The 68,259-nt window shown below is 30.2% G+C and overlaps 2 protein-coding genes across 2 annotated transcripts; one reads left to right on the top strand and one right to left on the bottom strand.

Annotated features, from left to right (window-relative positions):
• Positions 1-22,470: 22,470 nt before the first annotated feature.
• On the bottom strand, positions 22,471-26,278 carry LOC124847662 (1-deoxy-D-xylulose-5-phosphate synthase 2, chloroplastic). Its single transcript, XM_088104433.1, has 10 exons — positions 26,076-26,278; positions 25,696-25,857; positions 25,394-25,558; positions 25,043-25,193; positions 24,674-24,945; positions 24,291-24,564; positions 23,764-24,071; positions 23,349-23,630; positions 22,976-23,260; positions 22,471-22,869 (listed from the first exon to the last, which is right to left on the bottom strand). The coding sequence occupies exons 1-10, from the start codon at positions 26,274-26,276 to the stop codon at positions 22,723-22,725; spliced, it is 2,247 nt and encodes a 748-aa protein (XP_087960559.1). The 5' UTR covers positions 26,277-26,278; the 3' UTR covers positions 22,471-22,722.
• A 16,239-nt stretch (positions 26,279-42,517) lies between these two features.
• On the top strand, positions 42,518-43,865 carry LOC148206606 (uncharacterized). Its single transcript, XM_088113931.1, has 2 exons — positions 42,518-42,897; positions 43,307-43,865. The coding sequence occupies exons 1-2, from the start codon at positions 42,540-42,542 to the stop codon at positions 43,474-43,476; spliced, it is 528 nt and encodes a 175-aa protein (XP_087970057.1). The 5' UTR covers positions 42,518-42,539; the 3' UTR covers positions 43,477-43,865.
• Positions 43,866-68,259: the final 24,394 nt, after the last annotated feature.

Genomic DNA, 68,259 nt, shown 5'->3' on the forward strand with positions numbered 1-68,259 from the left:
GAGGCTACCTCACATGGTGTATGGTTAAAGAGTTTCATTTCTGAGCTTAGAGTTGTGGACTCTATTTCTAGGCCATTAAAGTTGTACTGTGACAACTCTGCTGTAGTGTTTATGGCTAAGAACAATAAAAGTGGATGTCGAAGTAAGCACATTGACATCAAATACTTAGCCATCAGAGAACGTGTTAAGGAAAAGAAAGTGGTCATTGAACACATAAGCACTGAGTTGATGATTGCTGATCCTTTAACTAAAGGCATGCCACAAAAGAATTTTAAGGATCATGTAGTGCAAATGGGACTTGGTTCCAGGATGTAATTTCATTCTCAGTACATTTATTATTTTCAATGAAACTCTTATTCAGTTTGATGTTTTTCTCATATGTTTTTTTGCACATTTATTTTGAGAAGATATCATTTAGTTTTGATCTAGCATAAACATATGGTTTATGCATTAAGTTGAGAGCTAATGTTGAGAGAAATATATATCGTGGTACATGGAAGATAACACTCACTATCAAAGGACCTATCGCCATGACTCGCATATATTCTGTCACTTGTTGTGGTTAATAATTGGATAAATGGACCAAGTGGGAGAATGTTAGCATTATTTTAAATATAAAATAAATATTATAGCATTTTCAGTTCCTATTTTTAAGAAACATAAAGTGGTCCATTAAGCCATTATTTTTATCCTTTTAACTGCATAGAGGTTATGGAGCAGTTATTAATTTTTAAACGTAAAGTCCATTTATTTTGAAACCTGTGATGGCCAGACTTTATATAAGGGAATGAGTTACTCTCAGTTTTGATCACTAAGACTACTCCTCTATTCAGAAAAACACACCATCAAGTTTGAGTGAGTTAAGGTTTAGAAAACAAAGTTGTTTGTGTTTAGATTTACAAAATTGCAATGGCAGGAGGTACGCACATTATTATTTGATTTTTGCTTCCGCTGTTTTTGATCTGAATGTGTTACTGTGATGTTAATATAACATGTTTAGGTCAATTTCATACTCTGCTATTTTATCATATAATACATTATTATATTTAAATATTAAAAATTTAATCTAAAAATTAAGAGAAACATGATATTGATTAAAAAAGCTCGTAAAAATGTTTCCATTAACAAATATAATGATCAAAAGTACTATAATTTTTAATTTATACTAGCGGAAACAAAAATGTTATTACACCTGTATGCATTTTTTAAGTTTTAAGATAGAGAGGTGAAAAATAACAACAACAAAATGATCTTAATATTAAAGTAAAAACTATGATTAAGGAAAAAAAAAAAGAGAGAAGAAATGTATGGAAGTTTTATTAAAAAAAATTAAAATTGTTATTATTAAAAATAAGATATAGTGTAGAAAATGAAAAATAAAAATATGGTACGATGTGAATACTTTGACAGTATATATAAACGAATTTACACGTTGTTGGTATCTATTATATGAAACTGTAATAAAAACAGAAAGAAACACTATCAACAAAAGAAGTTCCAGGGTGCATAAAAGATGTATTAACTGTAATGGCAAAAGGTTCCACTTTAATTTTGCACAAAAAAAAAGCAAATTATTACACACGTGCCAAAGAGATAAACATGGTTATTAAGGTAAATTAACATTTTCAAAAAACAAAAAAAAAATCAATGTTTTCCACACAGCAAAAGAGGATGAGCAGTTAGGGGTATTAAGGAAAACTAAAATTTGAAAATACCAAAAAACCAAAGTTTTATATTCAGTTGTCAACAAAACAGGAGTGGGTATAAAAGTAATCTCGCTAATATTTTTTTCTTAATTTCTATAATTAAAGTGATGTGAAAATTATTTAAGTGACATGCTTTCATTTTTCAAACATAAGATTTTGATAATTTATTTTAGATTTTTTAACAAAAAATTATTATGATTTTTGTTTTAGGACATTGGTTAAAATTTTACTCATCAAATACGAGGTTGTCGTTTTGTTTTCAGGGAGAGGATCAAAAAACTTCTAACACCTTCGTAATTTTTTGTTCGAAGCCGTCCGAAATCTTATGCTTTTATCTTCATCTTCACAGGTTCGATACGTTAATAAATTAGGTTATCTTTTTCTCTATTTTTAATCTTCATAAATGTTTGGAGTGAATTTTCATCATGTTATTGATTTGACTATTACATGTTCCATGATAAAATATTAATTCTTAACATATTATAATTTATTTTGGAATAAAAGTTTTTTTTTTATTCTGAATAATAACTAAGGTTAAATTAATGTTTAATTTTTTTTATTGGTTTTGCCAATAGAGAAAAATTATGTTCTCAATTAATTTATCTCTTGACAGAAATTTTAGAGTATTTGATAATGTTTTACTAGGTCTTTAGAATTATGTCATTCAATTTTTTTATAGTTATTACTTAATTCGTAAGTAATTATCAGAAGTAAAAGGAGTTAACTCAAACTATAATAGATTTATTTATTTGAGAGTAATAATAATTGTTGTTGAATTTGTTAATGACATGTTTAGATTGAATTTACTGACTGACTGATTTTGGATGAGAGAATGGGTTAGAGGATGCGTTAACCTCTCCAACCTGAACGCCCTCAAACTCTTCTTCTTTGGTGAGTTTCCGGCGACATGTCCTCTTTGGTCTATGTATCATCATCTTCAACTCCTCAGTCAAATCCACCATCTCACTCCCAATCTTAAATCATGCATTCACATTTATTTACACTCACATTTTCATTTCATTTGCATTTTGTAGCGTCTCAGTGTCGTTATTGCTCTTCTTGCGATGGTGAATCTGGGACGGTTGTTTCAGATTTGCACGTGGTCAAGCCAGATCCAAACACTGTGCAATGAAGGTTTCTTCAAATCGAAACCCTAAGAGAGAGTTAGGAAGAGACAAAAAGCGAAGAAGAAAGTAACAGAGGAGTGAAATTGGAGGATTGAGGGATCTGAGAATCTGAGAAAGACAAAGATTAGAGGAATTGTTTAACGTTTTCCATTGCCAACAAAAAGCACTGAGGTTTCAGTTCTCATTATGACAGTTCATTCATCATCCATTTCAGCCTAAACCGCTTTAGATGTGCTCCATTTTAGCGCCCTGAACCATAATCATCCTTCTGCATCGCTCCATCTTTCACCTCGGCAAAACACGAACTTGTCTTTGGTGTCGAAAACTTGTTGAAGAAGGCGTGCAAGACAAGAAGAGGAGTTTGAGGGCGGTAAGGTTGGAAAGGTTCATGTCTGCCCATATCAGCCTGCCATGTCTCCATATCAATCTACTAAATCGTCACCTACGTACTAAACAACGTTAATGTTGATATAATATACAAGGAACTACATTTGCTTCTTTTAACAAATATTGGGAACACATCGAGAAAAAAATATTATGAAAAAACATTAAATAATTTATATAAATATTGAAATTAAAACCGCTATTAAGCGTAAAATGAATTTTCCTTTTAGGTCACCGAAGCCCTCCTAAATTTTAAAATTTAAATCTTAAATTCTAAATTCTAAAATCACTTTTAGTTACATTCATTCTAAAAGTAATGTAATTTGATCCAAAACTAATTCACAACCTACACTAATTAGTGCAATAAAACTGAACCATGATCAAGTTCATCATAACTACTTGGGTCTAAATTACTCAATCATAATAGTATAATCCTAATGACTGGTTTGATTGACTACATATCGGTCAATCACAATTCACATACGAAGAACATTGGTAAAAGTGACTTATTTTAAAACCATAATTAAAATATCCTTTGTTATAAATATAAGAGGACGACATCTAAACAATTATCGACTTGTGAAAGATTAAGGATTGAAGCGTGAAGGGATAACTCACTAGTGTGGAAAAGGTTTTTAACATCACCATTTTGATGTCAGAGTGATATCCAAGGTAAAAAAGTGTGGATATATTTTTGTAAATAATTTGTTAAATTTGACTTTGGCCAACTTAGCTTTAAGTCAAGTTGTTGTTTAACGTCTCTCATATGTTGAGTATCTGTCATGTGTTGAGTCTCTGACATCAAGTTGTTTTAGAAACAAAATCAGAAATAGCACGAGCCTTATTTTCTTTTCATTATTCTCTTCGTGCAAGCTTCCATCAAGGTCAGCCAAGACGAGGAGGTCTAGTGTAGTTTTTGTTTGATTTTCACTCACATTAATGTTATTTTGCTGTCCTATAACCTTTTTCTTGTTCTCACCAATTCATTTTTGTGTAGCATTTCCAAATGCATTCTGAAGTGTGTTCTTAAGGCTTCAAGGTCACCCAACAGTGATGGATTTAAGGTTGACATTTTCTCATTTTCTTTCATGTTTTAGGGTTTTATATAGTGTTCATATATGAGATATTTCTTACATCTTCAAATATTTGGTGGTGGAAATTTCAAAAGGTCATATAACTTTTTGTTATGAACCTCGTATAGAGATGTTCTTAAAATAAAAGTTGTTGGAAATGAGTAACAAAAACTATGACAATTCCCAAAGGGGATTGGGTTTCTTAAATATAAACAAATCATAGTTTAAGGTATGTATTTTCTTTTCACATTATTTTTCACCAAAAAATTTATACTTTTTTGTTTTATTTGAGATATTCATAGTACTTAGAAAATTCTGAAATTTTTATGATTATATCTTGTATTTATATTGATTTTTCATAAATTCAATAAAAATAATATTGATAAAATAAAAAAACAAATAAATTGATGCCTATTGTTCTTACAATATACATCAATTAACGTCTGATTCAAAAACAACGTACATCAATTTAACGTCACCAACTATAATATCAAAGTTTTAGAAGAGGTCAAAATTTTAAAATAATTAGTTAGTTACTACCTATAAAAATATTTGTAGAATATCGTTGGTCCTACAAGTGTAACGTAAGCAAAAGTTGTGGTAGCCACAAGCAAGAGACACGGCATGAGTGGACATTATATATTGCTCATGTGATAGTTTACTTTGTTCAACAATGGTGTTACTGGTTTTTCTCCTGACTAATTTCCACCCATCACATGGCCTACTTGCTGAAACTCTCACCCAGATCTGTCACAAACACAACTAAACGCCATCCATTATTGCACCATCCACTGCACAACAAATCGCACTCTTTGTTCTTTTTCAACCAGAAGTTACAAGATTGTTCCCTTAAGGAATCTAAACAAAGGAACACAAAGAAAACGAGAAACTTGTTAAATGGCAAGATCACAAAGGGCAATCGAAACTATTTAAAATTTGTACTCGCGATTCATTTACCAATCATGGAACGAGCTTTTGGAATGTGGCATTGGAAGAAAGCTATCGGTTTCCAAAATTTTATATCTGAAAGGTTTTTGACAGAGATCACTGAGACTATCTCATATTGTGGGGAATATGAAACGAGTAAATAGAAAATGAAAATTACAGTTATTTAAATTGAGGACAAAAATATAAAATAAAAATAAATAAGTAGATAGATTATAATTGATTTATCTAATTTAATGAAATAAAATTTCTATTAATATTTAAAAAAATAATTTTTATAATACTTTTACATAAATATATTGTAAAAAATATATAAATTAGAGTTAAATAATTTTCAAATTCAAATAAAAATTAGAATAACATTTAATTAATTCTTGTAATTTAATTTTGTGTAGAAAGTTTAAAATCAATATTTTTTTGTATTTATTTTATCTTATTGCGTATCTGTTTTATTAATTGTACTTGCACTTTTCCCAACAAACACAGCATTGTGGATTATGAATAAAATGGGCTTTCATAAAAGTAGTTGTGTTCGTTTAAAATGTGTCTGAAATGTATGAGAGAATCTCTATATTCACTTCTTCAAAAAGATGACAGTAGTGTCAGATCCAAGGAGCCAAGGTATGCAGGCAGAGACCCTTTTCTTCCTCTTTTTACCAAAATCATAAAATTTTAGGTTAAATTTATCATAGTGGATGGATTTTTTTTAAAAAGATATTATTTAGATGCATAAGTCATATTTCAAAACAAGATTTCAAAAAAAAAAGTAGTAACTTAATATTTAAATTTTTATATGTAAATACTGTTGACACGCATAATTTCTCTTTTTTATTATCTGTAAGTTTAATTTATATATGCACGACTCTCTTGTTTTTATCCAAAGAACGAATGATTTGTTTTCTTTTTTAACTTGTTAATACAATATGTAAAAGTTGTATTTTCTGAAACGATTTTCATGTATTTATTTAAAATATAAAGTATAGGTTTTATGATTTTAATGGTTTGTTAGAAAATTTTTACTCAAACTTCTAGCACCTTAGATGTAATTATGTACTTAGCTTATTTGAGATTAGACATGCAAGATAGGAGATAAAAATGTAAGGACGCAGAAAATTTGTGTAAGATAGGGGTGATAAATTGGGTTTAGGGTTTAAACCAACCTAACTTTAGTACACTTGAGGTTAGGATGTGTTTCGTCACAGGGATTGACTTTTACAATATTGTTTGTTGAGTTATAGGATTCGTAGACTAGTATGCTGGTTTTTGTTTTATTTTTTCTATCATCGAAAATGTAATTTCACATGAAAAAGAAACATGTCAAAAACGAATTTATGTCTGTCGAGTAAGTTATTGTTGGATTGTATTTGAATAATTTATCAGTCATTTTAATATATCAAAACATGTTCACACAAACATCCATGTCTGGATTTGAATTTCTCAAAACATCAAGTAAAGTGAAGTGTTACCACGGGTTGTGGGCGCATTTCAATTTTTTAAAAGATGTCGTGAGTCGCGGACGAGATGAGTTCCATTTAGGTTTTTATCAATAAAAAATAAGTTAATTATTCAAATTTCATTCCATAAAAACTATCATCTTTTTATAAAAATATATTCCTTTTAGCTTATTTGATTTCTCTATAAATTTTTGAAGAATTTATTCATCATTTCTTAAACAAAGTTTACCATAGAAATCCTGATGAAGAACAAAACAAATTTTTATGATCATGATTTCTTTTAAAGTGAGTTTCTCTTTAGCTCACTTCTTGGGTTGATTTTGGAAAGTTTTACACACATGAAAGGTAGAATTTATGTGGTCTTTTTAAAAGAAAGATGAATCTTTGTTAGTTTAGATCATAAATATAGGTTCAAATATTTTATTAGAGTCTTTTAGGTATAGCTTTTACTTTTATCATAGTAGAGTTGGGAACTTAAACTTGAGCTTGAGAAAATGAGCTTTAACAAGTATAGGAAGTTAACTAGATAGTACTTTATATTTGATGGTCTAGATGTGAAGGTGACGTAGTTATAATATTTTATTTTATGCAGGAACTGTGTGTTGTTTGAATATATTCAAATTGCTTGAATCTTCATATGAATATTTGGTGATATGTTGTGTATTTTAACATTGAAAAGTTAAAATATTTCAATTGAGTTTAATTGGTTCAAGTTGGAGTTATTTTGGAAAAAAATATATGATGCGCATAATAAATGAAGAAAAATCACAATTTGAACTATTAGACTCATTTCATATCATGTAGGTTTTCTAAATTATGTGGAGTTGCTAGGTGAGAAAAACTCTCACTAGGAGAAAGACTAGAGAGTTTTGGTCACTTGGCGAGCTAACTTTCATTAGAAAAATTCAATTAATTGAAAATCTGAGAGCTTTGGTTACTGAATGAGTCAATTCTTGTTGAAAAAGTTCAGTTAATTGAAAACTTGAGAGCTTTGGTTATTGGTTGAGTAAATCTCATCTAACCAGTTGTTTAAAAAAAATCTCTAAATGGTTTGGTGATTATTTTGATTGTTGGGTGAGCATAACATTTGCTAGACAACTAAAACTCAATAGGCGTGCTAACATCTTTGGTTGGACAAATTGAAACATGTACTTAATTTGCTAGGCAAACAAACTGTTGGCTGAGCGAAAGTGTTTCTTGAACTTTGAAAAGTTAAGCTTTCAAGTCTTTCTAAATGTTATTTTTTTAATTTCCAATGTATTATTAATATATTGTATTTGAATATTATTAGATTGTAATGGATAATTAATTGTAATTTGTTAACATTAAAACTGAGTTGAATGTATATATGAATGAAATATATAATGGTATGATTGAAATATGACATTGGTGTGTGAAGAAAATAATTATTTATAGAGAGAAAATACCATGTTGAGATGTTTAGACTATATATTGAACATGGAATTCTCAAGGAGATGATCTAGACTATTGATATTGGACTCATATAAAGGAAAATATTAGGTGGCAAGTCGAAGGATGTTCCTTTGACCTAGTCTGTGATGTGAAAAGAACTGTGTTTGGTGTCAGCTAGGTCACCAATTTATTATGCTCACATTGACTTAATTATGAAAAAGAAAAAGAGGTATAGGTAGGCAACCAATGCATCCTCTACAAGTTTGTATAAAGAGGTTAACTTTTAGAAAATGTTTTATTTCATATATTGAGGTTCCCTCTATTATTAGTTAAGTACCCATTGAGGTTTCTTATGTTGTTATCTATCTTATTCATGAAGAGAATATTTTTCTGTTGATTTAATGGAAGATCCAAGAGAATTTGTGGTTTACCAACTAATTATAATTATTAGAAGATTTTACTAGACTAGGTCCCTAGTTTTTTCCTCTATATTTAGGTTTTCTTGCATTAAAAAGTTTTAGTGTCATTTGATTCCTCTCTTATCTGTTTTTTACATTTTTTTGTTTTGCATATTATTTCTAAAGGGAAGAATTGGTTTTCTTTTGCTTTTGCTTGTTATTTTATATTTTTATGATCTTTCTAACAACTCATATAAAAACTCTAGTTAGGAGCTTTGATTTATGGTTTGAAGATGGAAGATAATGATAATGTTGGAACCATGATTAAATTGGATTCTACAAATTATTCAATATGAAAATTTTGAATCAAATATTTGTTATTTTGCAAAGAATTTTATGATTCTATTGAGGAACAAGGTGTTAATTAAACTAACATATAATTAGGTAGACTATTGAAGTGATTAGGTGATGGATAAATCAATATGTTTATCATCATGTAGCAAGTGAGACTCTAGCTTACAACTTATGAAAGAGATTAAGCGAGTTGTTTGAGTCTATAAATTCCTTGAACATGACATTTTTGGAAACTAGTAAACTTGAAATACAAAAATGATTCTTCAGTGGTTGTAAACCATAATAGTTTTCAAAATATGGTGAATCAGTTGATCACTTTGGAGATTGTGATTTATTAGCATTGTGTTGATTTTCTCATTACCAAAAAACTAAGAGACATTAGTGGTGTCTCATAGTAACTTTGCTCTTAATGGAAAACTGACTTTTGGCATGGTCAAGTATAGCCTCTTAAGTGAAGAAACTAGGAGGAAGGATTGTTATAAGATTATTTTATTCAAAATGAAACTTTAGCTACGAAGTTAATAAGAAAAAATATGTATGGATTCTCAAAGATTTAATTATCGTAGCAAATTAAGAGAGAAGTCAAGGGTAAAGAAAGACATCACATGTTTTCATTGTAATAAATCAGGACACATGATTGAAGGGTTCAAGATCCTCAAGCGAAAGAGATCAAGGGATAGAGGGAACGATAGTAATAATAACAACAACAACAACAATAAAAAAAAGAGAAGATAAAGATAAATTCATTACTACAATTGTGTTTGATGGTGAAGTTGTCATTGTTTATGAAAATGAATTTGTTAATCTCTCCAGCTAAAAGTATAAATGGGTTATTGACTTTGTTGCCTTATTTCATGTTACACCACATCATGATTATTTCACATATTATATTGTTGTATGTTTTGTACATGTGAAGACGGGAAACCAAGGGACAAGCAAAGGTTTTAGCATTGCAGAAATTTGGTTGGAGACTAATACCAATTGCAAGTTACATTTGAAGAACGTAAGACAGGTCCCTAATATTTGCCTCAGTCTAATCTCTATACACGTACTTGATGAAGATGATTATCATAATTCCTTTGTTGATGGAAAATGAAAGTTCACTAAATAAAAATGGTAGTAACAAAAGGAAAGAAGCAAAATACTATTTATTGGACATCAATAAAGTTGTCTATGCCTCAAGTGAATGCAATTGAGGATTGTTCCATAGAAATGTGGCATAAATGACTTGGTCACTTAAGTGAGAAAGGCCTTGCTATACTTTCAAGATAAGGGTTGTTTTTTGTTAAAGGTACATTTCTTGAAACTTATTATGATTTTCTTGTTGGTAAGCAACATGTAATTTCTTTTCATACTTATCTCCCACGTAGAAGACCACATGTCTTGGATTTAACTCATACTAATGTTTGCACTATGGATGCTAAATTAATTAGTGGTTGTTTATTTTTTCACTTTTATTGATGACCGTTCTATAAATGTTTGAGCTTTTGTTTTGAAATTCAAACACTAGGTACTTGATGTGTTCAAGCATTTACATGAAAGTGTTGAAAGAGGAACAAACAAATCATTAAAATGTGTTAGAGTAGATAATGGTGGTGAATACAAGAATCCTTTTGAGAATTATTGATAAGAGCATGGCATCAAACTTGAGAAGACTATTCCAAAGACACCTTAGGACAATGGGGTTATAGAGAGAATGAACCACATAATTAATGATAGAATTTATATGCACACTCTCTTATGCAAATTTGTGTAAATCTTTTTAGGGTGAGACATAGAGAACTGTAGTGGACCTGATTAACTTTTTTCCTTTTATATGTTGCATGTTAGTCTTCTTTCATTTACATATGTCTTTTTAATCATCTATATGAGTCTTTGTTGATCTGTGATCATAATGGTACGTCTTTATCATTCTTGTAATGTTTCTATGGGTAAATTTTGGAGAAAGCTTCACTGGTTAGGGTATTGTAAGCTCGAAGGAATTTGAGATTCCTTAGAGCAAGTTCATTTGTCTCTCAGCTAAAGGAAACTAATTACACTATTTTTAACTCAAATTTTAAAAATTTTAATTGTATGGTGAATTGACTGAATGATTTATCTGTGTGATGAGTGTGATATGTTGAAATGTGAAAATGTTGTATGATTTATGTTTCAAATGAAATGGTTAAGTTAATAAAGATTGTGTAATATGACCTTCCATGTTTAAAACTATTTTGAACTATGAGAAAGAAGTATCAATTTTATCAATTAAATGGGTATAAGTTCCTTCAAAAGCACAAAACACAAGTGTTGATATGAGTGGCGCCAAGGTGATATTGAGCACTCAATTTTGCGAATGGTTTGACGTTAAATGACGCCAGGGTGTCGCTGTTCTTGTATTGTAAGTCTGGAGCATTTTAACTCTAGGGCGCTGAGCGCGACTTGTTGCGAGAATAATGACTTTGAACGTCACCTTTTGCGGGAAGTCTAACACGGGTGCCACCTCTAAGCTTTAGTTGTGTGTTTGCTATCTTCTTCTTGGGTTTTTTGAAATAAATATGGGATGGAACTAATGTTTGTTTATTGTAATATTTATTAGCATTTATAGCAATGATTATGGTTACGGACAAGTATGATGATGGTGTTGAGAGAATTTCAAGGAAAAATTCTCCATGTTGATGAATTTTTAGTGTATGCATTGACATTAAGGGTTTAATAAGGAGATATCATGATCTTCTACCAACCATTCAATTCATATAGAGAAGAATGGTGGGGGAAGAGAATGATATAGGAGGTCTTAACCACTGGATTATTTTGGTCTTAGGTGCGAAGGAGACTAATCTTGTAAATAGTAGGATGATAACTCTTATGTTTATGACTTTGGAGAGTAATACTACTACACGTACATGTAGAACTTAATGTCAAAGATATGTATTTGATAATTGAGTCTAACATGAGTCTTTACATTGATATAGTTGTTTTTGCAAATGAGTTATGTATGATAATATCATTATGTTTGTTTTATAAAAAAAATATTTCTCACGTTAGATTACCATATTGTTTCTTTTGTTGTTTTATTTGTCTTTTTTTTATGATAATCACTTAGCGAAGGAGAGATAGATGTTGAAACATATACGATGAAGGATGATAATACTCCGGAATATTTTTTCTATTTGTCTAATAGTTTTACTCAATTGATTTAGATATATTTTTAGTGTATATATATAAGTTTTGTTTAACCATTCGCGTCTTGTTTTATCATTCACATCTTGTTTTATCATTTGTAAGCTCATAAAATTGCCATAATATTCTTAGTATGACTTACTTATCTAGATATTCATTTTAAATTTTGATTTATATCAATAAAATTTACGTTAAATAAATCACTGGGGTAAATAAAACGTACCTCATAACTTTTATTTACGGAACGGTTATTTTTTTTCATTTTATTTTGTAGCGCTACCAAAGAGGAAGCAACTTCTGGATGTTTGTGCGATATCATCTGGGCAAACACATCTGATGGATCAAAAATTGTTCTCTTTCTTTATATACCTATAAACATAAATCATTAAAAATTAATAAAGTTTGAAGTAACTTAATTGATCTATATAATAGAGGAAGAGATTTATAAAGTTCACACGTATTTCTTTTATTTTATTTTTTAATGATTAATTATGTGTGACTCCTCTAGTATGAAACAAACACACACACACAAATATATATATATATATATATATATATATATATATATATATATATATATATATATATATATATATATATATTAACATGTAGAAATTTATAAAATGGCACACGTAATTTCTCACAAGTAAAAGCTAGAGTGGAGTATATTAGCATTTAGAAAAAGAGAAATTTTTTCAAACTTCAACTTTTTTTAAAATATGTGAAAAGATGGTATCAACTACTTATGATGAAATTGTATCTTGCTTATTAGTATTACTTTTTGTTATTATTATTATTATTATTATTATCACATCTTGCAATAAATTCAATAAGACGGTTGCAATAACTTTTGTAACATGATTTTATTATTTTATAACAGTTCGTTGTCATCAAAACAATTAATAATGATAGTAGATTATTAAATAATACATACATATCCAAGGGACGCAATACTTTTTAAACACAATATTTATCATTTTCTTTTATTTATTTGTTTTAATATATCATACTAACAACAAGATGATGCTAGCATTTGTTTTCGTAAATCTTTATTACGCTGTCTTATAGTTTTTATAAATAAACATACATTATTATTTTTTATTTTATATTATTTTATTTATTATATGAATAATGTAATCAAACTCTTCATTATAATTGTTTGTTGTATCATAACATTAAAATATTAATAAAATAATTTATATACAAATAAAGATTTTCAATCTATATTAATATATAGATAATATTAGAATTATCGTACTTAGTTTTGTAGAATTTTCTATTATTCCAATGATAAAAATCAATAATAGTATTCGAACGCGTGTGACACGGGGTCTGAAATTTTATTTCAGTGTTCACATATAAACAATTATAAAATTAATAATAATTTCTCGAATTTATAGCAAAACAAGTACAGTTACCAACATGCTCAAAACATGGGTGGCCTTCTCTTCTGACGTAAGCGCACTATCTAACCACGTGTGAGTATATATATATATATATATATATTCTATTTTTCATATTTTATTTAAAAAAAATTACATTCCTCCCTTTTTCTCTAAATAAAATGTAATATGATATTATTTTGGTATATATATACACAATTTTATGATCATTAGTAAATATTTTTTAATTTTGATAATTATCATTATTTTTTACTTTATTAATTTCTATTTTAATTAGCTAAAGAAGAATGTGGAGATGCATACATTCCATTAGTATATGTAAAAATGATACACTTCCAATAATGGATAATAATTTTAATTTAATTATGGCAACTGATTATTTTATTGTTGTATGACAACTGTTTATTTTGTTATTGGGATGGAAATGCATGTGTGTTTCCATTAGCTGTAAATCTAATAATAATAATAATAAATATTTAGGAAAACCATGCCATGTTGTAAAATATTTGGAAGCAAGGATTGAAACTTTGAATTAGTTGTTTAAGAAATACAAGACAATAACATTAGTTTATTTTAGTATCTACCGTAAAGATTAATCTAATTTTCATTTTAGGAAAAGTATTCGATATCATTTATTATTTTTAATAGCATTTCTATTTTTCATTATTTTTATGTTTAAATTTATAAGGTTTCATATGACATGTTAATGGTGTTTTTTTAATCACATAATGTAAATAATATGATTAATAAGTGATTGTGACATGTAAATTCATATTTTTTAATTAAAGAAATTGGAAAAATAATTAAACTCACTCTTTTGTAATTGAGAAAAGAAATTGGAGAAAAGTTAGTGCCTCTTTGAATTAGGATTCCTTAACGAAAAGAAAGTGAATGTTTTTTCGAATTAGGAATGAATCAGAAACAATGGAAATTAAGGTTTACAGCACTTTGAAATTTAGCACGTATCTTTTTATTTCATTTGAATATTATATATAATGAATTCGAATCAAAATGTAATAAATAAAAAAATATATAAGGACAAGGTTGAAATTGCATATAGACATGCAAACAACTTACGTCCAATAGGATTTGAACCTATACCTAAGGTTTAGAAGACCTCTGTCTTATCCATTAGACAATGGACGCCTCAATGTTGAATCTGTAGAAGAATGCATATATTTAATTCATCCTCTAGACATGTCTATTTATTCAACAAATAGAATCTATATTTGTTCAATAAAATTGTTGACATTCAGAGCTTTTTTGAAGCCGTAATTGTCCCTGAACTCTAGAGTCCCAATGTCAATGGATATCCCTAATAAGTGTGAAAAATAGTTGTTTTTATACTTATAAATGAGCTTAATCTTGTAATTATTCATGATGTTCCTCATTGAAAAGTTGTAATAGGTAGTAGATTGTTATGTAAAATATTGTACAGGAAATGGTGTATTATTTAGACTCTGTCAGCCAATTTTCGCAAAGTGAAAGCCAAAATTCGCACTGCCAGAAGAAGGAAATTCGCATAGCACACCAATACCTGTGCGCTAAGCGAATAACATCAGTCAAAGTGCAACAGTTAAGAAAATTCGCATAGCGCACCAGTACATGTGCACTAAACGAATTAATGAAGTTAAGTGGCTTTAAAAGACGTGATAGAAAGACAGATTCTTCTAACAGAAGTTCCGGACAAAAAAAAGAAACGAAAACATCTCAAGAACTTTCGGAGACTACTTCAAGGCATCAAGACACCATTTTTGCAAGGGATTGCTTCAAATGTGTCTTTTAGATGACTAGGAGTAGTTTTTCTTTCGTTGGAATTGGATGTAATGAACTTACTCTGATGTAATTTTCTTGTTCAATATATCGTTGTTCGTTCATATGCTCTTTCTTGAATTTACTATCATTGTATGGAAATATAATGTTATTTGAATGTTTCTGATTACTGGAAAGTAACTTTGAACATAGGCATAGATAGAGCACCTACGTGATTTGGGATCTAGAGATAAACTCAATAACTTGGTTATTCTTAACATCTGACTTAATGCAAATTGTAGGTTAAATTGACTAAGGGATTAGTATTTTGATATATTAATTTAAAACTAGTTGCTAAGGGATTAGGACTAGTATGCCTTGATATGAATGTTTGAATGAAATAATGATATATTGTACAGAGTTTTATCTTCATATGATTCATGAACCCAATTCCAACAAAGTTTCTTTTAAATATAATTCCTTGCACACCAACTGTTTGATAAAAATACCAAAAAGAGTTTCTTGTGTTTTTTGTACACTTTGATGTCTAATTGAGTTATAAAATAAAGAATTGTCATGTGTTGCACAAGTCTCTCGGGAGAACGATACTTTGAACTTACTCTATATTACTTGGAACAATTTGGTATACTTGACAAAAAGTTAACAAGTTTTTTTTCATGCTTATTAAGGCTGGTGCATTAAAGTTTTTTACTATGTTCTATATGAAATATCCAAATCTGTGGCTATGTGGAAATTAGTGTCCCAATTTACATACTTTTTTCTTGATTTGGTGATAATGGAAATTAGTGCTCTAATTTTGCATACTCTTTTCTTTGATTTGGTAATAGTTAGCTTGGTGTTGACGGTTAAATATGCAGAAGAATGCAAATATTTAATTCCCCTATAGACATGTCTATTTTCTCATTGCCTTTGTTGACTTTCTTTCTAAAGCCAAACCACATATCACAAAAATTATTAAAACCCTAAAATCGCTTAATTTGAAATTCGTATAAACCCTAGTTTCCCAAAATGAATCACAACTTCTCTTACTGATTCCCAATTATTTTTGCCAATGAACCCTAATTTGAAGAAAGAAGTATGACTTTCCTTCTTAATTCCCTAATTCGAAGAAAGTCATGAGCTCAATTAACTTTTTCAACATTTTCTTTAATTAAAAATAATAATGTACACGTCAAAATCACCAAAACAAAATAACTTACCCACCTCATTTAAAAGAACATATTCTGTATGTCACGTCGTTTAAAGATGTTTGGCTAAATTTAAAGGTAGGGTTTTAATTCTAACAATTTTGAAAAAATTAAGACCCAATTAAGACGACAAATAAGTAGGAGACTTATTTGAGATTTTAAACCAAAAAAAGACCTAACGAATTATTAAACCAATTTATAAATTACAATATTTATAAATTTGTATCAATCTTTCCAGTTTGATTATAAATTATTTTATAATTAAATATTATATATTAAATTTGTGAAATAAAAACTAAATTAACAATTATATAAGGGACTAAAGGTTTGATCTTTGAGATATATTGAGAATTGTTTTTTTCTTTTTATGTATTTTTTTTGTCTGTTATGGACATATTATTTATGAGTAAAGATAACAAATAAATTTGTTCTCATGTGTATTGTTCAAATATATTCCTAATTTTTATAGAGAATTTTTGTATTGGGTGAGAATGTTAATTAGTAATACATAATGTTTTCAATTGAGTATGAGAAAGAAGATGAGTATCTACTAATATGCTCGATCCCCATTTTATAACCCTCTTAATATTTATCTCTATCCTAATTCCATCTTTATTTAAATTACTAAAATACTCATAATTTATTAGGTAAATATATATATATATATATATATATATATATAATTTTTTGACTTTAGTTTTATTGTTATTTTTTTCTTTTATCATCAAACATTTTTTCTCTTTTTACTAGTTGTTGAACTTACCATGAAATCAATCACATTTTCAATATATTTTCTATTTTGTTATAATATAAGTAAATTAAATATTTTTTATGTCTCTATTGGAATATTTTTACTCCTTTTTAATATATTTATTTATTGTTTATTTTTCTTGCATGAGAATATCTTTCAATTTAAGTGTTCAATAGGATATACAAAAATATTTATCTCTTTTATTCTCTTATTCTTAATTTTTGTTTTATTTGAAGAATTTTTTTGTTTTGACAAATCAATTTTCATTATTTTTGAACAGTGTAACTAATTTGATATGTGAAAAGTTTTCTTATATCTCTAAAGTATATTTTTATCTTATCATATCTTTAATTATATATTTGTTTTCCTTTGTGTGATTTCATTCAATGATGTATCAAATTGTTTTTAACACACACCTAATTATTTTTTACTTATTTTTAATATTTTATTTGTTGCTTACTTTTATCATGTAGAATAATGTTTTTATATTTTTATATGATTATTTTTATTTTCTAAATCATTATCATAAGTGTAATTCTATCACTAGGATTGTATCGCAAAATTCATTTACTATAGAATTATAATTTGAGTATATTTTATGGAATTAACTCACCCTTGTAAGATTACGATTTTTTATTTTATCCATTGTAGCATGTGTGTCGTTCAAGACATAAAGAACATGATGACTTGACATTATCTTCACCTTGTTCTGACTTATCATCGACATTCTGCTTAGGGTTCCAAACTCAATCTTAGCAACTAAACAATATGGTTACGCTCGTTGCGGGACTTAATCCAACACCTTGTGGCACGAGCTAATCACAGTCATGCACCACTTGTGTCATTCCTAAAGGCACCCTCTCTTTCAAGAGGGTTCACAAAATGTTAAGTCCGAAAAAGGTTATTTACTTTGCATCAAATTAAACCACATGCTTCACTGCTTGTGCGACCCCTATCAATTCCTTTGAGTTTCATGATTGCAAACATACTCTTCAAGCAGGATACTACAACATTGTGTGGGGTATGTTATAATCTTTATTAGGGTATATAAAAAAGTATTTCATTAGAATTTAAAAAATGGGAGTAAAGAGACATTTAAAATATTTTAAATTTGAATATATATTTTCTAGTTGTAATCTTTTAAAAACATTTTAAAATTTTATCAATTTTGTTTCATTAATGTTTGTAAATTTAATAAATATTTTTGTTTCATGAAATTTTATTTGGTACTCTAGTTTGAAATGTATACTATTATAATTTATTATTAATTATTTGATATGGAAGAAACAAGAATATCTTCTTTTAATATTGAATATTTGATAATATTATGTTTTATTTGTAATAATATTTTGTAAATTTTATAAAAATTAAGTAATTGATATTAAAATAGGATGAAAACATGTCTTGATACGGGCACGGTATATGGGTATACCAATTGCCCGTTACCTAGTAAACATGAGAATAAGATAAAAATTTTATACCTGTTAAATTTAGATCTGTGTTTGTGTATGGGTATGAGATAATAACATTAGAATATTTTAGTATCTAATGTAAAGATAATTCTAATTTTCTTTCTCTTAGACAAAATATTTGAGATCATTTATTATTTTTAATAGTGTTTATATTTTCCATAATTTTTAAGTTTAAATTTATAAATAACAATATTTATAAAATTTTATTAATTTTCCTTTAACGAAGATGTTTGATTATAAATTATTTTATAATTAAATATTATATATTAAATTTATGAAATACAAACTAAATTATAAGAATTGTATAAGGGGCTAAAGGTTTAATCTTTGAAATATATTTGAGAATTATTATTTTTTGTTATTCTTTTATGTAATTTTTTTGTCCTTATGGACAAAATTGTAAGTAGGAATGACGCATAAACTCGTCCTGGTAGATATTGTTTGTTTTGATAGAATCTCTTTGTCTAAATAATACCGATGTTTTTAATTAGATATAAGAATGAGGATGAATATATATATATATATATATATATATATATATATATATATATATATATATATATATATAAAATCCTTGGCCTTTAGTTTTATAACTTTTTTTCTTTTGTTAACAAACTTTTTGGTTGGTTTTACCATGAAGTCAATCACATTTTTTTAATAAGATATTTTTTATCTTATTAGAAATTTTATGTCGTTATATTAAAATGTTTTTCGTAAATTAAATATTTGTTATGTTTCATATTTAAATATTTTTATTATTTTTATTTATTGTTTATTTTTTTACATGAGAATTTTAGTTTTAAATAGTATAAACCCGCAATTTATTAGGTACTATAAAAAAATTTAACTCATTTATTCTCTTATTCTTTATTTTTGTTTTATTTGAAAATTTTCTTTTGTTTTATTAAAACCATTTTCATTATCTTTGAAGAATTTGACTAGTTTCATCCAATGATGTATCAAATTGTTTCTAATATACATTTAATTATTTTTTTTTTAATATTTTTACTTGTTGCTTATTTGTATAATGTAGAATATTGTTTTGATATTTTTTATATAATTATTTTTATTTTTTAACTTATTATCATAAGTGTAATTCTATCACTAAAATTGTATAACAAAATTTTGTTTATTATAGTATATAATTTAATGTCATTACCATAAATCTTCTTTATCACCATCCAACATATCTTTGACATATATTGAAGTTTAAAAGTGAAATATTTATGTTAAATTCCAATTATTATTAGTTTAACTTTTGTTTTTTTTATGTATTATAACTTTTATTAGCGCGTAAAAGAAAACTTTTATTAGAATTTAAAGAATGAGAATAAAAAAACATTTAAAATATTTTAAATTTCAATATATGTTTTCTTATTGTAATCTTTTAAAAATATTTTTAAATTTGATCAAATTTGTATTATTAATGTTTTTAAATTGAATAAATGTTTTGGTTCTCATAAACTTTTATTTGGTATTCTAATTTGAAATGTATATAATTATAATTTCTTATGATATGGAGAAATGAGAATACGTCTTTTGAAATTATAATATTGTTTTTTTTTGTAATAATTTTTTATAATTTTATAAATATTGATTAATTGATATTAAAAGAGTAAGAAAACAAACATGGATATATATGGTATACCCGTTACCTGATATGAATGAGAATGTAATAAAAAATTTATACTTGTTAGATTGATATGAATGAGAAAAAAATTTATACTTGTTAGATTAGGATGAAAGTGAATTTTTTCTTTCAAGTATGGGATAGCGAAATTTGTCCCCATTGTACTCCCATTGTCATCTCTATTTGTAAGGCCTTGATATATTAAGTGTATAAATTCTAATATTTTGTAATAGAAATATTAGAAAAATAAAATTAAATGTCGAGCACATTAAAAACTTAGTGCAATTTATCGTCTCCACATGACAATTGTAAGGCACAACTTGAAAGCACATGATTTTGGCCTCTAATAATTTTTTGTACTTTGTACAACATTATTAATAAATCTTCTTTTATTTTTCAAAAATTACTACTATAGCACGCTTAAGGACACCAATGTTTGTTATAAATTAATATAAATTTGATGACATGCGACATTAAGGATGAAATTTGGAATATTTAAATATTTAAAAAAATATAAGTTTAAGTATTATAAAAAGCGAATATTATAATAGTTTGATTGTGGGTTAAGTGATAAACTAATTTATATATTAGAATAACTCTCACGAGGAGGGCATGTAAACTCGCAAAAGAGAAATAGAAAGTTTGATAACAAGTGTTTCAAGCTTAAATATCCATTTCAGATAAGCAAGAATAGAAGGTATAATCAAATTTTCTATATGTCTAAGATTTAATTTAATGAAGCATATATTTAATATATGTGTACGACGTACGATAGTTGGTTTTAAAATTAAATAGAGTATGATACTTTGTATCGTAATCTGGATGCGATAATAGTGTTTTAAGTAAGTACTGTGTTTGAAAAGAGGAGATTAGACTTACTATAAAAAAAATAATGAAAATGACAAGAGAGGGTGGGAGCTAATAAGTAGAAGATGCCAATAGTAACCACTCCCTTCTCTCACATTTTCTTCATTAGATAATTGATAAAATTACATCTCATTTTTCCATTTTGTTAAAGGGTTAATATTCTCTTTTAATTATCCATTTATTGGCTAGTACTTTTGCATAAGGCACAAAAGTCTTAATGTATCTTTGATTCAACCAATTAACATATAAATAATTTGTTTATTCTTCATGTTATACTTTTTTTTGGTGATTCTTAACCTTTTCTAAGTTAAGGGTTTTGTAGCTGCTCCATCAAATATGATGTAGGCATAGTGAGACATGAAAATAAAAGACAACCATAATCATAACAAAATTATATAGAAAATAACTAAAAATAAAAGAGAGATATTTAAGATTAGTGACACTATTAATATACTAATATTTGTTTACTAATTTGATTTTACTCTATTCATATTGAAATTTAGTGATCATATTAGATTATTTGAACAATCATATTTCACACGTGGAACATAAAAAATTCTTGTATATACTTAACTAAGATAAATATATTCAAAATAAAGTTAAAAAAAGAGTAAGAAAAAAAATCACACATAATGATGATGAATATTTTAAAAACGGTTAAAAGTAAGAAATTATGCAAACTTAATCTAATACATGAATCATATACATTCATACATGAAAACAAAGAACACATAAATTACAAAAATCTATCACCAGAATCAAATTTTGGATCTGCAAAATCCTATAAGATCTATTGGATTTTCAGTACTGTTTTGTATTTCTGTTGGTTGTTAGTTGCACTTATTTTCTTACAAGACTACTTTCTAACCAAATAATTGTGACCTTTGCCAAGAAGTCGATCCACCTCTGTTTTTATTGAATAAGATTTCGTATCTAATCTATTACAGATAATATATATATTTTAGTATTATGGACTTGACTACGCCTTATTATTATATTTGATGTCATTGATGACTGAATTATTTGTCGACATTATAGTTACCTTCTGCCTCGTTACTTGCACATACTGATTTACATGAAAATTGTGTGTATTTTTTCTAATCATGTGTAAGTCAGAGCTCGAAAAAATATTTTAACTTCATGGTTTTGACAAATCCTATTTTGGGTGATGTTATTGACGGTAACATTATTTAGTAAATATCTTGCGTGAATTGATTTCATAATGATAAGAAAGACTAGAAGGTGGCGTTCATCTGGGGTATGACCTCACCCTTCATTATCAGAAATATTGACCGCCAAATCCATTTAATTCATCACTAACGTAATAAAAATACTGTTTAGCCAAGGCAAAGTGGAGTACTAAAATTATGCTTATAGGAAAATCATGATCTTTATGACTTAAGTGGGGTGTTAATTACATACAACTAATTAATATAGATACATTACAATGCCTTGCAAGAATAAATTAATCTCGTTATTCATTCATGATTCTTCGGCCTGACCTGAGAATCCAAAACAACAGTTCTAGTGTAGTTATTTACAGCTTCCTATAAACCGCAATGCCAACAGAACTGAATGTATCTTTCAGGTCCCAGGTCAAGATCCTCATTCCATTTCGCGTTTCTATTTAAACAGAAGAGCTTCTTTTGGCCTTTCAAGAAGTGACATCACTGTGGCCGCAATGTGCTTTGATGAAAGCCCTGCTTCTTCAACCTGATCCTGGGGTGACCCATGATCAATGTATCTGTCAGGAAGCATCATTGCTCTCCACTGCAGGTAAAACCAAATTGGTTTATTGTTAGAAATGCACAAAATAGGGACGTATCTGAAAATGAAAATCATATAGAGAGCGACTTCTCCATTGAGGAAGGTTTACCTTTAGAGGTCCATCTAGAATACCAGATAAGCTCAAGAATTGAGAAACATGTGATCCAAAACCACCGATAGAACCCTCTTCCACCGTGATCAGTATTTCATGCTCTTTAGCCAGTAGCCTGATGAGATCAATATCCAAAGGTTTGCAAAACCTAGCATCAGCAACTGTCACACTAACGCCTACTTCTTTAAGCAATTCCGAGGCATGTCTGCATTGTTGAACCACAGAACCATATCCCAAGATAGCAACTCTGCTGCCTTCCATCAGAATTCTGCCTTTTCCGATCTACACGACCAAAAAATTTTCAATTCGGTGGCTTAACTATTGAGATAAGATTCAGTTTAGGAAATACATGTTAGTATCTGATTCTCACCTCAAGTGGGGTTCCTTTGTTGTTGAGTGGCAAAGTGGCTCCAATTCCATTTCCCCTTGGAAATCTGAAACAGCTTGGTCTGTCATCTATAGTTGCTGCTGTTGCAACCATGTGCATCAGTTCAGCTTCATCAGAAGGAGCCATGACCACCATGTTGGGCAGGCAAGCCATGTAAGTGATATCAAATGCTCCACAATGGGTTGGTCCATCTGCTCCAACCAAACCAGCTCTATCCATGGCAAATCGTACAGGTAGCTTTTGAAGATCAACGTCATGGACTACCTGGATACACAAAATAAATCACAGTGATAAGAATTTTTTTATCGAAGTTATTAACTTAAAAATAAACTTGGATCAAGAAGAAATCAATAATAAGATAGTTTGGACTATTTCTCATTGAACCATATTGGCTCACCTGATCATATCCTCGTTGTAGGAATGATGAGTAAATGGCACAAAAGGGCTTGAGGCCTTCAGCAGCTAACCCAGCAGCAAATGTAACAGCATGCTGCTCAGCTATCCCCACATCGAAACAGCGATCGGGAAATCTTTTGTGGAAATAATTTAGGCCTGTACCACCACCCATTGCTGCGTGAATGGCCACTATCTTGTTGTCTATTTCAGCCTCCTTTATCAAAGACTCAGCAAAGTACTGTGTGTATGAAAGCGTTGAGGATTTTGCCTTAAACTGCTTCCCTGTTTTTGGATCAAACTTCACAACCCCTGAAAATATGAGAATGTATAAGTGTCTGTTTGGATTCAAATAAGTTTTAAATAGCGCAAAATATTAACTACCTATTTAATCAGGTTGAGAAATTAATTGTGAGTACACAATTGATTGAGTTATATTAACAGTGGGTAACTTTTTGCAATATATCTAAGAATTGATTTTACTATTTCGTGTTTCTCATAATGATTTATGAAGAAATATCCCTTTCTCACCGTGCATTTTATCAGCTGCTTTTTCTGCTGGGGGGTATCCCTTCCCTTTCTCTGTGACAATATGAATCAAAACTGGACCTGGAGCAGGTATTGATTTGACTTTTTCAAAGATGGTGACCAGATCTTCAATGTTATGACCATCCACAGGACCTATGTAGTATAAGCCTAGTTCTTCAAATAATGTAGATCCAGAACCGCTGATCATGCCTCTTGCATACTCATCCACTTTGGCTGCAACCTGGTGTGTTTGTCCTCCAATTTGTTTCGTGATACTCTTCAGGAATAAAATTGGAGTCAAATAAAGGCCACAGCTTATTTAAAGTTTGACATGATCACTGAGATCATGACGCTCACTACGAATATGACAAGTTTAAGAGGCTTACTTTTGCAGCTTCTCTGAGTTTACGGAATTCTGTACTCGCTTGAATTTTGCTCAAAGCACTGCTGAGTGCTCCGACAGGACTTGCAGGTCCATCAAGTGTGGCAGTTGGTAAAGAGACTTGCTTGTTGTCATTAAGTATTACTATCATGTTAGAATCAAGGAACCCTGCATTGTTCATGGCCTCGTAAGCTTGGCCTGCTGTCAATGCCCCGTCTCCTATCACTGATATGATGCTGTTCTTCTTCCCCAGCAGATCACGTGCAACAGCCATGCCTAATAAATATTCAGAATTGTTGCTCAAATGTGAGATAAATGTTTCTGCACATATATTTGACGAAAATACATTCATCTTAAAATATAAGAATCTTACCAAGACCAGCAGATATGCTTGTAGAACTGTGTCCTACCCCAAAAGCATCATGAACGCTCTCATCCCTTTTAGGAAAACCTGCCAGCCCCGAAGTCTTCCTAATGGTGTGCATTCTGGACCTTCTACCCGTAAGAATCTTGTGTGGGTATGCCTGCAATTCGGTTACATTTTAGACTCTCTTACACGCATCACACATGATAAAATGATGAAAATTGTACAGAAGAGAAAAAAAATACAGAATTCTAGTTTTGTCACGAGCAATGAATTTTCTCTAAAAGAAGATTATATTTCTTTTGTTGTTATTTAACTTGTATTAGAAAAGAAGAAGAAATAAACAAGACGAAAGATTACCTGATGACCAACATCCCATATAATTTTGTCTTCAGGGGTGTCGAAAACATGATGCAAAGCCACTGCTAACTCCACCACTCCCAAGCTTGAACTAAGATGCCCACCAGTGTTTGACACACTGTGTACAATATCTGCCCTCAGCTCTGCTGCAAGTTGCTCTAGATCCTGACAAATACATTCAATACTTTTAACAAACAAACTAACAAAACTCACAGAAAACAAAAACTGTTGTGTCAGCCACGGACAAGAAATATGCTGTGGCATGACCTTTAGGCCTTAACAAATGATTCCAAATTTTAAACCTGAGTGGACAGATTCTTCATGTGAATTGGGTGGTTGATTGTGTCCAACAGTGGTGTTTGAGGTTTCTCTCCTGAGTAATTGATCTTCCATCCGTCTTTCTCTTTCCTGATAATAGTCTTCTCGACGTCACCCGAGTCATTTGCCGAAACTCTAACGCAGAACTGACAAACACAATAACACATGAGCCATCTTTGCAGCATCAGTGGAAAAATAATGGTGAATTTGCTGTTAACAAAAGGAACACGAGAAAAAGGAAAAGAAAAGCACAGTATGATGTTGAGAGAGATGTGTTTAGTGTGGTTAGATTGTTAGATCAGAAAGGACAATGGAAAGTGTTGTTAGAGAGATGTAGAATTGTACGTATTATTGATTCACCAACCTTTTTTCTGGTATCATAGTATGGAGTTGGAGCTTTGGGTTTGTGGGTTGGGGAGAAGCAATAGTTTGGCTTAAGCAAGGTACCACTACAAAAGGCCATGGCTATTGAGAACAGTGAGAGAGAAAGAGAGAAAGAGATGGAAGTAGGAAGAAAATTGAGAGCAGATTCTGAAGCAAAGCTTTCTTCGCGGTGGTGTTGCATTAAACAGAATTGTTGAAGTAGCCTTTATAGGGACAAAAATGCAGAAGCAAACAAAACCGAGCCTCGTCAATTCATTTCATTTTATTGTTTATTGGGTCTACTTATTCACCATTTACACATTTCTTTATTTTTGCTTTGCTGTTTCTTTTTATTTTATTATAATTCATCGTAAACAATACGGGAGAAATATAAATGTGTCATAAATTTAGAAAGAATTACGTATTCAATTTTCATTCATATCATTTCTTAAAACATAAATTAATCGACTGAAATATTTTAACAAAACCCTTTTAGAAAATTAATAATCGATTGTTTATCAATTTATTATTTATTTATTATTATATTAACGTATTTTAAATTTTAAAAAATAATAAATATATTGTATTAAAATATTATTAAAAAATTTATATTAATGGATCATTGTCTCTTTTAATAAAAGAGACAAAATAGATATAGAAAAAGATACGGTAGAATATATTTGAAAGGAAAGTATTAAATTAAAAAATAAATATATTTATGGTCTTTGAATATACAAAAGTGATTAAAAATCTTTGAATTATAAAATTATTTTTATTTCAATAAATATTTTTACCCAGTAATTTCTTGAAAATAAATTTTAAATTATAATTAAATAAAATAAAATACTATTAAATGTAAACATCATTATTTAATAAAAAATAAAAAATACATTAAATATACACCAAAACAAGATGCCAAATTTAATTAATGTACTACTAAAAAACTTTGTACTAAAAATAAAAAAGGTATAAACTTATAACATGAAAAGAAAGCAAAAACATATCAAACATCACATAATTTTTATTCTCTTTTTTTTGTCAAATAATTTGTATAAATTCCAATACAAATAAAGAACAAAATAAATATCTTGTTATTACACTATATATTATACGTGGCATATCTATAAAGTGGTTCTTTATTTGTACCTGTTACCTAATCTTTTATTAGGATTTAAATCGAGCCTCCATGTAACAATGAAAATGTTTACCTCGAAAAAATGGAATCAACCAAAACATCCTACTACTAAAATTATTATAATTTAATTAGGGATTTTGGGATCAAATTTTAGGTATATAACTTCAGTTAAATATTTAGAAAAATAATATAATTGATTATAAAAAGGTGATATCTAACACAACTGATTATAAATTAAAGTTAAGTAAGAGTTATTAAAATTTATGAAAAATAAATTATATGGCATTATTGGTACAAGTAATATTATTTTTAAAATAATTCTAAATGAGATAAATTATTATAGAAAATAATTGATAGAGTCAATTGTTATAACAAGTATGACATTATATTAGTTTATATGTGATATTGTAATATCCACGAAATTATGATAAATAACTCATTTCAATAATCATATATGTTTGCTTATTAGAAATAACAAAACAAAATAAAATAAAATTGTATTTTCAAAATTAATTTGAGCCAGTGGAGAGGACTAAAAGACCAATAAATTGATTAAATAACCTAGTTGAAATAAACTGGAAAATTGGTTTAAAAGAATTGGTCAAAGAGTTGAAAAATATTAGCTGTTAAAAAGAGTCAAAATCTAACAAAAATGATTTATAATAGATGAACAAAAATTTTAATATAAGATGGCGATAATGTTATTAAATTTAAAACCTAGAATTATTTATTGATTTTAGCTCTTATTAATATAAAGTTATAATACTGTTTTTTTATTTAAATACTGTGACAACATTATTAAAATGAGTTAATCCTAGATTGAACGAGAATTAAATGATTAAGTGTTGGATGAGATAAAGAAGAAGAAATTGAAAAGAGAGAGCATGATAAGAATTTTCCATTTGTAAGGCATAGCGAAATTTAAGGGGAGGTTCCGTCCAAATTAGACCGGAAGAAGGAGGAGCGTCTGAAGTCAATAACTCGCAAATGCAACGATTCCGGCGTGGCAACAAATCGTTTGCAGATTTGACTGTGACGTTGCGTTGCATTGCAGCACATCATTATAGTAATTAGGAGCACCCAGTCTTTATTATTTTTATTTCATAAAAAAGCAAAATTAAGTCTTCTTTGGCACATCATATTCAATTCATTGACCATTCCCACCCATTTTTAATGCTTCAACCTATATTCCATGACGGCTTGTTTTTGTCTTCATTCATTGGACCGGAACACGGACCGGTTTATTGATTAAACCGATCCATTTGTTTAAAATTATAGTCTTTTAATCATGGTCATATATATCATGTTTTTATTTCCACGATGAACGATTCAAAATTTAAACTTATAACTTTTTTTGATATATAAAGACATTAAGACCTAACTTATTTATACGTGAGAAACCAAAAGAAAAGATTTATTTTCAGAGATAAAAAATTTACTTTGTTAAGAGATTAAAATATATTTAACTATATTATAAGTTAGTATATAATAAATTTTTTTTCTTGTAAAATTTAAAGTTTTGTTAGAAGTATAAATATTATTGTAATAACCTTGATCAACGTTATAATACTATTAATCTTTCATTACATTCATATCAAACACACAGATGCATATTAATATGAGCTCAAAATATACTTTTGGTAAAACACATATTCACAATAGATTTTGGTAACGCTGATACTTTACTCAATCACACATAAACTTATTTTATTTTGAAATTCGTAAAACATTTATTTTTCAATTGTAAGACCTTCTGTGATTCAGTAAAAATAATCTCTTGTCTCATAGAAGTGTGCTCGCCTAGTGGAGGAATGGTTGACTTAGTGAGCACCCTCTTTGGATTTTAACAAAATAAATTTTGCTTAGTAAAGGGAATGATCTCCCAATGAATAAAATATATAAAATTCACTTAAAGAGAACTGAGTTTGTCCATTGACCCAACCAACATAAACTCACTTGATTTCCACAAAACTATTTTCATCCGGTATATACTTATCCTGCAAGCAAAACCTCTACGAGATTTTCTCAAAAAACTCACCCAAATAGTCTTAGCTCACCTAGATATATCATATCATCAATTGGTCTATCTAGATAATTTTATTCCTTTCCCATTTTAAAATACTGCAATTAAGTTCAAAGATGCCCCCAAATAAAATCAATTGACCAAAATGATATCTCAAGGTAAAATCAACAACCTTACAAACATATCTATATCATATTTCTCAACCAAATTTTCAATATCAATTTAGTCATACCAATCAAATCAATAGATAACATTTCTTACAACAAGCACTGATCACAAAATTCCTACCGTCAAATTATTCAATCACAACATTACTAGAGAAGTAACTAGTTTTCCTTATCTCAATAAAAATCCTAACTCAAGTTTTTTGTTCCAAATGTTATGTAAAAGGCTCTATGTACACACAAATTAAACTCATGGATTATCTGAACATACCTTAATAATTACATAAACAAATATATTTATTTTGAGTTATCTTAAGTCATATGCAACCACACAAATATCACAAAGAAAAAGATAAACTTACTTTTATTAGAAATATGATCAAGTAGATTTTGTATGCTCTAAGCAATTATTTCTATGGTAGCCTTTGATCTTCAAAGAAATGAAAGATTGAGATAAAGAATAAAATTAAAGAGAGTAACTTTTATAAAATAAAACTCGCTAAACTAATTTTTCTATTTATAGTTCAACCTTTTAATAATAAAATAATCGAATGTCATTTGTAAAAATTATTCTGCTCTTTAACTATTCTTTTAGGTCTTTGCAATTAAAATTATAAGGAATGAAAAAATTATAAATAACTTTTATACTTCTATCTTTATTTATTTATAAATTTTATCTTTCTAAAATTTTATTATTTTTTTAATTTTGAAATTTAACATTATTTTTTTTATGAATATATTATATCGTGATGAAGGTGATAAATAATGGATCATGATAAATCAACCACAATATTCATCTAAATAAATTTTATTGTCATACCATTGGTTTAGTCTATACTTTTCTTTTCTTAGAGTTCAATGTAAGACCCATGAAAATATTTACCTTAATAGTAATAATTTTATTACTAGTAGTAATAAGTTTCTTTGTGAATGAAAAATAAAATGTGGAAAACTAAATAAGAAATTTTGGTAGCTAAATTGGTAGAAAATTGTGGTGATTTCAAGAACATGGGTTCAAATTCTTTTCTACCTTGTTGTTTTAAAAAAAATTTAAAATATTGATAGTAGATAAAGCACTTTAGGTTTTAAGACATTATTGAGAGATCCAATATGTCAAGTGGTGATTAAAATATTAATATAAAAAAATAATATTAAAATAATAAATAATATTAAAAAATTGTTAAATAGTAAAATTTTTGGACTATAAATAGTCATGAGAGGGGAGAATATTTTGCACAAAGAGAGGAAGAATCAAGTGAGAAATCTTGAGAAATAGAGAAGAAAGAGTTAGGAAGAATTTTTTAGTTGCAAGAAGAGTAGAGGTTCTGGAGGGTTTTCGGGAAAATGAATTATGAGCACGAAATTAAGTCTGGAATAGAGGTGGGGAAGCTAACCTTTCTAAGCTTTTATATTATGATTTAGTATTGTTTTATTACTATTCATGTCTTGAAATTATGTGTGAATATTGTTAATGAAAAACATATGTGCTTACTGTATATCTATCTATATTGTATTTTTGTGTTAATATTATATGTTGTTGTTTTGAATCTGTAAATAAGAAATTTGTTAAAACTAGTTGAGGAACACTTTGGCTAAGGAAAGACTTGGTACTTAAGTTGTCCATTGTGACGCACCCCTCTTTCCTGGAAGTCTACTCGACAAGTTTTTAACTTAAATCTTGTTGAACAGATTATGTACTGTTAAATTATTATGCAATATATCTTGTTGGAATGAAAATTTCTGATGAATTCATGTTATTGTTGTAGATATGGAATTATGAATTATAATTGTGATGGTAGGATAGAGGAATCTTAAAAACCGGAGTTGGTACATCCCTGATTATAGAGCAGCCTTGGTCAAATCCAGTAAGTTGTGACTAGTCATATGTACTGGCGTTTATGGTGAGTTTGATTCGTCAAACATTTGATTCTTCTCCGGTGACCATTTATGGTGATATTTTAGTATTGTTAATTTATTTTGTGATATACTCATTTTGTATGATTTTTGTGATGATTGTAATTTATTATATTTGATTTGAATTTATGCATCTGAACATGATATGAGTATTATGGAGTGATTTCGTAATGGTATAATATGAGTTGAAGAATGTGAGCATGGTATGAGTCTCGTGGAGGGATTCTGTAATGATATGGTATTTGTGTATATGTTGATGTTGAAGGTCCTGATGTTGGAGGTTATCCTGATACTCTAATAATCATCCAGTCTCAAGTAGAGAAGGATGAATTATGTGGTGAGAGGGGCAGGAGGTCCTGGTCTATGTGCCGGTTTTGGACATAGTGTTAAGGACTAACCTTGTGGATGGTATGAAGTATTTTGGAAGTGTATTTGTAAGAAGAAGTAGAAGTCATCACAAGTGCATAACCTCCCGTGACCGCTCATCAACGTATCATCCGGATGAGTGTCTATTGGGTATTGTGGGATAAGTGTCTATTGGGTATTGTGGGATGAGTGTCTATTGGGTATTGTGGAATGCGTGTCTATTGAGTATTGTGGGACGAGTGTCTATTAGGAATTGTGGTATGATGGAATGAGTATCTATGGTGCGATTGTTGTATGATGGTATGAGGGTGTCTAACATAATTATTATATGATGTTTGTTGAGTGTATCAAAGTAATTATGCATGTTTTATAAATGATTTGTTGCATGTTAGCTCACCCTACTTGTTTGTGTTTATGTATGTGCGATGATCGTATAATTCGTTATACGGGAGCAGATGAAGGAATGTCGTCTGATTCAGTGCCAATGAAGAAAGAAGAAGAAGAATAAATTAGAAAAATTCGAGTTATATATTTGAGTTTGTAGTTGAAATATGAGTTTAAACATATATATATATATATATATATATATATATATATATATATATATATATATATATATATATATATATATATATATATATCAACTATGAACTATCAAGTGTGAGATTATGGGATGTTACCTTAAATGTAATGCTACAATATATCAATTATGAATTATCAAGTGTGAGATTTGGGATGTTACATTCAATGAAGAGATATAAGTTTTTTTATATCAGGTATAAATATAAAAGTATGAATATAATTATTTGAAATTCAAAATATGGTTATAGAAGTAAGAAGATCATATGATATTAGGTGGTGAGTTCGTAATTTGAAGTAAGAATAAATGTAATATACTATAAAAAATTGATTTCTTATTGTAAAAATTTGTATGTAATACCAAAAATTCGTATATAATAGATCCATATATAATAGATCCGTATATAACATACGTATTACCTACGGATCAAGATTTGTATGTAATAATTCGTATGTAAAAGACAATTTTCTTGTAGTGATATATTTGTAAAAATGAAGTGATGTACTTTTCATTTGTGAAATTCACATTTTTTAAATTGATATCATTTAAATGATGGACTACCGCTCACGTGATTAGAGGTTTTAAATTGACCTATGTCTTATGAGTCAATTCTAACCCATCCTTAAAAAAGTCTTCTTTTAGGATATTTTCTTAAGTAGAGGCCAAAAAAAAGTCTTAACTCTTTCAGGTGGATTATAGTCACTATTAAGATAAGTTTGATCCTACTGAAAGACTTTAACTAGCTTTTAAAAACAATATCATTTATATACACATATAAAATTATATATTTTATTAGATAGTTTAATATATTATAATTTTTAATATTTTTATGTCATATTGTAACATCCCAAAAATACAGTTTAAAACTATATAATAGAATAATCACATTAAATAATAATCTAGATCAGTCTTACACTAAAGTAGAGCGTACGCTTATGGTCGAATGACCTTACAAAGCAGTACAAGAAAAATTCAACTATACAAGGGTACACTTCTGACCGACGGTTTACAAAAGTCAAATACCGGACGGTCATACAAATCAAAAGGGGAAGGTGATCGAACGACCACCTCACTATAAAACTAAACTACTGATCGAACGTCCAACAACTAGGTTTTCTTCCTCAACTAGGTTTTCTTCCTCAACTAGGTTTTCAACCTCAACTAGGTTTTCAACCTCAACTAGGTTTTCAACCTCAACTAGGTTTTCTTCCTCCAGCGCCTCTTCCAGCAACTCGTCTCCTTCTGGTCACATCCACACGGATGATCATTGCAATGACAAAGACGAACGTACAAAACAAGACAAGACAGGAAACACAGGGTAAGCTTATGTAATTTAATTCATGTATAAACATATATTTCACACAATCAATCAAACAAGATAATTCATCATTCGTTCATGCAAAGCCTAATACTAGACTGACTGTCCGGACTGTATGAAATCTGTGTAGCTACGACGTTCGTGCACCCGGGTGATGTAGTAACTGGGATACCCACAACAGCTGCCACCCGAGGTTAGTCCTATTTGTCCAAATTAACCATAAGGACTAGGACTCTTGTCGTTCCCATACATGACCTACCTTCCTCTACGTGAAGACGAGTACTCACGGAACATCAGGATGAACCACCAGCTTAGCATGCCTACATTCATACTTTACCAATTTCAATATTCATTCATGAGTCATTCCTCCCCGAAACGCTCGTCCATAATCCAAAACATTTCATCCATATCATATTCTCTTCATCTTTCATTAATAATCATCTTACTTAAACATTTCGCACAAAGATCCGTAAGGATACCAATTACCGAACATTCAACTTTCACCTTTAAATAGACCGCACACTTGGAGTGTGACCGAGAGGTCTCCCATTCCAGAACAGAATTAAGACCAAGAGGGTTACTATCGAGTTAAGAAAGAAACCGAGTACAATAATATATAACAGGTTCGACTAGAACGAGCGTTACTTACAAAATGAGCCAATTAGATGAATTGACTCTTGAGAGCTTCCAACCGAACACCGAAAAGATCATGCCCAGTACTAAGACTCTAGGCCGGAACCAATTTAGACATACACTTAGGAACATCAGATAATGGTACTTAACTGGATCCGGTGAATAAACCGAACGTCAATGAATATACTTAGCCTTTGAAGAAGCTAAACACCAATAACCATCAGAATGTTAGTCAAAGACTGAATACTATAGTAAGCGAACCCTATCGGGCTTGAACGAACGCTCTTATTATGAAGTTTAGCTTAAGGAGCTAGAACGAGTGTCTGGTGTAAGACCAAACACTTGCTCATTACGAACACTTGGTATAAGATCAAGTGCTACTAAACTTAAAGAGAAGATGCCTGATAAATATACTAAGATACTATTGGAGTAGTGTTTAAGAATAACTAAAATATACAATTACATATATATATATATATATATATATATATATATATATATATATATATATATACTTAAGTTTATAACAGAATACCAAGACACAACTATGCTTGGCCGAACGCTCAAGCATGGTATTTCGAAATGCAGACGCTCGTCCCCAACTAGGATTCTTCCCAATTGAAAGAATCCAATTCTAACCAAGTTCACTAGAAAACCAAACGGTCAAAGACTGTTCAGTAACGAACGTACACTTTCATAGGTGAATTTCATACTTAGAAATCATTTATCTCAATTCAATTTCTCAACATTTAACTACACAAGTTCATACATCCATATCATATACATTTCATATATTTCATATATTTCATATATTTCATTCATCAGAACATAGCACAATCATATTTCATTTCCAATCATCAAATCAACAAACGTTCATACAGCACAGTAAACATACAAATTAAATTAAATAAGCTTCCCTTACCTCTAAGCGTGAAAGAACGTTCCTAGAGGCAGAATTAAGGCTTGTCTGACTAAAATTCCATCTACCCTCAACGCTCAACAGTTCTTCAAAAACTAACCAAAAAGAAAACCAACAATGGCTCAGACGAGATGAAATCATGCAACCAGAATTTGGTTTGCATGTACCCGATAACGAACGGCTAAGGACAAGAAGAAGTTACCAGTTCAGAACTCGAAACCTATCAGTTCAAACTTAAGCCCTTGACGCCGGAAGTGCTTCTATAGTGCCTGAATGATGATCGGAGAAGAGAAAGGGTGAGATTTGGTAGAGAGAAGGGAGAGTTTTTTAGAGAAAAGAAGGAGAAAATGAAATTTTGGAAATCAGAGAGGAAGATGGTTGCATGGAGGGGAATTGCATAAACTTTTGAAATTAAGATTTTGCTTCTACTAACCAAAACCGAACATCCAATTCCTTGCAACCACCTGTTTTCCATTTTCAGAAATTCTAACTCTCTTCTCGACACTTGGCTTCCACTAAAATAAATGGGTTTTTGATGCGTTTTAATGAGATCTGACACATATTTAATATTATATTATTAAATAAAATACATAATATATAATTTATGACTAACTATACTTTATTTATTAATTTACAATAACGTAATCTGTGTTATAAACTATATATACATCAGAGTTAATAAACCGCAATAGAAGGAGATCTCATGTTTTAGTTTTGAAACTACTTTTTGTCTTTCAAAATACATGTACATAGGTGTGTGTTGATATTGTTTTATTTTGTGTATAAGAGTTTTTTTATTAGAATGCAATTTCTTTCATGGTGTAGTTTTATTTTAGTGTGATAACGATGTGACATTACATTTTACAAAACCAAATCCATAAAAAATCATCCCACTTTTTCGTACGAGATAATCGTAATTTTATATTATAAAAGTATATCATAAAAGAATCATATAAAGAGCTGCCAGGACTCAACTTGGTTTTTGGATATATTATTTGTAGGAAGGTTCTGGTAAGATGGTAAAATATTGTTTACAAATTTCATTTATTTATTTTTCGTACCATTTAAAAAGTATTTTATGTATATATAAAAGTCGTGTTTATTTCTTATTTTATTCAATATCAGATTTTGTTTGTATCAAACTCATTTACACGTCTTTATTTAATTTTTGTCCTGCACAGAAGGAATTAATTCTTCCAATACTCCGAACTTTGTTAGCGCGCACTTAAATTCTAGTGGAAGATTATTTTTATTAGCCCTCTCTGAAAGTTGAAAATTCACCCCCAAGAAAATTATATTTTATTTATATAAGCAATCATAATCATAGGAAAAGTAATAACTAGTGACGGGTAAACTTTAGTTTGTATTTGGGCATGAAATTTCATAATTTTTATGTCATGTGGAATTTGAATTAATTTTATTTTAAACTATTTAATTTTCAAATGTTTTTTGAGTAAGGAAATTCAAACTTTATGAATTTTAAATTTTTATTTAAATAAATATTTTAATTTGACCAAATTCATAAAACTATTTAAATATAAAATAATTGCTAAAACTTAAAAATATCAATATTAATAATTTTTAAAATTTTAAACGATTTTGATTAATGTATCCCCGTACAAGTAATTTATTCTTTGTTAGTAGTTTATCCAAAAGTACCTTCTAGCCTAATATATGTTCCTTCATAATAGCCTTAGTTCTTCATAACATTTTAAATGCACTACACCTCCAAATCTAGGATTCCCTGTAGAATGTTATATGCTGACTTTATAGTGAAGACACCATTATCATCATCTTTCCAAACCCAGGTATCTAAGCTTCCTATATCTTCAACCTTTGGCCATTTATAGATTGAAGAAGCTGTAACTTCTTATATGTTTCCCAATCCCACCTGGTTCTCCTCTATGTTAGATTCAATATTCATGTATTTTTCCTCCAAACCCCAACCTCCCATAGAGTTCTATCTTTGTAGTTGGAGATCACATAAAGCCTACAAAACCGACAATGTAGGACAATATCATTGTCTATTATAATTATGTGGTACATGCTTAGGATAATATTGTGATATTGTGATTATAATATTAGGTACAAAATTCAATAAGGGATACATAAAAATACCATATTATCGAAGTAAAGTAGGATTTATTGATAGAAAAAAAGTCAATAAAATAGAATTTATGAACAAATGCCGACGAATTTTAGGATTTTTATTATTAACAAATATTTTTGTTGGTAATAAACTTGTCAAATGAGCGTCAAAATTTTCACTTTAATTTTAATTTTGCCGCTAAATTTGTTTGGTAATGTTTTTTTTTTAAATTCATTCATAAATGCATTGATAACTAAATTTTTTGAAATTTCATTGGTAAGTTCGTAAATAATTAAATCTTTGAAACATTTGTATGTAAATTTGTTGGTAATTAAATTTTATAAAATTCATTAGTAAAATTAACATTGATCTTTTCATCAAATTTGATGAGGAGTGTGTTATAAATTAAATGAAGGTGGATAAGAAGAAGATTTAACGAAGAAGAAGAGGAGAAATAGGAAGAGAAGGGGGAAGATGAAAAGGAGGAGAAGGATGATGAGAAGGAGGAGGAATCAAAGGTGGTGGATGCATGCAGCAATTACAATGACAATGATGGACCATGGTACCTATAGACAACAATAAAGGTGGAAGAAGAAGAAGAATAAAAAGAGAAAAAAAAATGAAAAAGAAGAAAAAAGGATGAGAGGAGGAAGAATACCATGTCGTGATATTTATTGACGAAATTTCTTTTCAAATAATTACCAACAAATAATTACCGGTGAATTTAGGTCATTAATAATTATTGACAAATTTTTTTATCATTGATAATTACTAACAAATTTCTTAATCTATTAGTAAAATTTATTGACAAACATTTTATTAATGATTTTCGATCGTCAATAAATTATTTATAATTTCTTTTATTAATGAATTTTTGGTATTTACAGACAAATTTTGTCTTTTAATAAATCTTATTTTCTGTGTAGTCTTATTTCTTGTGTAGTGAAATTTATTAGTTTCACTGATAATTTAAATCTATGAATGTTTTTTTAAGCGGTGAGAAGGATATTCGTGCATTAATTACACTTTTATATATTAGAATCCATGAACTACTTTGAGATACCAAAATTAAGTGGATTCTAATACTATTTAGGTTTAATAATTTCGGAGGTCCCTATTTGTGCATAATTGTCTCAAATAGGTCATCGTATTTTATTTGATCTCAATTAGGTCCATTTTTTTTGAAAATTTGACTCAATTTGAACCTTGTCGTTAATTGGACTGAACGACGTTAAAATTTTTGTGTCTTGGCTTGCTGACTGCGCAATTATTAATGACGTGGCATAATGTGGTCGTCTTAGGTGGATAATTAAAGTAGATATGAAAAAAATGGGAAATCCCTAAATTAGAACATCAAAGGCTTCCTTAGTTTGTTCAAGAGAAAAATTCTGAAGAGGAACATCATGCTCAAACTGCCCAGGAACATCATGCTCAAACTGTTGTTGAAGACTGAAATCAATCTTTAGAGCAGAAACTGAACGAGGCAGAGTGAATATAGGAGCCAAGCTTTCATTGTCACGACCAAGAAACCTTATACACCTCGATTTTAGACTTTAAAAACAACAAAGCAAAACTCCTAAATATAACCAAAAAGTTCTCACCAGTTAATTAATTCACAAGCTCTAGTCTTAAACTGCTTGAATTCAACTAAAAGTGAAGACAAAAACAAAGAGAGAACCTTCGATCATCATCAAGGCTCTGTTCCGCAATGCGATTAAGGGAAAGGAACGAAACATCGGACCATGTTGCAGCTCGGATTCTGCCATATAGGATTCCAATTGGGTTAGAATTATGTTTTCGCGACTTTGGGAATTAGGGTTTTTTTTTTTGGAAATTTTGGGGGTTTTGGAATATGTTCATGCAATTTTGGGTTTTTTGAGTTTTTTTTTTGCGATCAGGGTTGGTTCTTGTTTCTCATGGTGCGATTTGGGGTTTAGGGATTTGAATGATGTTTCTCTTTTGAACTGTTCTTGTTTAGGGTAACACTCACAGTATCCACAATCGTCTCACTCGTTACGATGATATTCAATCTCTCTCAGTCTCCTACCCCACCCTCAATTTCAACACCATTGCCGATTGCTACAGCCATGACAACGACACTGGATTCAGAGACACTACTACTAGGGACATAATACTTTCCACAACTCTTCACGCTAAGCCCTGAAATTCCCAAAGTTACCTACATTATTCGAAATGGGGTTTAGGGATTTGGTTCTTGTTTCGAGTCGAGTTCTAGCAATGTTGGGATGTGAACGGTATCATAGTGGTTGCGATGGCAAAAGTAACCTGTTTCACGTGGTGGTTGGCAGTAGAGTGGAAGAATGACGCCATCTCCAGGAAATGAATTTAACTTATTTAAATATTAAAATAAATAAATTTCACCTAATGCAAACTCAGTGTGCCACATGACAAATAATCGCACAGTCAGCACCACGACATAGTAAATTTAACGCTGTCCACTGAAATTGACGACAAGATTCTAATTGACTCAATTTTACAGGAATAAAAATCTAATTGAGATTAAATCAAATACGAGAACCTATTTAAGACGATTTTGCACAAATAGGAACCTCCACAATAATTAAACTTATAAAATAAAAAATTCTTAAAATGAACCAGACATAACTTGTTGTAATTATTTGGATTGACAACGATGTCAATGATTTTTTCATATATGAAATTATATATCACTATAGTATGATTGTTGAAATTAGTTAATTCTGTTATATGTTAGAAAACTATGCAATTATATTTAATACAAAAATACACAAAGTGACACAAATACTAAACCACATTAGAAATAATGATTATTTATTTCTAATTTTATTGAATGTTTATATGTATACATATTTTATGGTTGATATTTTTATATTAATGCACTATGATAATTATGATGGAGACTTTTTCTATTTTATCTTAGTTATCTTAATATAATATTTGCGCTGGTTGAATTTAGATGGTTCTTCATCCATTTTCTTTGTTTCTTTTTCTAACAATCCTTGTCTCTCTAAATTTTTCAATCTTCAAAAAGGAAAATGTTAGATTAACACCCAAATCCTCCGCCCACCCATTTTTCAGTCAGTTTTTCTCTGCTCGTGTTTTCATCTCTCAAAATTTTAAAAGTACTTTTCATATCATTTCCATCTCAAAAAGTCCCATTCTTTGTCGTCGATATTCCCGCTTTAATTAAAATATATCTAATGTGAAGATACATATATAAAAATTCAATAGGCTATCTTATCTCTTACTTTAACAACAGTAACTTCAACAGTGCATATCCAATACATTTAAAAAAAAGTAATTTTGTTAGTCAAGCGACAAAGTTTCATATTGAAGATTCATACCTAGAAAATTGAAAAGATGTTTTTGATGATGAAGAAATTAAATTTATAGTGCTATAATGTTCTTTTTAAAGTGTGATATGCTTGGGGAGAAAGATTTCAACTAAGATTAAAAAATATGAACTATATATATTTGTTTCAACAAAACATTTAAATGCTTTTAGAAATGTTTTTAAAAAACCTTTACATTCATTTTAATTTATTACCACGTGTGATGACCAATTATTTTAAATAAAATAATTAATTATTATTAGTTATAAAAGATTAAGGTTGGATCAGTACAAAAAAAATTAAAAAATTGCTTTTATTGATAATTGATTCAGCATGATGATAATTGATTCTAAACCCGTATTTCTTGCTAAAAACTCAAGATCAAGGCTTATATTGGTGTAATTGCTTGCCTTCTCTTTGATTCAAAGTCTCTTAGAAATTCTAACTGTATTATGTTTTCTCTTTAAATTCTCTTTAGGTATGCTTAAAAAATTTTAGGTGTGGTCACATATTTCACACGTGTTTTGTAGTTGTTTCAACGTGGAAATAATCATTCTAAAAGATTATTGATATTAAATGTAGAATCAATTTGATTTGAATGAGTTCAAATTTATATTATATAATTTTCCCATCTTCTTAGTTTATCTTTAAATATTTTTTATCATTATCTTGTTTCCAAATTCAATTGTTTAAAGATTTTTTTTTCAAAATAGTTCATAACCCGTTTTTCTTAAAAATATAACAAGTTTTATTTCTAATATTTCTCTCTAGTTTTTTATGCTAAATAATAGTATCGGTTATCACACAAATTTACGACTAATTCGTGGGCGTTCTAAGCCTTTCTAGGTGTGTGTTCACTCTTAAAGAAAACAATTCCATTTGAAAAATATGATAATGATCCTCAATAATTATCACTCTTATCTTTTGTCAGTCCACGTGAATTCCAACTCATGAGCAACGATTATTAAATCTTTTTAAATTAACTTGAATTAAAAAAAAACATACACACACATATATATAATGAAATAATAGATGAAAGAGAAATATTTGATAAAAGAAATGAAAATACAGCATGATGTTTGTCTCCTACAAGGAGCATCAACAAATCGGCACTTACGTTCAGATTCCTTATGAACTTTAGAAACGCTTTTTCTTTTGTCTTTTACTTTTTAAGAATTGATAATTAAATTGTTGGAGCAACTTTTCTCTTAATAATGGATTTTATATTCGAAACATCCATGGATGGCCCTTCTTGGCGCTTTATGATGCAGTCACTACAATGAGTATTCTTGTTCAATTATACTAACATCTTTTTTTCATTTTTTTTTTCAATTTACTATTTTTTATCGGTATTACTGTCGTTATGTATAGAACCATAAGATGATGTGTGAGGTGTTCGTTAAGAAAACTACTGTAGTAGGTTTTGAATAGCTGAAAACATAGATTGAAAACATAGATTTAGTCATCAGCCAAACTGAAAAATCCATGTCCTAAAGAAATTTACCATAAGTTACAAGTTTACAATTAGATTTCTTTACTCTGATTTAGAGTAAAGAGGATGTTATGTATGCATTTAAATATGTTATGATGTGTGATTAAATATAATTTTACTAACATTTAGATGGATAATATGATATATGATGATAAAATATATGATATGATACTGCAATGATTATACTTTATACGAGGATGGATTCTATTACAAGTGACATATGAAACGAACGAACTTTTCAATAATAGTAATAGTTTTATTGTTGGAAGTCCCACATCGACTAGAGATAAGGCCAATTTATAATATATAAGTGAGGTGCAAACCTCACCTTACAAGCCGGTTTTGTGGGGTTGAGTTAGGCTTAAAAACCTACTTTCTAATATGGTATCAGAAGAAAATTAATTTTTTTATCACGTTCTTCCGCAACCAATTCTTTTCCTGTCCAGATCTTCATTTTCTACCTTTCGTTCTTGGCTTTTCTGCCTTTTTCTTCTCCTTTTATGGCTACTCCCTCTGTTACTCTCGCATCGTTGCAAGATACAACACATGACTATTACATTCATCCTAATGAGAATCCTTCATTGGTGCTTGTTTCCCCGATTCTTGAAGGTCACAATTATCATGGATGGGCTCGCTCGATGTCTATGGCACTACAAATGAAGAATAAATTTGGCTTTGTTGATGGTTCCATTCCTTGTCCAGCTGGTACAGATCCAATGGTTCAAGCATGGAAGCGTTGCAATAATCTAGTTTTATCTTGGATCAATCATTCTGTTTCTCATGAGATTGCTACAAGTATTATTTGGATTGACTCTGCTGCTACGGCATGGAAGGATCTCAAAGATCGTTTCTCCCAAGGTGATTCTGTTCGAATTTCACAATTGCATCAAGATCTTTATTCAATGCATCAGTCTGATCTAAGTGTTACTGCATATTACACTAAAATGAAGATTCTCTGGGATGAACTTTGCAATTTTCGCCCTATTCCTGAATGCCAATCTTCTGCTTCTTGTTGTGTTGTTTCTAAGACAATGAAGGAATATCGTGAAAATGATTGTGTTCTTTGTTTTCTTAGAGGCTTGAATGATAATTACTCTGTTGTTCGCTCTCAGATCCTTCTCATGGATCCCTTGCCTTCTTTACCCAAAATTTTTTCGATGATAATTCAACATGAGCGACAATTACAATCAGGAATTCTTTCTCAACCTCCAGTCATGGCGTCACAAGTTTCTCAATCTAAACCTTCTTTTTCTACCTTCAATGGCAGAGGTAAACCCTCTCCTGCCAATGATTATGGCCGGGGAAGATCTTCATATCAAGGTTCTCAGGCTCGTTATCAAGGTTCTCAGGCTCGTTCCTCAGGGGGAAGGTTTGGTGCACCTCGACAATGCACTCACTGTGGCAGGACAAACCACACCATTGATACTTGCTTTCTAATACATGGATTACCACCTGATCTCAAATCCAAAAGAGTCCACAATGTTACAACAGATTCTTCTACAGTAGTTCCTTCTTATAATAATTCTCCGGCACAGTCACATTCCGCAATTTTGGGACTTTCTCAAGAGCAAATTCATGGTTTATTGGCACTTCTTCCTCAATCTAATCCCACAATCCCACATTCTACTAATCTAGTGAGCTCTCATAATGCTTCCACTTCTTCCCAGGCTCAAGGTAATATCTATTCCAAATGGATTCTAGACACAGGTGCTACTGATCATATATCTAATTCTTTGTCTCATTTTATTTCTTATCATAGAATCTCACCAATTACAGTATCACTACCCAACAAGAACTCTTCATTTGCTCATTTTTCTGGCACTGTTTCACTTAGCCCACGCCTTACTTTACATAATGTCTTGTTTATTCCTAATTTTTCTGTCAATCTTATTTCGGTCACAAAGTTAACTAAATCTCTATCTTGTAAACTTAACATTTCTGAATTTTCCTGTGAAATACAGGACAAGTCAACCCTGCAGATGATTGGCAAAGCTGAAGAAAGAGATGGCTTGTATGTCATGATAGTTCCTGCACCCACACCCCTTGGTTCACCAGCTGCTATTACTTCTGAGAATTCTATTGCTTGTTCTAGAATAAGACATAACTCTATAGATATTTGGCACTATAGACTAGGGCATCCTTCTTTTTCTTGTTATACCAAATTACGCAACATGTATGCCACTTTACCCAATACAAAATACACGCATTGTGATGCTTGTCATTATTCTAAGCAAAGAAAATTACCTTTTCAATTAAGTACTACTGTTTCAAAAGCTCCTTTTGATTTAATTCATGTTGATATTTGGGGGCCCTATAGTACTTCTTCTGTTGATGGTTTCAAATATTTCTTAACTATAGTGGATGATATGTCTAGATACACATGGATTAAATTAATGACAAGTAAATCAGATACAAGATCACAACTTATTGGCTTTGTTTCTTATATAAAAACACAATTTGGCATTGATGTAAAAGCTGTTAGATCAGATAATGGTAATGAGTTTGCAATGACAGATTTTTATAGACAAAAAGGGATACAACATCAATTATCATGTGTTGAAACACCTCAACAAAATGGAGTCGTTGAGAGAAAACATCAACACATTCTCAATGTTGCTAGATCTTTAATGTTTCAATCCCATTTGCCCATAATTTTCTGGTCTTTTGCTGTTCGTTATGCTGTGTGTAAGATCCTTGAAAATATTTGTAAGTTAAAATGTAAGATCCATAAAAAAAAAATATTTATAATAGTAAATTTTAACATTTTATTATGTAATAATAATTTTAATGGATAGAAAAATGGAAATTTTTGGATATAAAGTTATAGTAATTTTAGAGGGAGAGCTTCAAATTTTTGATAACTTATTTAGGATTTTTTTTTAGAAATGTGAATAGTAAATAGTAAATAGTAAATAGTGAATAGTGAATAGTGAATAGTTAAAAAAAAATATTAAAATAAATTATGGAAGAGAACACTCCACGTAGAATTAATCATTCAGAGATAAGAATGGTGAATAAAAAATAATTTTTGAATAGTAAAAATGAATAGTAAAAGTGAATAGTAAAAATGAATAGTAAAAATGAATAGTAAAAATGAATAGTAAAATTTTTGGCTATAAATAGCCAAGGGGGGGAGGCTGAAGATTTACACCAAAATTCTAGAGAAATTGTGAGAGAAGAGAGTTAGAGGAAATTCTAGTTAAAGAGAGGAAATTCTGGAAGTTTCCGGAGAATGGTTTGAGAAGAGGAAACTAAGTCTGGAATAGAGGTAAGGGAAGCTAACTTTGAGTATTTCTTTTTGTATTATCTTGAGTCTTGAATATGCTATATTTTTCTTTTGTCTGATTTTAAATCTTAAATATGGAGTATTTTGTTTCTGTATGATTTTGAATTTTAAATGAGAATATGTTTTTTTTTGTGTGTTAATATCCAAGTGTGATAGTTGTAAAATGTGATATTGATTATGTTATGTCAATTGTATGTTATTAGTGGTTTATTTTTGTATTTTGGAAGGATTAGAAATTGTCTAACCGGCTCTGCCAGATTCAATTTCTTGTTTCCCCAAACATTTTATTGTTTTCCTTATTTTTTTATTGTATTTTGGAAGGATTAGAAATTGTCTAACCGGCTCTGCCAGATTCAATTTCTTGTTTCCCCAAACATTTTATTGTTTTCCTTATTTTTTTTATTGTATTTTGGAAGGATTAGAAATTGTCTAACCGGCTCTGCCAGATTCAATTTCTTGATTCCCCAAACTTTTTATTTCCTTCCGTATTTATTTTATTACATTTTTGGAAGGATTAGAAGTTGTCTAACCGGCTCTGCCAGATTCAACTTCTTGTTTCCCCAAACTATTTATTTCTTTACTTATTTATTTTATTGCATTTTTGGAAGGATTAGAAGTTGTCTAACCGGCTTTGCCAGATTCAACTTCTTATTTCCCCAGACATGTATTGTTCTTGTTATTTAATTATAATGTATTGGTGGATGGATTAGAAGTTGTCTAACCGGCTCTGCCAGATTCAACTTCTTGTTTCCCCATGAATTTTTATATTAAGATTATTTTTATGATTGTCAAATATTGTATTCTTCTATGACCATTTATAGTAATGTTTTATTATTGTTAATTGTTTATAATTATCTTGTATGAATTCTATTATGGATGTTTATTGTGATGATTTTATTGAATGAGTTTGTTGGCTGAAATTAATCTTGTTGGAAGGTTTGGAATAAGGGTTCTGTAATAGCTTGTATATGGGTATTAAATATATATACAGTGTTTGAGGTTGTTGTGAGAGGAAGTAAAATTAGGCATTTTAAGATTTAGAGCATAAGAAAACAAGGTAGATAAATTAAATAAACAAATTGTTAATTATTGAAGGCCTCCCTTTGTTGGTAGGATAGAGGAACCTTAAAAACCTGAGTTGGCACATCCCTGATCATAGAGCAGCCCTGGCCTGGTCCAGTCAGTTGTGACTAGTCATATGTGCTAGCGTCGAAGGTGAGTTTGATGCGTTCAGACATCTGGGTCCTCTCCGGTGACCAATTGGGGTAAAGAAAAATCTCTATTAGGATGAAAATAAAATAAAACAAGTTGATTGTAGATGCATAATATTATCATGGTAAAAATTTCATATATATTTTATTTATCATTACATTGAGCCCAGACTTTAATATGTAGTTCCTAAGATATGTTGATGTATTTTGGTTGATCCATGATCTTTGTTTGGTGAAAATATGTTGAGTTATACTCGTTATGGGCAAAATGAGTTTATAATATGAAGCATGATATCTGGCAATATGTTTAATTTATCGATACCAAAACGGGTTATTATGAATTCATGATTAAAGAATGAACATGATTGAGTTAGGTGGATAAGAGGGTATGAATTGTTGGTTTTTATGAAATGTTGGAGTGGATATGAGAAATCATTACTTATGAAATGATGTTTACTACCGGGAGTAGTATGTTCGAGTTATACCATGAGAGTTTGGTATGAGCAAAGTAACACCTGAGGTTTATGGAAGCAGGCAGAGAGGGGTCTGACCATAAGGCTTCACAAAGTAAGACATAGTATGTAAGTGAGGCTTAAGGAAGCAGGCAGAGAGCGGTCTGATCATAAGGCTTCATGAGTAAGCATGGTACACTTGTAAGATTTATGGAAATGAGAAAGATGATTTTGATAATGATGAATTAATGACATCGGAATAATGATATTTTATCAATTGCAGAAATACATGATTTTAATATTTTTGTTACAAGTTTAATGATTTTATGATATGGTTGGCTTACCCTTATTTGTTTGTACTATGATCATATAACTCATGTTATATGTGATTAGATAATGTTGCAGAGGCGGTTGAAAAAGCTTAGAGATGAGAGAGATGCGGGGAAAAACTTTCAGGGATTTTTGTAAAAAGAATAAATTTGTATTGGGAAGATTATGTTGTGTAAAATTTATAAGTTGAAATTTCAATGGTGAAGACTATATTGTTTAAAGTTTGTAAGTTTGGTATTGTACTTTGGAGTAATTGAAATAAAGTTTGATTGTTTATATGAGATATCAAATTAATTTAGTCTCTACTATCAGTAATACCCTTTAAAATATTCGGGTGTTACACTGTGCAACTCATTAATATTTTACCTTCCAAAGTTTTGACATATTTTTCTCCATCTCAACTGTTACACAATGTTAAACCTGACATTACTTACTTACGAGTTTTTGGCTCACTTTGCTATGCTTCAACTCTTCAAACTCATAGAACAAAATTTCAACCTCGTGCAAGAAAATGTGTTTTACTGGGTTTTAAAACAGGAGTGAAAGGCTACCTTTTGTTAGATTTCAATTCTAGGGAAATTTTTCTATCAAGGAATGTAGTATTTTATGAAAATATATTTCCTTTTCTTACTAGTGACAAGCACTCACCTATTAATACACAAAATTCCTTGAATTTTGTCACCAAAATTATTTCACCTCCATCACCTCTTTTCTCAGAAGTTACTGATCAACCCTCTTTACCACTTACATCTCCTCCTTCTATTGTTTCCGACCCTGTTATTTTCTCTTCTCAGCCTGTTTCTGTTGAACCTGTTACTGCTACTCCACAAAGGAAATCAATTAGGCCAAAACATACACCATCTTATCTGCAGGACTATCATTGCAACATGTCATCTACTTCTTCCGCCACTCAGTCATCCACAGGTACCTTATATCCTATCTCTTCATATCTATCATATGATGCATTATCATCTCTTCATAAATCATATGTCCTTAATCTTTCCCAAGTTAGTGAACCTAAAACCTATAACCAAGCCATCAAACATGATTGTTGGAGAAATGCCATGGATCAAGAAATTGCAGCTTTAGAAAATACCAAAACTTGGGTTTTGACTGATCTACCTAATGGAAAGCAACCTATCGGATGTAAATGGGTATACAAAATAAAGAGCATGCTGATGGGAGTATTGAACGATACAAGGCAAGGCTTGTAGCCAAAGGCTACACACAACAACAAGGTTTAGATTACTTTGAGACTTTTTCACCTGTTGTCAAACTCACAACAGTAAGATTGGTTCTAGCTTTAGCAGCTTCCAAACATTGGTATTTACATCAACTAGATGTAACTAATGCCTTTTTACATGGGGATCTAGATGAAGAAGTATACATGTCTCTTCCTCTTGGTTATAAATCTGAAAAACCAGGACAAGTTTGCAAGTTGTTGAAGTCTTTATATGGACTCAAACAAGCCTCTAGACAATGGAATTACAAGTTGACAACTACTTTACTTTCTTTGGGCTACACACAATCAAAATCAGATTATTCACTTTTTGTCAAAAGTGATTCTGCTCATATTACCATCTTACTTGTTTATGTAGATGATATAGTTTTGGCAGGTGATGACATCCAGGAAATCCAAACTGTGAAGGCTCTATTGAATGCAAAGTTCAAGATTAAAGACTTAGGCCAACTCAAGTATTTTCTGGGCTTAGAAATTGCAAGATCTCAACAGGGCATTAATTTGTCACAAAGGAAGTATGCTCTAGAGTTACTAGAAGATGTAGGATTGTTGGGGTGTCAACCTGTTTCTACTCCTATACAGCCAGGCACAAAATTTTCCAAGACAGAAGGGAAACCCTATTCAGATGTGCAGGCCTATAGAAGACTTCTTGGCAGGTTACTATATCTAACCAACACAAGACCAGATTTATGTTTCGCTGTTAGTACTCTCAGTCAATTTCTTTCCAATCCTTTGGAAGATCACTATGCAGCAGCAATAAGAATCCTGAGATATATCAAGAACAATCCAGGACAAGGATTATTCTTTCCCTCCAACACAGAACATGCTCTCAAGGCTTTTAGTGATTCTGATTGGGCTGCTTGCCCTGACACTAGAAGGTCTGTGACTGGTTTTAATGTGTTCTATGGTGCATCATTAATTAGCTGGAAATCCAAGAAGCAAGGTACTATATCTAGATCATCAACCGAAGCAGAATATAGAGCTTTAGCTTCCACAACATGTGAAATTCAATGGCTTCTGTATTTGCTCCATGATTTGAAACAACCTCTACCACAACCAGTTTCTCTGTTTTGTGACAATCAATCTGCTATACAAATTGCACAAAATCCAGCCATGCATGAAAGAACAAAGCATATTGAAATTGATTGTCATCTCATAAGAGATAAAATTCAAGCTGGTGTAATTAAGCTCCTGTCCATTCCTACTTCAGCATAACTTGCAGACATTCATACTAAAGCTTTGCATCCAGCACAATTTCAATCTTTGTTGTCCAAGCTGAGCATTAAGGATATATATGCTGCAGCTTGAGGGGGGATATTGGATTTAATTTATTTTCCATTCATATCTGTGCATTTATCTTCATATATTTATATTCTATTTTTATATTTATATTCCGTTTATATATTGTTTCAAACAATTATATATATGTAAAATTGTACTCTCTTCTTATGGAATAAGAAATACAATTCCTATCCTTTCTTTTCTCATAACATGGTATCAGAGCCATGGTTAGTGCCTATCCTAGCGAGTTCTAAGTGGGCATTCTATTCTTCTATTCCACCCGCAATCGGGCCGCTATTGGACCACCCAATTTCTACTATCACGCACGAGATGTCTATACCTCGGCGTGAAGGGGGTGTGTTGGAAGTCCCACATCGACTAGAGATAAGGCCAATTTATAATATATAAGTGAGGTGCAAACCTCACCTTACAAGCCGGTTTTGTGGGGTTGAGTTAGGCTTAAAAACCCACTTTTTAATATTTATTTCTATAGAAGTTTAATGATATATTATGTATGTAAACTAAAAAAGATACATACCCAAGGTGTATGTAAACTCTATTTATAGGGATGTAAATGGAACTTGGAGTGGAGGGACTGATTTGAGTGAAAAATAATTCCGATATTTGGTGCAAGAGGATAATTTGTTTCAAAGGGGATAATCCATAGTATGTGCCTTTTGTGGAGAAATTGATGAAACAATAAGTTATCTCTTTTTTAAGTGTAGGTAACTAAGTGTGTGTGAAAATTTTATGATAATGTATAACACATATGGATTTACACAACCACCAATCAGTTCAAATTGTTAATGCTAAATACTGGAGAAAACAAATTATGATATTGTACAAAGTGTTACATAATCTTTAAGAATGAAAGGCCATATCTTGAGGAGATTTTTGTGAAAGCCAAACTAAAGACATGGGCATGGATTATAGAAAAAATAGTTAAAAGTAAACTTTTTATATTTCAGATGATGTATTGATAAAGTGGAAAGCTTAAAATTCATCACGCTCATATAGTTAAAAGTAAAGTTAATGGAAAATATGTATAATAATTGGGAATACATACTTTTTAGCTACAGGCGTCCTTGCACCCGAGTGATGTAGTAACTGGGATACACTCAACAGTTGTCACTCGAGGTTAGCTCTATCCAAAGTACCCCTAAGGAATAGAACCTCCTGCCATTCCCACACATGACTACTCCCTTCTACGTGAAGATGAGTATCACGGAATATCAGGATGGACCAAGCCAGCATTAGCTATCCACCGTTATACTTTACCAATTCAATATTCAACATATATGAGACGTTCCTCCTTGGAACGCTCGTCCAAAATCCATAATCATAGATTCACTCAATATAGTGTTCGCACTGTAATTTGTTATAATTTATCATCATTCTCATCTTTAACTTTAAGAGCACAAGAGGACAAACGTTCAGTCCTTTGAAGAACTAGGACGAACGTTCAAATAAGGTACTAGATGGACGAACGTGACTATCAAATGGGTCAGTTAAATAAACAAACTCAATGGAAGGTATACTGATACTTAGAAAGATTTCAAAATAAAGATCTTGGATCAGACTTAATATAAGAAGGATGATCAATAATATTTAGAAGTTTTCTTTGAAGAAGTTTGCATATGGAATACTGATACTATTATTTAAACGAACGTAAGGGAATGAATATTTTAATACTTGAACGAACGCTATTTTATCCAAGTGGGTATTCAATATTACGAGCGCTTGGTAAGTGACCGCGCACCAATTCTTGATGAACGCTAGGTAGATGACCGAGTATCAATTATGACGAACGCTTGGTAGAAGCCGAGCGCTACTCAAGACGAACGTTCGGTATACGACCGAACGCTACTCAGGACGAACGTTCGGTATAAGACCGAACGTTACTTAATTCAGTATTATTTAATTTTAAAACGTACGACAACTCTATGCTGAGCCGAACGCTCAGACATAGTAGTTCAATGAGGACGCTCGTTCTCAAACCGAATTCCTCCCAAATGAAAGAATTCTACTCTAAGTCTTTTTTCATGGAAACCGAACGGTATAAGACCGTTCGATAACGATCGTAATTTATCATAGGGAATTCATCAAATCAGATTTTCAACTATCTTAACTTTAACATCATTCATACGATTCAAACTCCATAAATTCATATCCACATTCATTTTCATACTTTATAACATTAATTCACATCATCAAATCCAACTATATTCTAATCATTCATCCTTCATACACATCAAAATCACAAGCAGTACACCCAAATCAAAAATCATATTCATCCAGTGCAACAGGGTTCGTTTATAACAGCTCAACATCATACTTTTCATACATGCAAATCAGATCATACAACATGCAAGTATAAATTAAACATATAAGCTTCCCTTACCTGGACAGCAGTGTACGTTTAACAGTATAACTTGAATCTGCCCAACTATGACTTTCTACCCTCCAAATCTCTTTCTTACGCTCCTTAACTAAGTCCAACCAAAGAAAACTCAGAAAACTCAGTTTATATCCTTGCATGCAAATGAAACAGGGTTCGTAGTAACTCCAGAACTAGGGTATGGTTTGGAAACTTACCGGTTACAGAATCAAAATGGATTCGGATCAAAATGAAGCTCACTGGTCCGTGAACGTTCCTACGGTCTCTGAAAATTGATCGGAGTTGAAAGGAATGAGTAATAGTAGAGAGAAGATGAAAGTTCTTTTGGAGAAGATGAAGGGTTTGGGTGCTGAGGAAGAAGATGAGTGGTGCAGGTGAGAGAGAGAGTTTTCAAAAATTCTGGTTTTGTTATACTCACGTTCGTTCGAACGAACGTCTCCCAAGCTGACACCTGCACACCAAACTCTGAATTGGAAACTTCTCCCGCGACAGGTAGCATGTGCATGCAGTGTTTAGTGCGTTTTTAATGTTTCAGAGAAATGATGGGCGCGGCTTTCCGTGTATGTCAGAGAGGGATGGGATCAGATTAGGGAGTGGGTTTTAATGGCTGAGAAATGATGTGGCGTGCATAAGTGGTGAGGTGTCAGAATTATCTTTGCTAATTATCCAGGGTCTCACATTCTCCCTAACTACAAAAATTTTCGTCCTCGAAAATTAAAAACTTACCCATAAACAAGTGTGGATACAAGTCCCTCATTGCACTCTCCACCTCCCACGTTGAATCTCCAGTTTTAGCGTCCCACACTACCTTCACTAGACGAACGTCCTTCCCTTTGTGTAGCTTTGTGCGAACGTCTTCAATACTGACTGGCTATAACTCCAGCGTTCGGTCTGGGCGTAACTGGATGTCCTCCAACTCCAACACATGAGAAGGATTAGCTATGTACTTCCGGAGTTGGGAAACGTGGAAGACTGGATGAAGATTTGACAATTGAGGAGGCAAGGCAAGTTCGTAGGCTACTGGTCCAATCTTCTTCAAAATCTGATACGGTCCTATGAACTTTGGAGACAGCTTCTTTGGACGAACGACTCTCCCCACTCCAGTGATTGGATTCAGTCTCAAGAAAACATGGTCACCTATAGCGAACTCCAAAGGTCTTCTCCTTCTATCTGCATAAGATTTCTGCCTGCTCAAGGACGTCTTCAATCTCTCCTGGATCAATTTCACTTTGTCAGTCGTTTGCTGGATGAGCTCAGGTCCAGTTAGCACGTTCTCTCCCTCCTGGAACCAACAAAGTGGCGTTCGGCACTTCCTTCCATAAAGAGCTTCAAACGGCGCCATCTCAATGCTAGCTTGAAAGCTGTTGTTGTAAGTGAATTCTACCAGTGGCAAGACTTCATCCCAGGCGCCTAAGTGATCTAGGACGCACGTCCTCAGTAAATCTTCCAGCGTCTGGATGGTACGTTCGGACTGACCGTCCGTTTGAGGATGATACGCTGAACTCATCTGCAGTTTGCTTCCCAACTCGCCTTGTAACGATTGCCAAAACCGAGATGTGAATCTCGTGTCTCGATCAGAAATTATGCTTGAAGGCACTCCATGAAGACGAACGATCTCCTTGATATATAACTTAGCCAAATTCGTCATTGACATCTTCAAGTTAACGGGCAGGAAGTGGGCGCTCTTCGTTAATCTGTCCACGATCACCCAGATTGAATCATGATTCCTGACCGTGCGTGGTAGATGAGTCACAAAGTCCATGGAGATGCTGTCCCACTTCCATTCAGGAATCTCCAATTGTTGAAGTAAGCCGCCTGGTCGTTGGTGTTCGGCCTTCGCACGCTGACAAGTTAAGCAAGATGCCACAAAGCGAGCGACATCACTCTTCATTCCAGGCCACCAGAACGAGCGTCTAAGATCTTGGTACATCTTAGTCATACCGGGGTGTATGCTAAGACGACTGTGATGTGCTTCCTCCAGTATGATCCGCTTCAGCTCGCCATCATTGGGAACGCACGTCCTACCCATGTAACGCAGTAGGCCGTCCGTCCCAGCATTGAACTTTTTGGCTTGTTCTGAACCGAGCGCGCTAAAGATCTTCACCAGCTCTTCATCCTCTCGTTGCTTCATTCTAATCCGATCAAAGATATTGCTAGATATTCTAAGGTTACAACACTTGATACTACTCGGCTCCAACTCAAACTGCAACCTCAGATCTCTGAAACTCTCTACTAAACGCAACTCTTTCACCATCATTAACGAGACATGTACTGCCTTCCTGCTTAGAGCGTCCGCCACCACATTAGCTTTCCCAGGATGATAGAGCAACTCAAATTCATAGTCCTTCAAAAATTCTAACCAACGCCTCTGCCTCATGTTCAGCTCTTTTTGATCAAATAGATATTTGAGGCTCTTGTGATCACTGAAGACTTGGAATGTAGATCCGTACAAGTAGTGCCTCCAAATCTTCAGTGCAAAAACGACCGCTGCCAATTCCAGGTCGTGCGTTGGATAATTTCTCTCGTGAATCTTCAGTTGGCGAGACGCGTACGCTACCGCTCGTCTCTCTTGCATAAGCACACAGCCCAGCCCTTGATGGGACGCGTCACAGTATACTTCGAAGGGCTTGGACGTGTCCGGAATGATCAATACTGGAGCGCTCGTTAATTTCACTTTCAGCTCCTGAAAACGCTCCTCACACAGATCAGTCCAGGCGAACGGTTGATCCTTCCTAGTCAACTGAGTTAGCGGGGCTACTATCTTAGCAAATCCTTCAATAAAACGCCTATAGTAGCCCGCGAGTCCCACAAAGCTACGAACCTCAGTGACCGAACGTGGACTCTTCCAATCCAACACCGCTCGCACTTTAGCTGGATCTACCGAGATGCTTTATTGATATTATCGACAACTAAAATTTATTGATAATATTTAAAAGTCGTTGATAATTCAAAATTATCAATGGTATATGACTATAAAAAATTTGTCGATAAAATTTTTATCAATAAATTTTATTAACAAAACAAGAATTTTGTTTATAATTAGTAACGAAAAAATTCATCGATAAAACTTGTTGGTAAATTGACAAAAGATTTTGTCGATAAATATTGCAATCTGGTAAATCTTTTTCCTCCTCTCTCTTTTTTCTTCCTTTTATCTTTCCATTTTTTCTTCTTCCAATACCTCATCCACTCCTCCTCTTGCTTTGTCGTCACCACTTCCATCACCCTTCATCATCGTCCCATTGTTGGCTCCTCATTCTCCTCCTCTTCCTTCTCCTTCTCTCACTTTTCCTTCTCTTCACCTCATTCTCTCACTTTTCCTCTAAGTCTTGTGAGCCATGAGGATTATGGTTATCTTTGTGTTGATATGGGCATGTTTTTTTCGACATTTGATTATTGTTGAGAGTATGCAAAGGTTGCATGGGATTAAAATTCATCATAATATTATATATTATAAATGATAGGTTTGGTTATACTTACACTAACTTATCATTTTGTTTGTGGTTGTGGCTACGATGATCTATGTTATACACGAGCAAAGTATGATGCAATTGGTGGAGGAAATAGAAATGAGGTCACAAAGCTCTTAGAATGTTAAAGTAGAATATTTATATATGTATATATTATTATATTTGATAGTACTTCCTATGGATATAATAATTATTTTCTTTTGAAAATTATTTGAATCAAACTCTTGGAGGACTATAAATATATTAAGTATATGCATAATTTCATGGTATTACATGTTATTAATCATGTGATAAAAAAATTGATAGTGTGATATTTTCTAATTTGGTTCGTTACAATTTTTGTATCAGCGAAGTTATTTCTTAGGATAATCTGGGGCTTATGGGTTTGTCGTGCTTCTGTAGCGTGTAAATAAATGTTTGAGTCTAGTTATACTAATTTGGTTAGTGAAAAAAATTGTATTAAGAGAGAAATAATCTTGATGGAGTGATGAGGGTGCATACTCATGACTAAATATAAGATTATTTGCTTTCTAAAGTTTTGATCGTTTTTACATGAGTGGTTTGATGATAATCTCATTATTTATAATATGTGACATGTTTTCGATGGTTGTTTCCATATTGTACTTAATTTGATTGTGAACATATGTTTGATTTGATTGTAAGAGGTTTCTTTGCCCTAAATGTTTTAGTTTTAGATTTTGGAGTTGACTTTAGGGTTGATGGTTTTACATCAACAATTGTTTCGATGTAACATTATATATACTTATTTTTTTATTGTTGTTGAAGGTCACACATTTCAAATGGAATTGAGAGGTTGATCCTTGGAGGATATATCATTTTTGCATTGTATTGACATTTTGTTAATTGTTGTATTTTTAACTAGTGAGGAAAGATTAGTATGCTTAAACTAAAAATAATTGAAGGGAATAGATAACATAATAAAAGTAGAGGTAAGTAATCTCAAATAGAGGTTTATTGTAAGGGTTAAATAAGTAGTATGTTAGCAATGTAGAAATTATACTAGTGTCTCAATAGAAAATGTCAAGATTGCATTCTGAGAAAGAAGTGAAGTTTTCTTTAGATTCGGTATTTGGAACAAGGCTAGAATTAGTGACACTTTAGGGGGTAAATTCATATGAGAAATGTTAATTAGTTGGTGACACTAGTATAGAGAATGGATATGGCAGTGGTTGTTTTCAATAATCGATAACAGTTCTACGAGTGATGCATATTAAGACGAGGTAAAAAATGGAAGATTTTTTGTCTCGGTTATGAACCAAAGAAAAAAGGTCCACATTTTGCTTTGATTATAAAAACATAAAGCACTAAACCAATAAAAAAAAATTGGGTCTATGGCAACGATTATGAGAAGAACAATTGTCATAAACCCTTTTTCTGCTTCGGTTCACAAACAACCAAGGCAATAGACTATATATGATTTAATATAATTATTTAATTTTAAGGGTCTATGGCAACAATTATGAGAAGAACTGTTGTCATAGACCATTTTCTGTTTCGGTTATAGAAATAACCAAAGCCAAAAGATTTTTTGAAAAAAATATTTTTATATTGAACCTCAAACTAAAAAATATTTTTATATTGAACCAAGTTTGCCTTTTCCAGTGGTCAATAGTAGCACAGTCCAAAAATGAAGAAGTACATGGGGAGTACATTTTGTTCATCTCCTGCTTGCATGTTATTACCCAACACCAGATTGCTCCCAAAACCTACACTGACCATAACATTTCAAAATATAAAAGAAATCATTAAGCTTTAGCTTCATTGTAGAGGAAAAATCTCAAACAACATAGGAATGATCTAAAAATGACCATAATCAAAGATAGGGTGTAGTTTAGATGAGCCACCGTAGAATTTTTTACTGTCGAAATCACGAACCGGACCACTATTTTGCAATTGCGTACATTAATCGAAGCATATTATGCGAGTTAATATGTCAAATCTGTAATATTGTGCAAACACAAAAAAAAAACAATGACAATTGTGCTCACCACAATGATATAGATAAACGAAGTAGCGACAGTAATGAGCAACGAACGCAGCACGACAGCGACAATGATGTGCGATGTAGTGATGGTAGTCGAGCAGTGAGGATGACCTTTGAGTTTAGAGACGAAGTGAGTCGAGTAATAGACGACGACACTCGTTCGCAGAGAAAGGAAGAAGAGAAGTGTGAAATGGTAACCTGAGTTTCTTTTGCAAATATAAACCTGTACGAGATGTATGACAGTAATTATTCATAAAAGTGTTGTAGAAAGTAGATACAAACGATTGTTCAAATAATCGAGACCATATGTCCTTCCTAGAAAAAAAACAAGTAGCAATTTTGAAATTTTGATTATTGTAAGACCCTTGATAATAGTTACATTTAAGTTGATAAATACTTTTTTAGAGTATTGTAAAATACGTATAATGCTACAATAAAATAGTATAATGTTATAGTAAAACACGTATGATGTTATAGTAATACGTATGAGGCTACAGTAACCTACCCTCATGAAAAGTGTGTTGCTATAGTAAAATGTAGTACAACTACAATATTGCAAATGTTGTTGACGCTATGTGATTGACGTGAGATATGTGATATGTAAAGGGGATATACAATTAACCTTTTGGCCTCATTATTTAGGAAGCCGCTGCAGAAAGTAGATACAATAACAGTTGTTCAAATAACCAAGCTTTCTAAAAAAATGGACAATTTTGAAATTTTGATCAACCTTTTGGCCTCAATTAGTTAGGGAACTGCTGCAAAAAGTAGATACGAAATAGTTGTTCAAATAACCTATGCCATATGTCCTATTCAAAAGAAAAAAATAACGAGATTTTTGAAAATTTTTGAAAATTTTGGCACACCTTTCAGGTTATGTTCTTCATTAACAAATGTCAAAAGTGGTATATGCTTCAGTTATTTTATAATCAAGACCAATAAGGTTGCAAAATTTTCAAAAATGTAACCAATAAGTTCGCAAAATTTTCAAAAATATCATCGCGTTGTTATATGCTTTGGTTTCTTCAAAGCCGACGCATATTACACGAGTTAATACACCAAATATACACTAGTGTAAAGAAGAAAGATAGGGAATCTAGATGATGTGTAAATTGCTAGCAGATAAATGAGATTGTTTAGAAATGATAGTTGGTTACCAAGTTGCATGGAGAATTAATGTTTTTTGAAAATATATATAAGGTTTGGGCATCCACAATTTAAGTGAATAATGTAGAGGAGTAGAAGGTAACCTATAGATAAATATAATTATAATGAGTATCCATATATTTTCAGTAATGATGAGCGCTTTAGACATATTCATGGATGGGAATAAGGTCCTTTGTATCTTGTTAAAAAAGTTTATCATAGTTTATAAAAGGGACATGCTTATGTAAATGGTAGAAATCTTGACGGAAAAATAATATAAGTAGGAGATTTGGCTAGTGAGAATGTAAATCTTGGAGCATATCATATAAACATAAGAAATCTAGTGAATTTAGTCATATAAAAGTAATGCTTCAATGGAATGTCCCAACACTAATTAGGAGAATAATGCTTGTTGAATTTAGATGGCTATTATAAAAAGTGGAATTTCCCAATATAGTAGTGACGTTAATATGACTAAATTGCAATGCATGAACATTTTACTGGATGAATGGAATTTTATAGAGTTGAAGTAGAGAATGACTCGTTCATCGATATTGGATGTTTTTGGCCAACAACAGCATTTTAAGTATAATATATTACATCATAGGTTGAGACAAGTGTAAATAAAAAATTAAAATTCAATAGATTATGTATGATAAAAATTGTTGGTTCATGGGAAAGATTGCTCTACTAGCGGTATAGAAATGGTGGTAACAGTATTGTTTGGAAGATTTGAAAGCATTGTCTTGGTGGTAGTCAATTTCACATGTTTAGTGGTCTTAAAAATCTCTTACAATTGTTTAATTATAAATTAGAATTCAAAGAGAAAGGTTACCTTACTGATTGTTGGAAGTCCCACATCGACTAGAGATAAGATCAATTCATACTTTATAAGTGGGTGCAAACCTACAAGCCGGTTATGTGGGGTTGAGTTAGGCTTAAAGTCCATTTCTAACATGGTATCAGAGTCATGGTTAGAGCTTATCCTAGCGATGTGTTGTTTTAAAGACCCAAAGGCCTTATATTAATGGTGCTATTTGCACAAGTTTAATGTTGCGAAAGTAAAGGACTGAGACATAAGATATTTATGAAGTTTTAAAGGATTGTGAATTTCAAGTATTCATAACATTTAGAAAAGGTGAATGTTGTTAATGATGTGAGAATGGAACTCAAGTGTTAAAAGGAACAATCAAGAACTTAAGTTATTAAGTTAATAGAGTGTCAAATACTTAATCGACTGAGAATTTCTTGATGAGAAAGCAAATAGAACTCTGGGTTCAAGGGTGATTAACTATCAAAAAGTAAAAAGATAGAAAAAATGGTTTGGTATAGAATTTATAAAGACGACTTTTTATTTATTTATCAAACATGATTAAGTATATATTATTACCTAAAGAGATTCTTTGGATAATTCAAGAGGATGTTTAGTGTGTATTTGTCTATCTAACTTGATATAAGGGTTTTGCTTATTTATAAAGTGTAAGTTGATCTTCTCTTTAATTAATATTCACTTTTCTCATTCTAAAGCACGTACAGGGCAGCAGGTTGTACGATATATTTAATAAACTTAACAAACTTTATTATGAAACTTTATTATCCATAAATCTAATTTATCTTCCTAAAATTAATTGACTTGTAAAGTGAGCTTTACTCATCTATAAATTATAATTTGATTTTTAAATAAGGATAAAAGCACATACTATAGGAAAACAAATTATTTCAATAAAAAAATTAATCTCAGAGAACAAAAATGCAAATGTGATTATATAAAAAAAAATTATTTTGTAAAAATAAAAAAATAATATACATACGAATGAATTACAGAACAAAAATCTGAATCAAGTCCAACAAAGTTATAGTTACTGAAAATTTTATTTCTAAATTAGTTAGTATTCTCGAAGTTTGAATTATTATTACATAATATTAACCTGTAACTTTTTAAAATAAATTATTGGAAAGGCAGGGGTATGTGCTTCTATACATCCACTTTTCTTTATGATAATATATATATATATATATATATATATATATATATATATATATATATATATATATATATATATATATATATATATATATATATATATTACAGTAATTATTATAAAATAATTATAAGATATGTTTTTATTAATTTTTATAATATATTATAATAATAAAGTATATATAATAACTATTATTTTGTAGGTAGCTTTTCTATATATAATAAAATTAATTATATTTACTAGAAAAAAACAATAACAAAATAAATCCACTAAAATGTTATAAATATTATAAAAATCATTTTTATTAATTATATATATCAAAAATTTTATATAGGTATAATCATTTGTATCGATATTGTCTAACTTTACAAATGGAAAACGACTAAATGACACAACATGGACCATATGGACAAGTCCATGATTTATTGGATAAAAAATGCTAAAAGGAAACAAGTATTAAGCTTGTACTCTAATTTGTCTTCTAAGTTAAACTATATTACTCTTTTAAAAAAGGTTACCTATAAATTACTAACTTATGTCAATCATACAAAGTTAATTATTTATAAACCCTTGTCTCTTCTGATTGAAAAAACGAACATACTTATTATATATTAATATACTTTGTAGATAACAATAGTATTTTCTCAATTAGGTTACGTGTAGATACACTTTCAACACTAAAAGAATAAAATAGAATTAAAATGAGATAATCTTATTTTTGTAAATTAAAGTTAACTTATGCACTTTAACTTTTATTCAACATTACTCTAACCTAATTTTTTAAAAGTTAACTTGTTTGAATTAACTTTTAACTATTAAAAAAAGAGTATTTATTTGACTTTTTCCTTTTTCATAAATACTTAAGATGTTTCTCCAAATAAAATCTTAATGAAATTTGAAACATATAGTTACTTAACAAGTACAGTTTGACAATTTGGTTTCATAATAGTACCTATGAAAAATAATGCAAGGAATATGGTGGAGTTGAATGCTCCTTCAGAACGTAAAGACAACACCTGTCGCTATCATTTTGGAAGTTTAGCATATATGAAGAATGCAAAGTTTATATGATTAAGATTTTTTACTAAGATATTTCCAACTTTCTGCATCGGTTGATAAAAGAAATAAATATATATAAATTTAAGTGCTCCTAACATCAAATTAATAACTTACATACACAAAAATTCATCCTTAATTATAAGACACCATCCATATGAATGTCACATTATTTATATTCCTTGTAACTTACAATCAATTTAGATATGATGTTGTTGTCAGAGCAGCTGTAGCGGAATGGTTAGCGTGGAATAACAAACTAAGAGGGTTTTTAATACGAACGTGTGTCTTTTAATTTCTATTCAATTAAACTTACAAAGCAAATAATAAAGACAAATAAAGAAAGTAAAGTTGAGAGAAATTTGCACAGATGATTTTATCCTAGTTCGGATCTTACCAATCCTACGTCTAGTCGCTTATCTCAATACAAGATAAACAGTTCACTACTCACAAAACAATTACAAATTACAATCACAAATAAATAATTTGTGAAAGTTTAGAAACCACTTCTCTTGATACCACAAGAAATGAACCTGCACCTCCTTTGAGTCTTCACAAAGGATGAAACATTTCCTCCGAATACTTCACGAAGGATGAACTTCCTCTTCCGAACACCTCTTCAAACACACCAAGGATGAACCGACTATTTTCTCTGTCACCACCCACAGCAGCACTTCACCAGCTCCACATACATGAGTTTCACAAGCCGAACAAGAACACACAAATCTCAATTATTTCTGAGTACTAAAGCACAAGGGAAGAGTTGATGTTGAAGGAAAATGAAAGCCTATTTATAGACTCAAGCAAATACTCTTCCGTTCTTCGTTTCCAGCCATTTAACGCTTTTAATTGATTAATATTAGTGTTAATCGATTAAAATGAGTACAACGACTAGTTTTAACAACTAGAAAACTCCAACGGTCACTTTTAATCGATTAAAATGTATTTTAATCGATTAGCTAATAGATTAAAATTTATTTTAATCTATTAAATCGAAAAAAATTGAGTTTTCAGCTTTTACTTATTTTAATCGATTAACACTATGTTTAATCGATTAAAATAGTGCGATTTTGACTCTAGATATCAATTATATAATATGAAAGTACATGGAATCAAAACCACTGAAAATCTAAGTCCTAGACACTGAATTACAATTATTACAGAAGCTTTCCATTGCAATACAAGTCTTCATACCATCTTCTTCTTGAATCTTGATTTCTCTTGACTTGATTTGGACATCATAAAAACTTCATCTTCATCGTTTTGTTAACAGTTGTTTTTAAAATATAATGTCTTTTACATTTCTCACCATTAAATGGAGAGTTACTTTAAATTTAATATCCAAAACTACAAAAATGATTATAACAATTAAACTTACTAAATATGATAGAAATTAAAATAGATTATTAGAGATGATAAAAAAACTTATATATATATATATATATATATATATATATATTAATTAATTATTGTTGGATTCAACACTTATAAGGTTAAACACATTAACTAATATGGTATTTAAGAACGTATTTGTGATATATTTGTGGAGGTATAAAGTTAGTTGAACGGGTCTTTTAGAGAGGAATAATATGAATATAGACATATGATGAGATCAAAACTATAAATATAACTTCTTAACTAATAAATATAAAATACTTTTGATATTGTGAATAATGTTGCAAAAACTTCTTATAATATTTATTTATTGATTTGAATAAAATGTATATCTTGTTTTGTTAAGTATCTTACTTTATAAATTTGTTTATTAAATTAGGCTACGATGTTTAATAAATCAACATCAACCATAAAAACATTTTTATTTATTAGTATTGTATATAACCGTAATTAATTTATTTTTTCTATTTGCTAGCTTCTATTCCTCCGTCTAGAAAATAGAAGACATCATTTATAACTAAATGAAAGGACTACTAATGATTTTCTTTTCTGTCTTTATATATCTAGTAACATTTTTCACCAATCATGTATTGCGTTGTATCACTTTTAGTAAGAAAAATTAAGCACGTGGTTAATTTCATAAACTTGCTGTAGCTTTTTTTTATAGGCTTGGGAATATACTAAAAAACTGAACTGAAATTATTTATTGAATTTTAAATATTTTAATCTTTACATGTTATTTTAAATTATTTTAGTTTTTTTCTCAAAGAAATGAAAGGAATAAGTAAATCATAAAATAGATGTTGATGTAACATATAGTAGTAACTAGGAAGAGACAAGAGTTGGGATGCTGTTTTGCGCGGTTCTGAAAAGTAGAATCTGAAGATGAAAACTAAAGAAGAGAACAGAAAGTTCCCAGACCCTATACTTCGTACAATATATTAAATAGGTATAATTTTGGCCTTATTGTTTGAGTATTCTGCATGAAGATTAAACCCAATTCTAACGTTAGATTTTTGTACAAATTGTTTCAGATTGATAGGTTTTGGCTTTATTTTAATTGTAAAGAATAGATAGCAATTATAACACGTCAAGCATGATGTCACATTACTATTATTATTACTTGTTTAGTTATCAGTCTATTAAGTGTTATATCATTCATCTAACGTTAATCGTTTAACTAGTCGTCTAATATTGTATTGTTTAACAGCTCATCTACCATCGTCTCACATTTGTAGAAAACTTCTATATATGTATTAATATATTTATATTTTTCATGAGTTAATTGTTTTTAAAATCGATTTACAAAAATTATGTATGTAGGAGTATAAACAAAGTTCATATAAGAATCTTCTACTGGTGACAGCATTAGATTCTCCTACCTGTAGTGTACTTCTCTTACACTATTGTCTGATTCTATGTATCATGTTTCTAACAGAAACAAACTACAAACACAAAATGCAAGATAACTATATATATATATATAATAGGAGAATAAACTTAAACGACATTTTTCATACCACACTTCAACTATGTACAAATTTATTTATCATTATACATTTTTCTATGATAACATGATCTACTTCCTAAATATTTATATGTTGAATTAAATTTTAGAGATTATGCATTTGTCTTATATTCTGAATAATAGATTTTGGAAAAATAACTCAAACTCTATTCGGTCTCAAAAATTAAGTCTTGTTTATGACCTACCAAATACAGTTTCATACTGGACACTGCATGACCTACCAAACATATGAAAAGATAAATTTCTGTATCATTTGCAAGACATGATTTTTCTTCCATACCACTTTTTGATAACATAGAAACTTTCATTGACTTTCACATTCTAATTATCTTCTTTTACGTGAGTCCAACAATTAATAAAGTTTAAATAATCTCTTTTAAAATCCTTATTCAATACACATATTATCATATAATATAATGTTGAAAACACTATATAAATCATAAGAATAACATTTCACTAACAATATATTATAATCTTAGTCTTAAATTTTCTCATTTCCACACATATAAACGAATATATATATATATATATATATATATATATATATATATATATATATATATATATATATATATATAATAGATTAGAAATTCTAGTCAAACCTTAAACAGTTTATTATTTTATTATGCATGAGATAAGTTTTATCTTCCAAATATTTTTCATATATATTTAAATTAATATAAATAAAATAAATATTTTTTAATTTTAGTATATTTTATGTATTTGGAATCTCTATATTTTTGTACACCTATTACAAATTTTAACACCCCAAAATACTTTTTAATTGTTTACGTGATATTTTGGACCTATTTGAAAGAGCTCATCATACTTTTAGAATAAAAAGATATGAAAAAAGAAAAAAAAAATCAATTTTCCTAGAGTTATAAATAGCTTATAAATAAATTTTAAAAAATATTTACATCAGAAAACTTTTAAGTTAGTTTATGCATAAACTAAAATTTTATCTTACAGACAAATTAATTCATTTTTTCCTTCTCCCGTAAATTCTTTTGGAAAATTCTACATATACTTATAGAGAATTTATAATTGGAGTTGTAATTTTACTTGAATAGTTCTATTATTTTCTCAACAAGTATTACAAATCTTATACTCATAAATTATGGTAGAAAAAAGCGTTATACATTTGTTTGTTTCATACTATTAATTGGTGTATCGGTTTTATTAAAATATGGATTGGATATAGAAGTAATATTCTTTTATTATACAAATTTCATTAAGTTTCTATTTACGTATATTGTAAAAATAAGTTTAATTATACAAGAAAAACTTAAATTAAGTTGTAGAATGCGGATTATGTGAGAGGCAAGAATGTGGGAACTTATATATATACTTAAATTCACACTCTCTCGCAACAAATGGCAGACGTACACTTATGGCCCTTTCCCACACTGATCTCTAACAAAATATATGTACATAGTAAAAATGACATAAATTATTAGAATAATTTTAAAACAATATTTAAAAAATATTAATTTGAAATACATAATAACACGTGTTTTCTGTTATTACTTTTATTTTTCTTAATTGATTGTTTATTATAATTTTATTCTGCATTATAATAGAATAAATAGGACTTTGGAATATTGCAGCAGTCAAAGTCTCTTCATGTTAATGACAATTGTTTCTTCTATCCTTATCTTGAGGATTGATTTTTTGTTAATTTATATTTTCAGATTTTGAATTAAAAATAAGTGTCAAATCTGTAATTCAAGTTTATTAACAATTTATCGAAATTAAATATTTTTAATTATATATTGACTCCCACTTGTATGAATTTAAAGGTGGAATAATATTTTTTTAAAAATCTTTGGCCGAAATCGTTTCACGAGTCTTCTAATTTGACTTAGCACCATGCATTCAATGGTTTCGTTGTATGCTGTATATTATAAACCGTTTACATTCAAACTATAGTAATGAGCACTCAAAAAGAAAAGAAAAAAAAAATTAATATGGAACCTAGTCTATAATTTCATTAGGTTATTCAATGTTGTGTCCATGGAATTTGGTGGCTTGGTTTTTCAATATTCTCTCTGAACCATGGTAGAGTGGTCAATGGCTGAACTAGACCTTCTACTTCAAAAGAGTCTGCCATACATATATAGCAAAATTATTGACACGTATTACTAACCTATTTAACCCATCAATTAATAATACTAAAAATACAGATGCACTGATTGGAGTGAAAAGACCGTCATCAAATCTACATTTAAGTAAAACTATTATTTGACATGCTCTTTCTTTCTTGAAATAAATTAAAACAGTTGAAGAAAAACGTATATAGTTATCTTATATATGTATAGTTATTTTATATGAGATATATTTTAATTTTGTTAAAAATTTAGTATAGTTGTTAAAAGGGTAATCTGGTTTGATCCGGTCCGTTTACCATCAGTTGGTCATTTAGTGAGTTAACCCAACCCGGTTAACTTATTAGCAAGCTGAAAAAAATCAAACCCGACTCGACCCACCACGGATTGGTGGGTTAAACAGATTAGTTCACTGCCTCATTTAATTATAAGTTTCTTTTAAATAAAAAAAAATAATTCAAATCTAAATAAATGTCACTCTAAAACTATGTTAAACTCCAAAGATAATTAAAAACAAAAAAAGTATCATACAATAATTCAAAAACATGTACAAAAGGCGAACAAATAAGTTTTTAATATTGTTAAATTTTTGTCTCACTTGTCTATTTATAATATTAGAGTCTTAAATAGATAAATCTATAATATTTTCCTCTCTTGAAATATCTTTTTTATTACTATCTATAATATAATAAAAAAATTACTAACTAATAATATTGAAACACAAAATAATAAATAATTAAATTAAATTAGGTGGGTTGGTGAGTCAACCCGGTTCACCATGAGTTCAACCCAGTGAACTAGATTTTAAGTAAGTCGGATTCTAAGTGAATTGGATTAAATACTAGCTCGCGTAAATAAAATTATATTTTTTTCAAACCTAACTCGACTCAAACCCATAGTAAACCGAATTGGTTAACGGATTAGAATCCATTTTGGTATCACTAAAATTTAAGAGTTAAAGAAAGTTTTAAAGACAAGCTTATTAATGTTTAAGATAATATGTTGTTGCGCTTTAGCCTCCTATTGCTGACTGCAGCAGCAGCCTTATTGAAGAGCTTGAATCTGCGAAAGTTCTGTTTGGCTTGATCCTTTAGGAACGGACTTATATTCGCTTAATCCGCTTTAAGTTGATAATTTAATAAACAAAAAGTAAACTATATGTTGGTCCAATTTATAGATGATTAGACCACAAAGCATTGAAGCATCCATTAAATATATCTTAAAGGCATGTTCTTTCTTTGACAAGACTTGTTGCATGCATATGTATATCTACGTTTAGTCACAACGGTTTTATAATATTCTATTAAATGAACTCTTTCTACCTTCATCTTC

This window comes from Vigna umbellata, chromosome 1, assembly GCF_029865625.1.
Source record: "Vigna umbellata cultivar VRB3 chromosome 1, Vumbellata_1.0, whole genome shotgun sequence".
In the NCBI taxonomy this organism is placed as follows: Eukaryota; Viridiplantae; Streptophyta; class Magnoliopsida; order Fabales; family Fabaceae; genus Vigna; species Vigna umbellata.

Bases quoted from the DNA above. Each gene is read 5' to 3' on its own strand.
- LOC124847662 (XM_088104433.1), bottom strand. From the start codon at position 26,276: ATGCAACACCACCGCGAAGAAAGCTTTGCTTCAGAATCTGCTCTCAAT. The intron at 25,559-25,695 runs GTTTAAAATTTG...TGTATTTGTCAG, and splicing joins TGAAGAATCTGTCCACTCAG to GATCTAGAGCAACTTGCAGC. The intron at 24,072-24,290 runs GTGAGAAAGGGA...TCATATTTTCAG, and splicing joins AGCAGCTGATAAAATGCACG to GGGTTGTGAAGTTTGATCCA.
- LOC148206606 (XM_088113931.1), top strand. From the start codon at position 42,540: ATGGCTACTCCCTCTGTTACTCTCGCATCGTTGCAAGATACAACACAT. The intron at 42,898-43,306 runs GTGATTCTGTTC...CTTCAATGGCAG, and splicing joins CAAAGATCGTTTCTCCCAAG to AGGTAAACCCTCTCCTGCCA.